The following is a 67,784-nucleotide window of genomic DNA, read 5'->3' as shown; positions in this document are numbered from 1 at the left end:
GCTTCGTGCTGTGTTCGCTGCCCCACCTCAGGCTCTGTTTTTTCTCTCTCAGTTGAACCCCGTAGGCGTTCTGCCCGACTTTTCTCCCTGATTCAGCACCGAGAAATGCCGAGGCAAGCTTTCCCATGAAGCTGCTTGTCAGCAAACGCCCACTCCTGTCTCTGCACTCCCCACTGTGTCAGAGATGGGCCTGAACTCCACGCGAGGCCCAGGGTCCTGCCAGCTCCGGGGTTGACTGACACACACCCTGCCTTCCAGGCTTCAGGGCTCTGTTCCCACCCTGGGGGAGTAGCAATTGGAGGCTCCCAAACAGTTCAGCAGTGAAGAGGGAAAAGTCCTCCAACTGGCTACAGGGGCTACAGCAATTTTCCTGGATTCCGTTTCAAAAGCATCAAAGCCTTGGTTTCAAACGTTGAGTCGTTGCGCCGTCTGCCTTTTCCACTTTCTCCCCTTTGCCTTTAGTTTCCGTTGAGCGTTTACTATGTTATTCTTGCTGCTTGCCCCCCTGTCCCTCGGTGTCACCATCAAACATTAGGTAGGTACAGAATAACTTGATCAGCTACATAGATTTTCTTTTTTTTTGTTTTGTTTGTTTGTGTTTGCGGTACGCAGGCCTCTCACCGTTGTGGCCTCTCCCGTTGCGGAGCGCAGGCTCCGGACGCGCAGGCTCAGCGGCCATGGCTCACGGGCCCAGCCGCTCCGCGGCATGTGGGATCTTCCCGGACCGGGACACAAACCCGCGTCCCCTGCATCGGCAGGCGGACTCTCAACCACTGCGCCACCAGGGAAGCCCAGCTACATAGATTTTCATCAAAAGAGCTTGTTAAGTTCCTGTCTGGGCGTGGCAAGGCATGAGGCTCAGTGGAAGGGAAGTTAAACAGACATGAGTGGTCTCTTGGGCCTCACGCAGGATGGTGGTCACGGTTGCTACCTGGTAGGGCTGCCTTGATCACTGCCAGGACTTTGAGAGCTGTGAGGTCCTGACAGATCCCAAGTTCACAGGGCCGTGGTTTAAAAACCTCAGACGCAGGCCTGGGGTGGGACCTCGAGCCACCAAAAGAGGCCCTGTTTCAGGAGTGGCAGTGGCCAACCACCTGGGTTTTGGAATCTGGCAGCTGTAGGTTTGCGTATGGCCTCTCCCACTCAGGAGCATCCAGGGTGCAGGGCCTAGTCTGCTTCTGTGGCCTGGGATCACAGTTCCAGTCTCCCAGCTGGTTGTAAGAATGTAACATCTGCCATTTATTGAGCTGCTGCTGTGTGTCAGGCACCGTGCTAAATGCTCTACAAGGGTCTTCACATTTAATTCTTAATTCTATGAAACAGGCATTGTTTTTACCTTCATTTTACAGATGAAGATATGGAAGCTTAGAGAGGTTAAACAATACGCCCATTATAACATTTGCCGACTGTATATGATTATACAGTCGGCCAATGTAGGGGAGGCATTTCAGTTCTAGCACTCTGCCCCACGTGCTGCCCCTGCCCTGACCTCCATGCCTGTGCTCAGGAGGGGACAGGGAAGGGGGTCTGGAGCAGGCGCCTTGCTGAGAGTCCTTGGGAAGCAGGGGATGGCAGGAGTTGGGGCTGTGTGTGGGGTAAGGCTCTAGGCCTCTGAAGCAAGATCCACTGTCCCTTCTGGCTTCACTTACAAAACACAAATACTAAGGGAAAGTTTGATAATTTCAAGGTGGTGACTTCAGAGCCTGAGACCCCAAGTATGGGGCCTTCGGAGTGCCCAGCCCTGTGTGACTGCATTGGTCAGACGCTCATGAGGCTGACGCTATTTAAAATGCTTTTAATGGCATAAACTTTTCTAAAGTGAGAAATAAATGCTTCCTGCTTTTTGTTTTTGTTTTTTTTGGCTTTTGCTCTTGGAATTGGATGCGTCTGCATGGATGTGTATTTTAAATTTTAAAACACCCGGCACCCGCTCAGCCTGTGTCACTCGGGGAAGATGTGTGTCTGGGCAGTCTGCTTTATGTATTATCTCTGCTGTCCCTTGGGTGGTCATAGTAAGGACTCCTGGGCTTGCAGTGCTCCTCCCTGCCCAGTTCAAAGAGTGTTTAATTCACACCTTCCGTGGGAGGTAGAATAGAGCTGTGGCTAATGGCTTTGATTCCAAATACTTGCATTTAATATTCCCAAAGGAGTCCAAATACTTGGGGTTATTGACTAAGCTCCTCCACTTTCTAGCGATTTGACCTTGGGCCAGTTACTTAACCCTTTTGAACCTCAGTTTTGCTCTCTGTAAAATAGGCATATGGTACCCATCTCCCGTGACTCTTTAAGAATTATAAGTGACAGTGGTGTGACAAGCACCCAGCACAGTGCCTGGCATGTATTGACCATTCAATAGCTGTTGACCACTGTAATTATTCCTGAGCTTAAGAACAGCAACAGAACTCAAGAATTGTGTTCATGTGTTAATTGTCTCAGGTACTAGGACAGTACCTGAGAATGAATTCTGAATGAATGGTTTATCATCTAATAATAATGCTTGAGATGTGTTAATCATTTTATGGTTCACAACCACTTTCTTACACATAATTCCATTCTAGCCCCCTAAGACCCTGGAAAAGTAAAAGAGCAAGAAATTTATTATCCTGTTTCACAGATTGGGCAAATAGAGGCTCAGAGATTAATGACTGATCATTTATTCAACAGTCATTTATGAGCACTTACTTTGTGCAAGACACTATGTTAGGATAAAAATGAATGAGATTTTTTCCCCTGACTTTTTGAAGACATTATTGTGCGTCAGGGTATCTGGAGCAGGCTGGATGCAGGTGACGTTGGAGAAACAACGACAAATTTCAGTGGCTTAAAAAAACAAAGATTCGTTTCTCATTCGTGCTATTGGTTCCTCATGGGTCAGTTAGTGGCTCTGCTCTACCCAGTTTTCACTGCAAACCAGACAGATGGAACAGCTGCAGGTTGGAACATCACTGATTTTTGTGATGCGAGGAAGCAGATCTGAGACTGGGAGGGTCTCCCACCAGCAATCAAATTCTGCTCTCATGAACCAGACTTTTAATATGGTCCCACCCAACCACAGGGGGCAGGGCAGGAAATAAAATTCTACTATGTACCCACAAGGCAGAGAGCTGGGAATATTTGGTGAACAGATTAATGACTATTCCAGCTGGGCAGGTTCTGAAGGATGGGTAGGAATCCGGTGGGGTGGTATTGTGTGGGGAGAGTGGAAGAAGGATGACGATGAAGAGGAGACTTAAAGAGATGAAGGATGAGGGATGGGAAACAATGGGAGAGACAGGAGGCAGAAATGTGCGAGACACTGGGGAGAGGAAGAGTGAGTCTGCCAGTCTGTCTGGAAGAGTTTGATTCAACAGTTTAACAAATACTGACTCAGCCCCTAATGTGTATTAAGTGCTGGGGATTCAAAGAAGACTAAAACATGGTACCTACCTTGCAGTCCAGTGAGAGAGTTAGATTTTGCACAGAGAACAAAGGGAATCAAAATATAAGCAATCGTAGACAATGCTTATGTTTGCAAGGCACTCTTCCAAGATCTGCACATACTTAACTCATTTAATCATCACTGTAGCTCCATGGGGTAATTGCTGTTATTCTTACCCATTTTACAGGTGGAAAAACTGAGGCATGGCATGGCTGTGCATAACAGAGGTGGGCTTCAAATCTGGGCACTCTGAGTCCAGGGTCTGTGCTTTTGATTATCACTATAGTGCTTTTTGCTTGATAATTTCTGAGTTGGGGCTGTGCCTATGATCTTGGATGGCAAGTAGTTTTGCCTTGAGATCCAAAATGATAGACTGTTATTGGTTGTGTGGAGCTCCATATTGGGAAGGTTTCCAAGACCAAGCTGGGACTAGGGAGGAAAGAATGATGTGAGTAATTAGTAATGCCTGCCATGGGCATCGGAGGTGGTATTGTTAGCACAGTATATTTGGCAACCCTGGTCTATTTAATGCCTACAGGAAAGTGGATTTTTATCAATTTATGAACAAACAAAGAAGTCAAAACCAAACAACTAATTCATTGACTGTTTTCCTCACTTTTCGATCTCTCTCTCTTTTTTTTTTTTAACTTTAAGGCTTTATTACCTTTATAGCAGCGTAGGTACTCCTTGTTTGAAAAGCTACATTTCCTTTCTGGATATTAATGTTTAAAATAACAAAATTGCAGCCCCCTCAGGCAAGCATACACCTTAGTTGTCAAAACAATAAAAATATCAGCCATGGCACATGCTCATTCCATTGCACCCCTGGTGCAGTCATCAGCTGGGATGCTATGGCAATGATAATAATAAAAAAGGATTCTAATTGCAGAATCCAAGTACTGTACAAGGAAGACTCCATCAGCTGACTTGGGGAATTTAGCTGTAAGAGAATCCAGCTGTAGCATGTATCATTAGTGGAATTTCCTGTCCTGAAATGTTGTAGGCTTTCCTCTACAGGGAAGGTTCTACATTGTCTCCCCCACTCCCTTCTACAATCTCTTTCCTTGTCTTTTCTTTCCTGGGTACCACTTCTCCCTATGCTCAGACTTTTGTTTCTTTCATATTCTTTCCCATACATTTCTAGGAATGGAGCCCAAATTTAGTTGCATGGAGAAATAGATACCAACTAGGAGCTTAGAGCTTAGGTGATAAATAGTCCTCCTCTCCTGAGTCAGCTCTGATCAGTTGCTTGTGGCTACTGAAATGCTGAGTCAAGAAGGTTTGCAGTGCACTCAGGCTGAAAGCATTTGGGATTGATTAGTGATGTCTGTCATAGGTATATGCTAGGGACAATTATTTGTGTAGACTCCCACTGGCTCTGTCACGGCGGAAAGCCTGCACTGCTCTTACAGCTGTGATGTTAGTGAATGAACTTGGGGTTTGGTCCTAGGAGATGCTAGTTCAAGTCCCATTTTTTCTCTTTGTGAATCTTGGCTGTGTTGCTTATCTTCTCTCTGTCTTAGCAAAACTTGTATAAAACTAATCCTCCTTGTGGAGTCGTTGTAATTATTGTAGAGATGATGCACATTCATTCATTCATTCATTCAACAAATATTGGGTTGGCCAAAAAGTTCATTTGGGTTTTTCCATAATGGAACTTTTTGGCCAACCCAATATTTGTTGAGCACAGTGTGAGGTGCTGGGGATACAATGGGGGATACACTATGGATGTGGTTTCTGCCCACACAGAGCTTACAGTCTACTGGGGGGATTTATTAGTTTTCTATTGCTGTGTAACAAAGTACTGTGAATTTAGAGGCTTAAGACAACCCACATTTTGATGTCACACTTTCTGTGGGTCAGAAGTCCAGGCATGGCTTAGCTGGCTCCCTGCTCAGAGTCTTATAAGGTTGCAGTCAAGAGGTTCACTGAGCTGTGTTCTCATCTGGAAACTTGACTGGGGGGAAAGCTGCTTGCAGTCTCATTGAGTTTGTTGGAAGAATTCACTTTCTTACCATGGTGAGACTGTGGGCCCTGGTTCTGGCTGGCTGTTGGCTGGATTCCACCTGCAGGTCCTAGAGGCTGCCTGCAGTTCCTCGTCTCATGGGCTTTCTCATGGCCAGTTACTTTATCAAGTCATTGAGGAAGGTCTCTCACTCCAGTGTGATGAGTTGGAGTCTTATGTAACCATGGAGGTGGCACCCCATCACTTTGCTGTATTCTATTGATTAGAAGCAAGTCACAGGTCCCGCCCATACTCAAGGGGAGGGGGTTATACCAAGGCTTGCTTTTGTTCTACTATGGTATGATGTGCAAGTTATATTCTTTGGGGGAAAATGGCAAGTTACCAGAACAATTTTTTATACTCTGCTACTATTTGTGTAAAAAAATTTATGGGTATGGATTATTTCTGGAATAATACATAAAAAAGTGGTAAGTCACTATTGTTGGCTCCAGAGAGGGAAACTGGATGGCTGGGGAACAGTGGAAAATTTTTACTTAATACCCTATATTAGCTTTCACATTTTAAAACATGTGGGTGCTCCAATTCAATGGGAAGTAAGTGCTGCCTGTTGCTTACCTGGGAAACTCCACATCCTTGAGCCTGATCTGGCCTCAGCCTTCATTTTCAGGCTTATTATTCTCTCCTCTTATTTTACATTAAAAACTAGTGTGGTAAGCAGAATGATACCCCACCTCCCACCCTCAAGATGTGCATGTCGTAATCCCTGGAACCTGTGCGTATTACCTAATATGGCAAAAGGGACTTTGCTGATGTGATTCAGTGATGATCTTGAAATGGGGAGGTTATCCTGGATTATTTGTGGAACTAATGCAATCAATCCCAAGAGTCCTGTGAGTGAAAGAGGGAAATAGAAGTGTCAGAGTCAGATTAGGAGATTTGAGGATGAAAGTATAGGTTGGAGTGATGTGATTGCTGACTTTGGAGATGAAAGGGGCCGTGAGTCTCTGGAAGCTGGAAAAGGCAAGGAAACAGCTTCTTTCCTGGAGCCTTCAGAAAGCACACAACCCTGCCACACCTTGATTTTAGCCAAGTGAGACCCATTTCAGACTTGTGACCTCCAGAAACTGTAGGAGAATAAATTTATGTTATTTTTAGCCATTACATTTGTGGTAATTTGTTACAGTGGCCATAGGAAGCTAACTTGGTGGTGCTTCTCAGATGGTGTTTCAAGAAATGAGCCTTTGGGATATTACTGAAAAAAATTCTCCAAAGTCAAATAAAAATCAAATTATTGTAATTACTAATTACATTAAATGAGGTATAATTTACACACAACAAAATATACATTATGTGTACTGTCCAACGAATTTTTATTTTTTATATCTTTATTGGAGTATAATTGATTTACAATGTTGTGTTAGTTTCTGTACAACAAAGTGAATGAGCTATATGGATACATATATCCCCATATCCCCTCCCTCTTGAGCCTCCCTCCCACCCTCCCTATCCCACCCCTCTAGGTCATCACAAAGCATCGAGCTGATCTCCCTGCGCTATGCAGCAGCTTCCCACTAGCCATCCATTTTACTGTTCAATGAATTCGGACATATGTATACATCCATGTTTCCCACTATCCCAATCAAGGTATAGAATATGTCCATTACCCCAGAATATTTCCCTGTGCCCCTTCACAGTCAATCCTCCTATCTCCACCTCCAGCCCCAGGCAGCCACAGATTTGCTTTGTGTCACTATACAAATTATTTTAAGCTGCAGGCCTTCTCAGGACCTTTATGATACTTAGAGTATTGTGAATGCCCAAGGGGAGGTGCTATATAGCAGGTTGCACCTCCAGGTTTACCTGACCATGGGTCCTTTAATGCCAGAGCATCTCACAGTACGAGGGGCTCTCAGAGCACACCTGAGTCATACTCTCCTGCTCACCTGTCTCAGCTCAGGCATACGCCCCTCTTGGAGTGCCCATCTCTACCCTTGAAAAATGTGCTCACCCTTTAAGACCCAGCTCAAAAATGAGCTCCTCCATGAAGTAGAGCCTTTCCTCTGCTAAGTCTCATATTCTTTGTTTTATATCTCTTGCAGCCCATAAATTGCACAATGGTTAACATTATAGCAATACATGCCCTATTTGCATTATAGATACATAGTCTTGATGTCTTTTCTGAGAACAATGAGTGACTATTTGCTTTGCTATTACATGATTGCCAGGAAATGCTCAAGTGTTCCTCAGGAAGTTAGAGAAAATATACTTCAAGGTAACTTTTGAGCTGCCCTAGACTTGGGGACCTCTTGTGCTAAAACATTTTAAATCTCCACCGTAGCAGTCCAGAGCTGTGTGAGTTTACTAGGCTGATAGTGAATGAACCTGTCATCTTCCTACCCCACATCCAGCCTAACACACCACTTAGTCCTGTGGATTTTACTTCTGAGCCACCTTGCCCATCTGTAGTTTTCTTTCTATCCCCTCTGCCAATACCCTTGTTCAGGTTCTTATGACGTCTCACGTGCATTATTACAACAGCCTCTTAAGTGGTCTCCCCGCTCTTCAGTCTTGTGCCTCTTCCGACCTGCTTCCCATTCTAATGCCAAGATCCTGACCCTGTTGTTCTTCTGCCTAAAAACCTGAACACCACTGCCCACTGCTCATAAGATCAAGTTGGAAGGGCTGGCATGCCAAATGTGCCCTCCCCACAGGGGACCCTGTGTCTCTCAAGCTTCACCTCCTTTCTACTTTTCTCTGCACACCCTGTTCCAATCGCTGTGGTTCCCTGAAGTTTCATGGGCACACCCCACCTTTCAAGGCGCCATGTTGTTCCTTCACCCTGGGACATCCTTCCCTTTCTCCATTTGGCAAATTCCTAGTCATTGGAAGACCTTTTCAAATATCACCCCAGGAAACCTTCTCATCGTCCCAGGGCATGATAAAATCCTTCACTTTGTCACGTTCCAGTAGTGTTTATATAAATTTCTTTGGAATAGCTCTTGTCTAATTGCATTACAATCATAATGTTTAATTGTTTTTTATCATTGTATCCCCAGAACTTAGCACAGCACCTGGCAAAACATATTTGTGATTAATAATGACTAACATTTATTGAACTCTTACTATGTGCTGGGCACTGAACTACATACCGTGTGGGTTAGCCCGATTATTTTATTATTCCTCACACAGCCCTATGAAAAATGTTTTGTTAATGTCTATGTTTGCAGGAGAGAAAACCAAGCCTTGGCTAGGTTAAGGGAATTTCTAAGGACATACCACTGGTAAGTGGTGGAACTTGTATTTAAACCCTCGTTTATCCAATTTGTTCTCTTAATATTAGTTATTAGTATTTCTTGAAAAAAATGAATGAATACATGAAGGAATGCATGAACACAGTCAGTTATTTGAATAGTTAAAGTGTGTATCTTCAAGCAGCAGACCACAGTCATCCCCTTGGCTTGGAAAAGGGAGAGGAGACTTCTAGGTAGAGGTCATAGTATAAATGATAAGTAGGAAAGCCTGAAGATAGGGGGCTGGAGACTCAGAGAAGTGAAAAGACTTGCCCCAGGGTACAGGGTTGTAAGTGACAGAGTCATGATTTGAACTCAGATAGGTTTCTACTGCGGGGGCCCTGAAGCTTGGTTCCTGCTTCCAGCAGCCTCCTTTTCCAGAGAAGTTCCAACACTCAGGTTTCTAGTTGCAGGTTTAAGAAGTCAAGAGGGTTGGGAATTCCCTGGTGGTCCAGTAGTTAGGACTCAGTTCTTTCACTGCCAGGGCCCGGGTTCAATCCCTGGTCAGGGTACTAAGATCTCACAAGCCACAGGGCACAGCCGAAAAGGGGGGAGAAAGAGGGAGCTCCACATTCTCTGGGGAAGGCCACCCTTCCCAGGCCTCCTCCCCTACTGCCAGCAACCAAGAGGTGCCCAACCTCTGGGTCCTTTCCTGGCCTCCATATGACCTGAGGAGGAAGTGAAGGGGATATTCCAGAATTCTTTGTGCTCCTGGCAAGAGCCCTCTTTCTCCTTCAACACTCACAGTTTCTCCCAGTTATTGCTTTGGGGCCAACAGGATCAATCTCGCTGTGTTATCGCTGTTTACACCAGTCCCCACACACAGCCCAGGTTCCCGGGACACCCGTCATCTCTCTGACCTTCATCCCCATACAGCTCTGCACTTCCCCTTCCACGAGCTTATCGCATACAGCTCCCTGTCTCCTGAAACCCTTTTGTTATCACTCTGGGACCCGTGGTCAGCCACCAGCAGAATCTCTTGTATCCTCAACCATCTTCTTTGAATATTCTCTTCACCTTCTCCCTCCTACAGACTGGATCTCACCTGAGGGCATGGTTTTCCCTGTAGCCCTTTCCCATGGTCCTCTGGGCACACTAGTCTAGATATGGGGTAGGTACCCTGTTTGCTCCCTTATGGCCCTTCTAGACAATTTTACTGTTTCCTCGTTAAAAGAGCAAAACAAAATTTCCCCAGTAACACTTGGGGGGACCCTACTCTCTCTAACACTTTGAAGATTTTAGCTCCTGGCTCATTGTCACTCTCTCCAAAATGACCCCTGTCCCAGTTCTTGGTGATTTCAGTATCTGTGTAGATGGTCCAGGACTCTCCAGTAGTCTTGCCCATCATCTTACCTTAGCCATTCACTCCCATGGTCACACCCTAGAACAGTACTGCCCGATAGAATTGTCTGGGTTGATGGAAATTCTCTTTATCTGTCCTGTCTGATAAGCCACTAGCCACACGTGGCCATTGGGTACTTGAAATGTAGCTAGTGCAATTAAAGAACTGGATTTTAAGCTTTAATTTTAATAATTAAAATTTAAATAGCCACCTGTAGTTAGTGGCTACCATATTGGATAACACAACCTGGACCATGGAATCAGCACTAATTGTACCCCCTTCATAAACCCAGTTGCAAGAACCCCATTCTCTATTACCATCTAACTTACCAGTTTAATTCTTCTAGTTTCTGACCCTAATGCTTGCTTGACTTTACTGGGACCTGCAATCCAGTGATCCTGTTACTTTTTCACAGTCCCTTATTTTTTTGTGTGTGTCCTCATGTCCTTTTAATCGAGCTTAAATTCCATGATCCTTCATTATCGTCACTCTCTTGCATATGGCCTCAGCAAATTTGGCCCTTTCTCCTTCATTGTAGGTGCCTGGCTAAACCTTATCTCTTGTTAAATCCAACTCTCTGCTCTCTCCTTGAATCTGAACTTGATGCTGAATGTAACTGGGGAAGAAGAAAAGGATGCTGATGTGTCACACAGGTGGAATCAATGCTGCTTAACAAGCATCTCTTTTCTAGACAGCTATTTCAGACCTTATTCTCTCTCCTCATACCTCTAAGAGTCTCCTTCCCCTCTCTTTCAATGGATAAACATGATTCATATTTAAAGGAGAAATCTTAAACAAAACAAGAGGAATCTTCCAAAACTTCCACCACTTTTTCTAGCAGTTTACTCACATCTGGGCACATATGATCCACTTTCCTTAATATTATTGGTTGAACTGTTCATGCTCCTCTTTTGGGCTGACTTCTCTTGTGTGCTAGATTTCATCTCCTTCCACTTATCAAGGACATTATCACAATTCTTTCCTCTCCCTCAAGCAACCATCAACTCATTCTCATCAGTGTACACACGTGCTATAATTTCCCCTCCTCAGGGCTTAGCATTTGCTGTTCCCTTCACCTACCATGCTGTTCCAGTCAATATTCACAAAACTTGTCTCTTCATTTCCTTTGGGTCTTTGCGCAAATATCACCTGCTGAGTATACTATTTAAAATTGCAAAAACTTTCCCTTCCATATCTCATTTTAAATTTTCTTCATGGTACTTACTGCCACCTGACATGCTATAGACTATTCATTTGATCCTCAAGAGCAGTGATTTTTCATTTCTTTTTTTTTTTTTCATTGTTGTATATCAGCACCTGGAATAGTATCTGGCACATAATGGGTCCTGATGAATGTTTGTAGAAAGAACTATACAGTGACTTGCCATTTCTGACATTCCTACTGGTTTGTAGAGATGGTGGGACATTTATTCAGAATGCTGTTACCACCCACTGCTCTCACTCAGAAGTTTTTAGGGCTGAGCTTCTCAAACTTTAATGTGCATTTGAATTTCCTAGGGATCTTCTTAAAATATGGCTTCTGATTCAGCAGGTCTGGGGTGGGGCCCGAGATTCTGCATTTCTGCCAAGTTCCCAGGTCATATAGATGCTGCTGATCCAGACCACAGTTTGGGTAGAAGCCTGCTTGAATCATCTTAAGCCTTGTTCTTCTTTCTTTTTTAATAAAATAGAGCGAGCATAAATATTTACATGGCACATTTACATATTTACAGTGTAAACATGACCCTGAGTTCAAGCAGTTCTGTGGTTAGCGCCTCTGTAGCTGCAGGTTACAACGTTTGGATGGAGAGCTTCATCCATCATTATATATGCCAGGGGAGGAAATATTGGCTGGTTAAGCTGTTACATGATGACCGTCCATTTTTCTAGGAAGAGTTTGTGTGTGTGTGTGTGTGTGTGTGTGTAAGAATATTATTATTGATGCTAATAAGTTTCTTAGCAATTGTCTAATGCAATTTGCCATGTTTTGGCATGAAATCAATACAAAGACAAGTCCTACCTTTCTGTTCAGGTTATCATTACATCACTCTGCTTCTGTCTAGAAAACAATGTGGAGTGTTTTATACGATAATTGCCATCATCAGTTAGTTTTAAAATCATAGTCAGGGACTTCCTGTATAGTTTGCACATGACATGAAGTGGCCCATCTTGGGGAGGGGAGCAAGAAGAGACTAGAAACTAGCTAGCACCTCTTTGCCAAGCTGGGTGCTCTGGCTGGGGTTGTGCTGCCGGGGGTGTGTGTAACCTTGGGGGAGGCTGTTTTGCAAATTGAATAAAGGTATCTGATGTTTGAAGGCTCTGGTCATAAAGCTAGGGAGAGCTGCAAAGGAAATTAGAGAGCACTGAGCACAGCACTTTGATTTTAGGGTTGTAGAGATACTGAAGGTAGAGCTCTTCTCCCGGTTCTCATCAGCATCCTCATCATCATCTAACATTTGCTGAGGACTTAAGATGCACAAGGCATTGGGCCAATTTCTTTACATATATTGTCTCATTTGTTTCCTACAAGAACAACCCCCAAAAGTCAAGTATTATTATTATTATTATTATTTTTATTTTTTGCGGTATGTGGGCCTCTCACTGTTGTGGCCTCTCCCGTTGCGGAGCACAAGCTCCGGATGCACAGGTTCAAGGGCCACGGCTCACAGGCCCAGCCACTCCATGGCATGTGGGATCTTCCCAGACCGGGGCCTGAACCCGCATCCCCTGAATCGGCAGGCGGACTCTCAACCACTGCGCCACCAGGGAAGACCAGTTAAGTATTATTTTCATCCTCATTTGTAGACATGTAAACTGAGACTTGGAGAGGTTAAGGAACTTGCTTGGGGTCACAGAGCTATGCTGAGTGTACTTTTCAAAACTGTAAATCATGACTCTCCGGCAAATATTAAATGATCCTATGTCAAAGATTTTATTTAACTCACTAATTAGTGAGGGAACAAGTAAGATGTTAAAACTTATTCAAAGAGCATTAGAGAATTTAGGTATATGCTTGTGATTTAACAAATAAATATAAGGAAAGTGTGGTAGGCTGAATAAGTCTCCCCAAAGATATCCATGTCTGGATCCCAGGAACTTGTGAATATGTGACCTTACATGTGAGTAAGACTTTGCAGGTGTGATTAAGAATTTTTAGATGGAGAGATTATTCTGGGTTATCTGGGTAGGTCTCATGTAATCACAAGCATTTTTATGAGAGGGAGGCAGAAATGCTAGAGTGAGAGGGATGCAGAGGGAAGCAGAGGTTGGAGTGATGTGCTCTGAATATGGAAGAAGGGGCCACAAGCTACAGAATGTAGGTGACCCTGGAGCTGGAAAAATCAAGGAAACAGATTCTCTTCTAGAGCCTCCAGAAGGACCCAGACCTGCTGACACCCAATTTTAGCCCAGTGAGACTGATTTTGGACTTCTGACTTCTAGAACTATAAGATAAACTTATGTTGTCTTGAGCCCTAAGATGTGATCACTGTTACAGCAGCAGTAGGAAATTAAAACAGAAAGTTACTGGATTAGATAGAAAGCTGGTTAATGTCCAACAGAGCCATAAACTATAACCCTTGGAACTAACTCTTCTACCAGAGTTAAATTATTTTCATCTTTACTGGACCAAAATTTACAAGTTAACCTCTGGCCCTACAGAGATGAAAATTGCCCAGCCAGTAGAAAGTCAAGTCCAGCACTGCACTGAAAGAACATCCAGTAATGTCTTCTGCATAGTCTCAAGTTTAGGATACTCTTTTGGACAGCAAGGAAGTAGAGAAGCTGGGATTTGAACCAGGCTTTTCCAAGCGCAGAACTTCTCCTAACTCTTAAAGGACATACCTTCTCACTAGCATTAGTTGGTAAACTACCAAGGCAATCCGGGATAAAGAAGACAAAGTTCTCATGGAAACTGACAACACAGCTCAAAAATTGTCAGGATGATCCCCTAGATAGGGGACTAAAGAAAAAGCCGTGTCCCTTCTTAATGCCAGCAGTGGAAATTACTGCTCTAGCTCTTTGAAAAACTGAGTCAAGTTTTTAATAGGTTGTTTAGATAGGTTCTTAGTTGGTGTAACTGGAGAGCTTGGATAGGAAGTTGAAACACCCATTCTCCTCCTCCCCACCTTACTTAGGAGCAAAGGTCCCCAAAAGTCCCTTCTTTAAAAATATAGTACTTGGTTTGGCATCGTAATACCTTATTTAGTAAATGCTTGATAAAGTTTTGAATGGCGTGTGGTTTGGTGGAAGGGAAGTTGAAGACTTTGGGGCTGGAAAATAGCCAGCAGGAGTAAATGAGTGGTGGCAAGAACTAGCATGGCATTCTTTTTTTTAACATCTATATTGGATTATAATTGCTTTACAGTGGTGTGTTACTTTCTGCTTTATAACAAAGTGAATCAGCTATACATATACACATGTCCCCATATCCCCTCCCTCTTGCCTCTCCCTCTCTCCCACCCTCCCTATCCCACCCCTCTAGGTGGTCACAAAGCATCGAGCTGATCTCCCTGTGCTATGCAGCTGCTTCCCACTAGCTATCTATTTTACATTTGGTAGTGTATATATGTCCATGCTCTTCTCTCACTTCGTCCCAGCTTACCCTTCCCTCTCCCCGTGTCCTCAAGTCCATTCTCTACATCTGCGACTTTATTCCTGTCCTGCCCCTAGGTTCTTCAGAACCTTTTTTTAAGATTCCATATATATGTGTTAGCATATGGTATTTTTTTTCTCTTTCTGGCTTACGTCACTCTGTGTGACATACCCTAGGTCCATCTACCTCACTACAAATAACTCAATTTCATTTCTTTTTATGGCTGAATAATATTCCATTGAATATATGTGCCACATCTTCTTTATCCATTCATCTGTCAATGGACACTTAGGTTGCTTCCATGTCCTGGCTATTGTAAATAGAGCTGCAATGAACATTGTGGTACATGACTCTTTTTTTTTTTTTTTTGCGGTATGCGGGCCTCTCACTGTTGTGACCTCTCCCGTTGCGGAGCACAGGCTCTGGACGTGCAGGCTCAGTGGCCATGGCTCACGGGCCCAGCCGCTCCGTGGCATGTGGGATCTTCCCGGACCGGGGCACGAACCCGTGTCCCCTGCATCGACAGGCGGACTCTCAACCACTGCGTCACCAGGGAAGCCCCCATGACTCTTTTGGAATTATGGTTTTCTTAGGGTATATGCTCAGTAGTGGGATTGCTGGGTTGTATGGTAGTTCTATTTGTAATTTTTTAAGGAACCTCCATACTATTCTCCACAGTGGCTGTACCGATTCACATTCCCACCAGCAGTGCAAGAGTGTTCCCTTTTCTCCACACCCTCTCCAGCACTTATTGTTTGTAGATTTTCTGATGATGGCCATTCTGACTGGTGTGAGGTGATACCTCATTGTAGTTTTTTTTGTTTGTTTGTTTTTGTTTTTTTTTGCAGTACGCAGGCCTCTCACTGCCGTGGCCTCTCCCGCCATGGAGCACAGGTTCCAGATGTGCAGGCTCAGCGGCCGTGGCTCATGGGCCCAGCCGCTCCGCGGCATGTGGGATCCTCCCAGACCGGGGCACAAACCCGTGTCCCCTGCATCGGCAGGCGGACTCTCAACCACTGCGCCACCAGGGAAGCCCTCGTTGTAGTTTTGATTTGCATTTCTCTAATGATTAGTGAAGTTGAGCATCCTTTCATGTGTTTGTTGGCAACCTGTATATCTTCTTTGGAAAAACATCTATTTAGGTCTTCTGCCAATTTTTGGATTGGGTTGTTTGTTTTCTTGACATTGAGCTGCAAGAGCTGCTTGTAAATTTTGGAGATTAATCCTTTGTCAGTTGCTTCATTTGCAAATATTTTCTCCCATTCTGAGTGTTGTCTTTTCATCTTGTTTATGGTTTCCTTTGCTGTGCAAAAGCTTTTAAGATTCATTAGGTCCCATTTGTTTATTTTTGTTTTTATTTCCATTTCTCTGGGAGGTGGGTCAAAAAGGATCTTGCTGTGATTTATGTCATAGAGTGTTCTGCCTATGTTTTCCTCTAAGAGTTTTATAGTGTCTGGCCTTACATTTAGGTCTTTAATCCATTGTGAGTTTATTTTTGTGTATGGTGTTAGGGAGTGTTCTAATTTCATTCTTTTACATGTAGCTGTCCAGTTTTCCCAGCACCACTTATTGAAGAGGCTGTCTTTCTCCATTGTATATTCTTGCCTCCTTTATCAAAGATAAGTTGACCATATGTGTGTTGGTTTATCTGTGGGCTTTCTATCCTGTTCCATTGATCTATATTTCTGTTTTTGTGCCAGTACCATACTTTCTTGAATACTTTAGCTTTTTAGTATAGTCTGAATTCTGAGAGCCTGATTCCTCCAGTTCTGTTTTTCTTTCTCAAGATTATTTTGGCTATTCAGGGTCTTTTGTGTTTCCATACAAATTGTGAAATTTTTTGTTCTAGTTCTGTGAAAAATGCCAGTGGTAGTTTGATAGGGATTGCATTGAATCTGTAGATTGCTTTGGGTAGTATAGTCATTTTCACAATGTTGATTCCTCCAATCCAAGAACATGGTATACTTCTCCATCTGTTTTTATCATCTTTAATTTCTTTCATCAGTGTCTTATAGTTTTCTGTATACAGGTCTTTTGTCTCCTTAGGTAGGTTTTAGCATGGCATTGTTAAGAGATGGTGACATGATGCTCCTGACTATAGCTGGGGACTTTTATAGGGAAGTGGGATCTGTGGTTGGGCAGGCAGAGTGTGGCCAGAGTGTTGGATGAGAGCTGGGGAATGTAAGTTCACCTTACAGGGAAATCATTCTTGAAACTGATTGAGCATTAAAATAGCTGGCGAGAGTTAAGAACTACTAATGCACAGATTTTGTATTGGTTTGCTAGGGCGGCCATAACAAAGTACCATAGACTAGGTGACTTAAACAATAGAAACTTATTTCCCACAATTCCGAAGCCTAGAAGTTCAAGATCAAGTTGTCATCAGGGTTGATTCCTTCTGAAGCCTTTCTCCTTGGTTTGTGTATGGCCATCTTCTCTCTGTGCCTTCACGCTGTCTTCCTTCTGTAACTGTGTCCAAATTTCCTCTTGTTATAAAGATAACAGTCAAACTGGATTAAGGTCCATCCTAAACAACTTATTTTAATTTAATTACCTCTTTAAAGACCCTATCTCCAAATACAGTCACATTCTGAGGTACTGGGGGTTAGGACTTCAACCTATGAACATTGCAGGGGGAACACAATTCAGCCCATAACAGACCCCCCCTCCCCAGAGATTGATTCGAGTGATCAGGAATGGGGCTGAGGCTTTGGTAAGGAAAAATCTGTTTTAATGCATGCCCAGGAATGAGAATCATGGCTGTAGTGTCTACAGTGTAGGCAACTGGGGCAAAAGCTGGGGATGACGTGAGCAGAGTTGTCTACTGGTGACAGCCTTGCACTCCCCTACTCTCACCAGTGGATGTGTTACCGACCAGGGCTCTTGGCCTTCCCCAGTCAATAGAAATTGACAAGAGGCCAGACAAGAAATTCAGGCAACGCCTTACTGGGGCCCCTGCTGCCACAGTGGGGAGAAAGAACAAACAACAGGTTCCCTCCCTTGCTTGCTCGCTCCCTGAGGGGGGGCAAGCTTGTTCCTTATATGGGGCGAGGCTATGGGTGTGTCCAGGGGTCAGGCCAGAGGAGTGGCTTAGGTCATTTGCCCACCCCTATGGTGGTCTTTTATGCAGGGGGCATGCGTAGTACCCTGCTTTTTCTCCTGACACCCTGTTTTTGCTCCAGGCTCTTCAAAAGTGGCTGTTGGGTATTTTTGGTCTCTTTGAATCTTTTGGGTCTAGAATTTGCCCCAGCACGCACACAGTTATTTTTAGTCCCATGTAGTTTCTTTGTATTTTGGTGCTCAAGGAGAGGTGTGTCCATGTGCAAGCACTGCAGCACTGCAGCAAAGGGTCCCAGGTCCCAGCAAAGGCTCCCAGGTCCCAGCCTATCTCAGATGGATTTGGGAAAATTACTCAGATACGTTGAGCTTCAGTGGTTTCATCTGTGAGTAAAGACAACACTCTGCCTGCCTTCAAGCTTGAGACTTCTTCAAGTTCTAAGACTTCTTATTCTGGAAGCAGTTGTAAGGTCAGTTGATGGTGGTGATGATGGTTGGAGGAGATAGGAAAACGGAGAATTTTAATGTGCTATGACCACCACTGCAGTGACTCCAAACCCCTGCCACCATTATTACCACTAGCAACTTCACCAACATCCCTGGGCCACCTCCATTATCATAAGCATTATCACCATCTCCACTGCTCTCTCTCTGCCTGCTCTCATCATCCCTCCCCCACTGTCATCAGGAGGGGCAACTATAACAGCCGCTGCAGCAGCCATGGCTTCCATGTCAATAGAAACACAGGCAGTCACCTTTTAGAACTGGATCACTTAGACCAAGTTATTAATTTCGAATTGGATGAAACTAAGGTCCAGAGAGGTTAATTGACTTATTCCAGGCCACAGAACTGTTAAACAGAAAAGCTAAGTCCAGGATCCTACCTTTGGACCTCACATAAACAGTCCTTTCTACTGGCCCACCGGACCTCGTCACAGCTCAACAGTGGGAAGGCGGGGCTCGTGGAGACCCCACTGTCAGCGGTTCCTGTTCCTTCCAGTCAGGAGCACAACATCACGGAAAGCAGCCCCCTTAACCGCAGGTCCCCTGTGCCTGTGCTCCATATTTCCCTTTCCAAGGGGCTGAAATGCTCTGATTTAAAGGTGGGGCACGATCCTTCTTTTAATTTTTTCAGTTAAGACTTGGTCAGTAAACAGTGACATAAACCCAACCCAACAAGGACTAAGCAAAACAAAAACTTATTGGCTCCTGTAACTAGGAAGCCCAAGGGCAGCTCTGGCTTCAGGCCAGGCTACATTCAGGGCTCGCAAGATGTAATCAGTGTCTCTCCTTCCGGTGCTGCTAGCGTCCTCCTGACTCAGTCTCAGGCTGGCCACATGTTATGGCAAGTTGGCAGCTCCAGCCGCTGAATCCTCTAGGTTTCTGGTACAGGAGGAAAGACGTAGTCCGTTTCTCAATAGCTCAAACCAAAGCCATCGAATGAAATAATTCAAAACATACTTATTGAGGGCTCACTATGCACCAGACACTCTTCTATATGCTGGGGGTACAGAGAGGAAGGGACGGAAGAGCTGCTGGTGTTCGGGGAGCTTTCACACCAGGGCCTTTGTGGGCTCTGATTGGACAGTCTTTGAACGTGTGCCCTCTGTAGCCTGGAGATGTGATGTCCTGATTGGCTTGGGCTGGGTCATGTGCCCTGCTTAAAGAATGCAAGCTGTTTCTTTTTGATTGCAGGCACTGTCATAGTTAATGCTTGCGGTGTGTCCCCAGGGCATAACCCTGGGACTTGCCCATAGTAAGCAAATGAGAAATGACGTCAAATGAGTGAGTGAACTCAATAAATACGCAAAAGAGAGAAAGTGCTTGATAGGCAATTGTATAAAGACACATTCAAAGGGACGAAACCAAACAAATCAAACCATAAAATGATGCCAATCAGAAGAGGGATATAATAGTCACTGTAGATGGTTTGCTAAAAAAAATTTGCATGGTGTGTTTCTTAGCAGGACAAGAAAAATCCTGCTCATTATTCAGAGGAGCATTAGAAAGGAAACTGAAGTTGTAGTTACTTTCAGAGTTGTCCCTGGGGTCGACATACCCAGGGGTCACCCTGGGCCTCACACTTTGAGGAGATTGTGAAAGAAGAAATGGAGACAGCCAACAGCCGGCAGATAAAATATGTTGATGTCATTATGTAAGTGTCTGCCACCTTCACCTTTCCACGTTCACTGTCTCAGCCTGCTATGGCAGCTGGGAAACATTTCTCCCCATTGTCTGATGTTCTGGGCACAGCTTCTTAGTTCCTTTGATAGAGCCTGCCCTTGATGTTCATTTTATGCAGATTTCAACTGGTAAAAAAGTACAAGGCAAGAAAGAAGTCTAGAAGAAAAATGTACACCTCAAAAACTTGTTAGCAGATGAAAGAGCCTTTTATTGGTCCTAAATTCTAAAAGTTTGTTTCTGTCTATCTTGTACAGAACCAAGGTGGGTCAGCACTTGCAGGAATGTGTGTAATTTTTGTCATTCCACTACTCAAGAAACGACATGTAGAGAACACATCAGACGAGGCAAACTAAATTATTAAGAGAGACCTACATTTGAGCAAAGAGCTCAGAGGAGATGGACTCCAGCTTTAAAGAAATGAGCAAATGCTATGAATTCATGCAGGGCATAGAAAAAGATGCCTATACGTAAACTTGTTCATCAAATTCCAATAGTCCCAAATAAGAGGGGCGCCCATGAATTCTCAAAAGGCTAGAAGAGTTACAAATGTTAAGTGTGAGTGATTTCACAAACAATGATGGCAAACACATGGAATTCATTACCTTTAGATGTAGGGATATATCCCTGTGTTTTTAATTTGCATTTCCCTCATGGCTACTGATATTCAATAACTTTTCTTTTGCTTATTTGCCCTCTGTATCTTCACTTTGGTGAAATATCTGTTTGTGTCTTTTGACCATTTTCTAACTGGATTGTTTGTTTGCTTTTTTCCTGTTGGGTTTTGAGAGGCCTTTCTGTAGTTTTGATACAAGGCATTTGTCAGATATGTGACTTGCAAATATTTTCTCCTAGTCTGCAGCTTGTCTTTTCATTCTCTAAACAGGGTCTTTCACAGGACAAAACAAGTGGAGGTTTTAAATTCCCATTTAGAAAAGCCTGACTTCTACTTGAGAGTGCTGAACAGGGCCACTCCATTGGTTATGGCTCATGAGGGCAGATCACGGGTCTAATTCCTGTTTGGCTGTGCTCACTCAGCTTTACAATAGCTCACCCACCATGGGCTTAACTCTATTCAGTGGCCACAGGTCAGTGTTTTTCAGGACATCACAAAAGGATGAGCTGAGAAAGAGTGGTCCACTGCTGAGAGAACAACTTGAAGTCAAGTCCCCAGTGATCCAGAAAGTGGTTTGTAGCATCACCCCCTTCCTAGAAAATTGGAAAATGCACCATCATCAGTAGAGAGTGAAAGCCAGCATTCAAAATGCCGGGAGACCTCTCGGGCCATTTCATCACAACATAAAGCAACAAGCAGATGTGAATTCATTGGGTGAATTTAACCAATACAGAGAGCCAAAACACACATGGAATTCCAAACCAGAAATAATCTCAAGTTGGAGGCATCTAGTGCCCTTGTCTACAATGATTGCTTTCACCACGTAAAAGTCAAATCCACTCCATGAGGCAAATCCTGCCTGGGCTCAGATTGAGGGCTGCTGCCATGGAGACCACAAGAGGGGAGATTTTCTGACAGGCTGCCGGCATGAAAGGAATGGATTACAGCTCCATCTTATGTAAATTTCCACTGGGGAGAAAAAGATTAAAAGGAAAATAATCATGCTTTAGTCATTCTCATTTAGGGTAATAAGATCCTTTAATTCCTTCTTGGAAAAAGAGGCAACAGCTGCCCTGTCATAAACGCTAAGACACTTTGCTCGACATTTTTCAGGAACCCAATCTTTAGCTGAAACTTTGACCTAATGGTTGCACTGAGTTTATGTTTTTAAGAGGAAGATAGATTTTCTTTAAACATATGACATAAGCCCATTGGCCCCAGACATGAAGAATTAAGAACGAATTGTACCGACCTCAGTTTCTGAAGTGGACAGAGAAATTTTATACTTCTTGCCTCACCATGTCCAGGCCAAGTGGGTCTGGAGGAGGGTGAACTATTAGGTAAACACTATTTCACAGGGTCATCAAGTGAACGTTGTATGTTTTCTCCTACAGACTTTATTCTCTTTTCACTTTGGCTGCGACGCCCAACTTTCTTGTGGGATGCACCTCACCCCAGCTCTCAGCCCACGTGGTCACTTTAAATTACTTTAATGAATGACCGTATCTCATTTACACAGCTTATTGTTGTAGTTGCTTTATTATTATCATTATTATTATGGAACTGCTTCTCAGGCAGGGTAACCTGCTCAAGGTATCAAAGCTGATAAGTGGGAACCCCAGGACTGGAACCCTGCTGGTCTTATTCCAGAATCCATATACTCAAGTGTTCCTGCTCTGTGCTTCTGCCAGGTTGAATGTCCCTCTCTGATCTCCACTTATTATTATCCCAGAATAATAGCTCCTCTTAATTGTTTTTTTGCAAGGGCACAGAAGTATGGAGTGTTTCTTAAGTGAATCATCTAGAGATGTTTATCTTATTTTGGGAATTCTACCAGCAGCTTAGGGTAGGGGAAATTTTGTTTTTCCCTGACCCCCTCTAGGTTCTATAAGGAAGAGAAAAAGATGGTGAGGGGATGAGATAGAAATGGTTGTATTCTCTCTTTGCTCATGTAATGGGGAAACAGCTTGCAAGCTGTGAAGTTTAGAGTAATTCAGGGAACTGAACTTGCAGCTGCCAGAGATGGTGCCCAGTGTCTAGGTACACCAGCCTGTGGGCCCAGAAAGAGCTGGAAGTCAAATGCGTAGCTCAGATCCCCAGGAAGGTGATAGAGCCAGGACTCACGTATCAGAGGCATTTAATACCCACGAGAGCAGGGGTTGTGTCAGTTTTGTTCACGGGCTGGATCAGCTGGATTGGTTCCTGGCCAACGTCCATAAACACGTTGAATGAACAAATGAATGAATGAATGCCAGCAGATGCTGGCAGGACTTCTATTTCTTCAGTCATCATGAAGGTGAAGAACATCAAAAATAGGAGGATTTAGACACTCCTCACGAGTTTTCAGCTGCCATATATCCTGACTTCATACTCCTAATAATTATGTTATTTAATTCAATCTTTCTTTTTAAAAAGTAACTCCCTTTTCTTTCTTTATCTTCAATTTCCATCCCACCTGCTAGCTCAAGTCCTTTATGGCCTAAAATATCTTACCTTGATCCTGTATCTTTGTCTATAACCTCTCTATTTCTACTTCTCCTTTTAGCCAAATTCCTTCGGTCATTTATAGTTTTGTTTCCTCCTCTTTTTCTATGCACTTCCTCAAACCCGTTGCTGACCACTCCCATCCCCCCACCCCCAGTCCCCACAACCCCACCAAAGTATTATCATCAATGTCCAACATTTTACCAACCTAGTGAAGACATTGCAGTTCTTTATATTAATGAAATACATAATACTTTAGTTGCATTTGAAAGAGCTGCCCATTCAGGGTGAAAATGATAGTTGTGACATCATTTGATTCTGATTCTACTCCTAATTCTCTGACTACTCTTTGTTTGCAAGGTTTCTCTTCCTTTGTTTATGTGGTAGGTGGGGTCCTATGCAGTTCTGTCTTCTGACCACTGTTTGTCTTGCTTGCTTCCTTACCTAGGCCCGGTGTTTTAGCTCACGAATGGTCACATGATCCAGCCAGGCCAATCAAAGTCTTCCCTGGGAGTTTTGTTAGAATTATCAGGAAGCCAAATTCTCCTTTCTTGGAGACAACTGGCTTTAAAAATCACGTCAGTCTGGAGCTGCCAATGACTATTTTCTCTAGGAGCAGAGAGCTAGTCTGAGAATACAGTCAAAACATGGGAAAGCAGCATGGAGAAACATGTTGTCATCATGTTGCTCCTGGATCTAGCCATATATGAAGCTGAAATTAATCCTGGATTCTAAAGTTATATGAACAAATATATCCGTTTTTAAAAGCAGGTTTGAGTTGTGTTTCTGACACTTGCAACCAAGAGTTTTGAAAAATATACCTTCCACCATCTTCCTATTTCCAGTGTGGTCCTCACATCTACAACTTCTCCACTCTGCGGCCAGAGGGATTAATATAAGATGTACAACTGGCAGTGCTATTCCCCTGTTTAATATCTTTTAATGGCTCCCCAGAGCCTACTCAGGGGAGGCAAACTCAAAAGTCTTGAGGGAACAGGCAGATGATGTAAATAAGGGAAGCAGGCCAGGTGGAATACAGTAGAAAGAGGTTCATCTGGAGATAAGTGCCCTGCCTCCAGCCAGGGCATTTATCAGTGTATTCAGAATGCAAACACTGTGTGCCTGTCAAACACAACACATCTGAAGGTTGGGTTTGGCCTCTGAGCTCTAAGTTTGCAATGTCTGGCCTATGTTGCAAGTTCAAGCTCCTGCACACAGTCCAGGAGGCGTTTGCAGTCAAGCCGCTGACAATTCCGCAGTCAAGCCACTGACAATTCCCAGGACATGTTTCCAGCCATTAGATGCTCTGGTAATACTAAACTGGTACCAACATTTTTTTCACTGACCCATGCTTTTGCTTATGCTGTTCCTTTCACTGGATCCTCATTCCACCCCCTCCTTCTATCATCATCTTCATCTTGCTAAATCCAACTTGTTCTTCAATATTCATCTCATGTGTTATCAGCTCCAGGGATCCTCCTCTTGACAAGACATTTGTCCTTCCTCCATGCTTTTACAGCTGGCCATATTCTTCTCTGTCACTGCATCCGATATGTATGCCAGACCTTGTTGATTGCTTCCTCACAACCATTACTTCTCCCGTTTACTTGCTGGCAGAATTTGCCTCTCTCAACAAAGTCTGAAAAAACCTGACACTCTTTCCCAGTTTGCCTTGCAGCTAAGGTCTGGGATGTGATCCAATCCTGCTCAGAGGGCTTGGATGGGAAATCAACTAATGGACTCTTGGGAAAAATTTACTTCCATGGCAACGAAGAAGCGATGCAGAGAACGCCCTTCCTTTTCATTTCTTCCATTTATTATAGTTCAATGAGGAATGATGTTTGGAGCTGCAGCAGCCATCTTGCGACTATGAGGATAAAGCCAAGAGAGTCACGGAGAGGGTGAAGCAGATCCCTGCAATCCCTGAGCTGCTGAACCAACTTGGGAACTTATCTTTCAGACTTTTTGGTATGTGAGATATAGTAATAACAAACTGTTGCCTAAGTCACATTTTAGGGGCTATTCTGTCACCTGCAGGTGAAAACATTCTAAATGAGTCAACATATTATGTTCACATTGCCTTTGTGCTTTTCTTTTCTATTATTCTGTAAGTTATTTGTGGAGAAGGATGATCTCACACTCATATTTTTATCACTGATATCTAACACAGAGTAGGAACTCAGTAAATTAAAAAATTTTTTTTATTGAAGTATAGCTGATTTACAATGTTGGGTGACTCAGTTACACATATATATATATTCTTTTTCATATTCTTTTCCATTATGATTTATCACAGGATATTGAATATAGTTCCCTGTGCTATACAGTAGGACCTTGTTGTTTATATATCCTATGTATAATAGTTTGCATCTGCTAATCCCAAACTCCCAATCCTTCCCTCCTCCAGTATCCGCCCCCACCGACCTTGGCAACTACAAGTCTGTTCTCTATGTCTGTGAGTCTGTTACTGTTTCGTAGATATGTTCATTTGTGTCATATGTTAGATTCCAAATATAAGTGATATTATACAGTGTTTGTCTTTCTCTTTCTGACTTACTTTGCTTAGTGTGATAATCTCTAGGTCCATCGATGTGTGATGTTCATCAAAGTATTTATTTTTCCATAATTTTCCCACTAGGAACTGCAGTAAACAGTGTGTGCCAATGTCTGTCCCATTTAGGAGATAGCCCCTGAGTGTTGGGGAGTGGAAATGTCAGTGAATCATATATGGGTAATCCTCTGGGGATTTAAGGGAATGAAGGATCTGTTACAAGTATAAGGTCATCTCAGTGGAATTGACTAGTACTATTCAAATTGTTTATTCAGACCTTATGAAAGCTTACTGCAAAGCCTAACACGTATATCAGATGAAAGTTGCATTGGTTGGAGGAGGGAAGAGGTGCTGGGTGCTTGCATCCCCCTCCTCCATGCTGGGCCTCTCTCATGTCCTGTTGTTGTCCCTAAGGCCCCTTTTCTGACCCTGTCCCCAGGGCTCAGTGAGACAGAAGTGAAAGCCACTTTCATAATCAAATCCATCAAACGCCTTGGACTTCTCTTGATCCTTAGCAACTGCCTAAACTCTGTCACTAAAAGTTGAAGGTTGCCCTTAGCTACTTGGAGGCTTGTGAGATTCCATTTTTATTAAAAAGTTTAGAGCATTACACTAGCTTTGGCTAAAACTGGCGCCGCAAATCAAAAAGGCACAATTACTTTGGAGAATCCATTTGGCAGCCCCAGTTCTCTAAGTACATACATTTAATTTTATGGTTTGTTATACAAATCATTTAAACTCATTGTATCAGAGGGAGCCCATGTATTTTGGAAACTCCTGTAAACTAAGAGCAGACATTCTTTGGGCTGTTTTGTTCTTACTTGTAAGGGAGAAATGTCACTTTAGATTTCAACGTTGACTCACAGAGAAGCCATTTCCCGTTTCTCATTTCCACATCCATCCATGCTAACTTAAGTCCTAATTACTTCAGATCTTCTTGGCTCTGAATTTTAGACAGTGGAGTCAGATCTTCTTGTAATCCAGAGTCTCAGAGTCTGCAACTTCTGCAGCCAGGAAAGTGCCTTATATAACAGTGTTGTTAAGGTGGAGAGTTTGAGTGAGGGTGAGCGTGGAGGCTGCTATGGTGATGACATTATTCCTAGATCATTAATGACCCCGACACACAAGAAGCCATGTCTGAGTATGTGTGGGTGTGTGTATTTTCTAAGGAGAGGAGGTTAGATTATATTTCCATTTTTTTTCATGGTCACCAGTTTTTTACCATTTGGTTTCAGAAAAGTTAAGTCTTCAGCTTTGATGAATTACAACCCGTGGCCAACAAACTCCCCTATATCCTCAAACTCTTGGCTGAGTTCCCCTCAGTTTTCCCTGAATCGTGTCTCTTCTCCAAGGAAACAATATTCTTGAAGCCCCCTCGATTTCAGTCTGCTTTTTCTCCCATACCCCATGTAATTCCGGGCGGAAAGATACTTTTTGTTTCCTCTTTCATTAACAACAGGACTTTGAGATCTTTATACTATTCCCTTCATGTTATAGCTCCTTTGTAGCCCATGTCATCTGTCCATCCATCCATCTACTGACCCACCCACACATCCATCCATTCAACACATATTTGTTGAGCACTTTCTACCAGGAATTTTTCTGAGGATACAGTGGTGAACAAGCCGAGCATGTCCCTGGTGTCACAGAGATGACAACAATAGCCAAATAAATACTAAATACAATGTCAGAAAGTGATAGTGCTATGAAGAAAAATTGCAGTGGCCATGAGACTGGGCCTTTCAGATCTCCTTCTGCAGGGTGTGTGAGTGACTGAGAGCTCCAGCAGCCACGTTCTGAAATCCACTGCTGTGCTGCCTGGGACCCTGCTTCACAGGGTCTGCTCTCTGCCAATAACCGAGCATGGCAGGGACATTAAGATGGATGCAGGGCTCATTGATGGGGAGCTTTAGCTTGAGTACTCTCTGAAGGTCTTGTGGAAATTTTCTTAGAAGTGTGTTGTAGTCTAAGACCCTCCCCCCTCCCCTCCCTCCCTCCCTCCCTCCCTTCCCCCCTCCGTTCCTTCCTTCCTTCCCTCTCTCCTTCACTCAGGATCAGACCTTCACTGCAGCTCTTCCAGCCCTTCCCAGTTACAGTAAGTCCCCTACATATGAACCTTCAAGCTGCAAACTTTCAAAGATGCGATCATGTGGGCTTCCCTGGTGGTGCAGTGGTTGAGAGTCCGCCTGCCGATGCAGGGGACACGGGTTCGTGCCCCGGTCTGGGAAGATCCCACATGCTGCAGAGCAGCTGGGCCCGTGAGCCATGGCCACTGGGCCTGCGTGTCTGGAGCCTGTGCTCCACAACGGGAGAGGCCACAACAGTGCAAGGCCCGGGTACCGCAAAAAAAAAAAAAAAAAAAAAGAAAAAAAAAAAAGCTGCGATCATGTGTTCCATCAGTGTCAGGCATGGGTGAAATTGCAGCTTGCCCTCCATCTCCTATTGCTGAGGATCCTTCAGCTCTACCATCTCCCACCTCCTCTCCCTCCTCCAGTCTGTAACTCTTCTTGCCTCTTCACTCAATGCCAGCCCCTGTATGCCAGCTGTTGTACTGTACTACTGTACTTTTCAAGGTACTCTACTGTAAGATTAAAAATGTTTTCTTTATTTTTTGTGTGTGTTTGTTTTTTATGTATTATTTGTGTGAAAAGTATTATAAACCTACTACAGTACAGTACCATATAGCCGATTGTGTTAGTTGGGTACCTAGGCTAAATTTGTTGGACTTACGAGCAAATTGGGCTTACGAACGCGCTCGGAATGAAAATCGTTCGTGTACAGGGGACTTACTGTGCCTCTTTCACTTTCTCATGTTTTCCCTGATAAAATTGTGCATTTCTTGTCCCATCTTGGCATCTTTTTCCTAGAGGACCTGGACTAACACAAGACTAAGGCAGCCTGAAAGAAGACTTGGGGGGGTACTTTAGATAAGTGACCAGTAAAGGCCCCTCATGACAAGTGGCATTTGTTTAGGAACTTGATCGGAGTGAGGGGATGATCCATGCAAACACCTGGGGGACGCAGCCTTCTGGCAGAAGGAAGAAGGAAGAGCACATGTGGAGACTTTGAGCCTTGGCTTTCTGGGGGGTCCCTTAAAACTGCTGAGGCGTGGGGAGCAAGATTAGGCAGATCTCTGGGCTCCCTCCAAACTCACTCCCATTTCGAGTGGCTCTACCTTTATCTGCTTTGCATATTTGGCTTCCCCGAAAATTTTAGATGAAAAAAAAGTTCAGGTTTAAAAAAAAATACTCTGAAAACCAGTGTTCTGGATGAACTCTGTGATCTCTGCCCTATTTTATGACTCTATCAGTCCATTGGCTATGGGAAGAATGGGCAGTGGAAGAAATTGCCTCTATTTGGAAGCCTAATTGTTCCACAGAGTTACTGGATTAGTGTGAGGCAGGTGTAGATAAGGGGAATTAGAGTAAGTGATTAAAGGACTTGATGCATGGAGTCCGGTGGAGGGAGTGGGGCTTGATAACGTGGGGGAATTTCATGTTAAGCTCTGAAGCCCTACAGTTGGATGGCAGCCAGAGGAGACTGGTGTATATCAAGTAAGCAGAAGTGGACAAAGGATGGTCGGGATGGGGAGAGGGTTAAAGGGTTGTCCTCCATGTGCACTGGAGAGGTGCTTAGAGAAACAGTGGAGGATAACAGCTGTGCTCAAGGACTTTGGTTTCAAAAGGTAAAATATTAATATTGCCCGGAAGAAAGGTGACAGAATTTACCTCTTTCCAGGGGGGGTTGATAACTGAACTTATAAAAATTTCCTGGCACTTTTTTAGTGTTAAAACTATATTTTTTCCGCCTGATTTTTCAGTAGAAAGAGAAGCTGGTAGTAGTAATACAAAGGCTGAGATGGCTGTGAGAGGCTTTTTTTTCCCTCCAGCCCTGTTTTTTTTTGTTTTTTAGTTGAAGTATAGTTAATTTACAGTGTTGTGTTAGTTTTGAGTGTATGGCAGAGTGATTCATATATATATATACACACACACATATATATATATTTTTCAGATTCTTTTCCTTTATAGGTTATTACAAGATATTGAGTATAGTTTTGTGTACTATGCAGTAGGTCCTTGTTTACCTATTTACTATATAGTAGAGTGTATATGTTAATCCCAAACTTCTAATTTATCTCCCCTCCCCCCCACTCTCTGCTATCCCCTTTGGTAGCCATAAGTTTGTTTCCTATGTCTTTGAGTCTATTTCTGTTTTGTAAATAAGTTCATTTATATCATTTTTTAAGATTCCACCTATAAGTGATATCATAGGATATTTGTCTTTCTCTGACTTACTTCACTTAATATGATAATCTCTAGGTCCACCCATGTTGCTGCAAATGGCATTATTTCATTCTTTATTATGGCTGAGTAATATTTCATTGTATATATACTACATCTTCTTTATCCATTCTTCTGTTGATGGACATTCAGTTTACTTCCATGTTTTGGCTATTGTGAGCAGTGCTGCAGTGAACATTGGGGTGCATGTATCTTTTTGAGTTAGAATTTTGTCCAGATATTTGCCCAGGAGTGGGATTGCAGGATCATATGGTAACTCTATTTTTTTGTTTTTTAAGGAACCTCCATACTGTTCTCCATAGTGGCTGTACCAATTTATATTCCCACCAACAGTGTAGGAGGGTTCCTTTTTCTCCACACCCTCTCCAGCATTTATTATTTGTAGACTTATTAACGATGGCCATTCTGACTGATGTGAGGTAATACCTCATCATAGTTTTGGCTTGTATTTCTCTAATAATTAGCGATATTGAACATTTTTTATGTGCCTATTGGCCATCTGTATGTCTTCTTTGGGGAAATATCTATTTAGGTCTTCTACCCATTTTTTGATTGGGTTGTTAGGTTTTTGATATTAAGCTGTATGAGCTGTTTGTATATTTTGGAAATTAATCCCTTGTTGGTAGCATTGCTTGCAAATATTTTCTCTCAGTCCATAGGTTGTCTTTTCATGTTGTTTATCGTTTCCTTTGCTGTGCAAAACGTTTTAAGTTTAATTAGGTCCATTTGCTTATTTTTGTTTGTATTTCCATTACTTAGGAAATGGATCCAAAAAAATATTGCTGTGATTTATATCAGAGTGTTCTGCCTATATTTTCCTCTAGGAGTTTTATAGACTCTGGTCTTACATTTAGGTCTTGAATCCATTTTGAGTTTATTTTTGTATATGGTGTTAGAGAATGTTCTAATTTCATTCTTTTACATGTAGCTGTCCAGTTTTCCCAGCACCACTTACTGGGGAGACCGTCTTTTCTCCACTGTATATTCTTGCTTCCTTTGGTGTAGATTAATTGACCCTAATTGTATGGGCTTATTTTTGTGCTTTCATTTTTTAATTTATTTTTTAAACATCTTTATTGGGTATAATTGTTTTATAGTGGTGTGTTAGTTTCTGCTATATAACAAAATGAATCAGCTGTATGTATACATATATACCCATATCTCCTCCCTCTTACATCTCCCTCCCACCCTGCCTATCCCACCCCTCTAGTTGGACACAAAGCACTGAGCTAATCTCCCTGTGTTATGCTGCTGCTTCCCACTAGCTAGCTATTTTACATTTGGTAGTGTAAATGTCACTCTCTCACTTCGTCCCAGCTTACTCTTCCCCCTCCCTGTGTCCTCAAGTCCATTCTCTACATCTGCATCTTTATTCCTGTCCTGCCCCTAGGTTCTTCAGAACCATTTTTTTTTAGATTCCATACATATGTGTTAGCATACCATATTTGTTTTTCTCTTTCTGACTTACTTCACTCTGTATGACAGACTCTAGGTCCATCTACCTCATTACAAATAACTGAATTTCGTTTCTTTTTATGGCTGAGTAATATTTCATTATATATATGTGCCACGTCTTCTATATTCATTCATCTGTCGATGGACACTTAGGTTGCTTCCATGTCCTGGCTATTGTAAATAGAGCTGCAATGAACATTGTGGTATGTGACTCTTTTTGAATTATGGTTTTCTCAGGGTATATGCCCATTAGTGGGATTGCTGGGTCGTATGGTAGTTCTATTTTTAGTTTTTTAAGGAACCTCCATACTGTTCTCCATAGTGGCTGTATCAATTTACATTCCCACCAACAATGCAGGAGGGTTCCCTTTTCTCCACACCCTCTCCAGCATTTATTGTTTGTAGATTTTTTTGATGGTGGCCATTCTGACCAGTGTGAGGTGATACCTCATTGTAGTTTTGATTTGCATTTCTCTAATGATTGGTGATGTTGAGCATCCTTTCATGTGTTTGTTGGCAATCTGTATATCTTCTTTGGAGAAATGTCTATTTAGGTCTTCTTCCCATTTTTGTATTGAGTTGATTTCTTTTTTGATATTGAGCTGCATGAGCTGCTTATAAATTTTGGACATTAATCCTTTTTCAGTTGCTTCATTTGCAAATATTTTCTCCCATTCTGAGGGTTGTCTTTTCATCCTGCTTATGGTTTCCTTTGCTGTGCAAAAGCTTTTAAGTTTCATTAGGTCCATTTGTTTATTTTTGTTTTTATTTCCATTTCTCTGAGAGGTGGGTCAAAAAGGATCTTGCTGTGATTTATGTGATAGAGTGTTCTGCCTATGTTTTCCTCTAGGAGTTTGATAGTGTCTGGCCTTACATTTAGGTCTTTAATCCATTGTGAGTTTATTTTTGTGTATGGTGTTAGGGAATGTTCTAATTTCATTCTTTTTACATGTAGCTGTCCAGTTTTCCCAGCCCACTTATTGAAGAGGCTGTCTTCTCTCCATTGTATATTCTTACCTCCTTTATCAAAGATAAGTTGACCATATGTGTGTGGGTTTATCTGTGGGCTTTCTATCCTGTTCCATTGATCTATATTTCTGTTTTTGTGCCAGTACCATACTGTCTTGATTCCTGTAGCTTTGTAGTATAGTCTGAAGTCCAGGAGCCTGATTCCTCCAGCTCTGTTTTTCTTTCTCAAGATTGCTTTGGTTATTCGGGGTCTTTTGTGTTTCCATACAAATTGTGAAATTTTTTGTTCTAGTTCTGTGAAAAATGCCATTGGTAGCTTCATAGGGATTGCATGGAATCTGTAGATTGCTTTGGGTAGTATAGTCATTTTCACAATGTTGATTCCTCCAATCCAAGAACATGGTATGGTGGGCGGCGCTGGAGCTGAGGCTCGGGCTTCGGTCAGAGCGCAGGGAGAGGACTGGGGCTGGCGGCGAGAACTCAGCCTGAAGGGGGATAATGTGCCACAGCTAGCCGGGAAGGAGTCCGGGAAAACTCTGGAGCTGCCGAAGAGGCAGGAGACTTTTTCTTCCCTCTTGGTTTCCTGGTGCGCGAGGAGAGGGGATTAAGAGCGCCGCGTAAAGCAGCTCCAGAGACGGGCGCGAGTCGCGGCTGAAAGCGCGGAGCCCAGAGACGGGCGTGGGACGCTGGGGCTGCTGCTGCCGCCGCCAAGAAGCCTGTGTGCGAGCGCAGGTCACTGTCCACACCGCCCTTCTGGGAGCCTGTGCAGCCTGCCACTGCCGGGGTCCCGGGATCCAGGGGCGGCTTCCCTGGGAGAACGCACGGCGCGCCTCGGGCTGGTGCAACGTCACGCCGACCTCTGCCGCTGCAGGCTCGCCCCGCACTCTGTGCCCCTCCCTCCCGCCCGGCCTGAGTGAGCCAGAGTCCCCGAAGAGGCTGCTCCTTTAACCCTGTCCTGTCTGAGCGAAGAACAGATGCCCTCCGGCGACCTACACACAGAGGCGGGGCCAAATCCAAAGCTGAGACCCAGGAGCTGTGAGAACAAAGAAGAGAAAGGGAAACCTCTCCCAGCAGCCTCAGAAGCAGCGGATTAAAGCTCCACAATCAACTTCATGTACCCTGCATCTGTGGAATACATGAATAGACAACAAATCATCCCAAATTGAGGAGCCAGGAGTCAGTGCTGTGCCTCTGAGGTGGGAGAGCGAACTTCAGGACACTGGTCCACAAGAGACCTCCCAGCTCCACATAATATCAAACGGCAAAAATCTTCCAGAGATCTCCATCTCAACACCAGCACCCAGCTTCACTCAACGACCAGCAAGCTACAGTGCTGGACACCCTATGCCAAACAACTAGCAAGACAGGAACACAACGCCACCCATTAGCTGAGAGGCTGCCTCAAATCATAAAAAGTCCGCAAACACCCCAAAACACACCACCAGACGTGGACCTGCCCACCAGAAAGACAAGATCCAGCCTCATCCACCAGAACACAGGCAGTAGTCCCCTCCACCAAGAAGCCTACACAACCCACTAAACCAACCTTAGCCACTGGGGACAGACACCAAAAACAACGGGAAGTACGAACCTGCAGCCTGCAAAAAGGAGACCCCAAACACAGTAACATAAGCAAAATGAGAAAACAGAAAAACACACAGCAGGAGAAGGAGCAAGATAAAAACCCACTAGACCTAACAAATGAAGAGGTAATAGGCAGTCTATCTGAAAAAGAATTCAGAATAATGATGGTAAAGATGATCTAAAATCTTGGAAATAGAATAGACAAAATGCAAGAAACAGTTAACAAGGACCTAGAAGAACTAAAGACGAATCAAGCATCGATTAAAAACACAATAAATGAAATAAAAAATACTCTAGATGGGATCAATAGCAGAATAACTGAGGCAGAAGAACGGATAAGTGAGGTGGAAGATAAAATAGTGGAAATAACTGCTGCACAGCAAAATAAAGAAAAAAGAATGAAAAGAACAGAGGACAGTCTCAGAGACCTCTGGGACAACATTAAACGCACCAACATTCGAATTATAGGGGTCCCAGAAGAAGAAGAGAAAAAGAAAGGGGCTGAGAAAATATTTGAAGAGATTATAGTTGAAAACTTCCCTAATATGGGAAAGGAAATAGTTAATCAAGTCCAGGAGGCACAGAGAGTCCCATACAGAATAAATCCAAGGAGAAATACACCAAGACACATATTAATCAAACTGTCAAAAATTAAACACAAAGAAATCATATTAAAAGCAGCAAGGCAAAAACAACAAATAACACACAAGGGAATCCCCATCAGGATAACAGCTGATCTCTCAGCAGAAACTCTACAAGCCAGAAGGGAGTGGCAGGACATACTTAAAGTGATGAAGGAGAAAAACCTGCAACCAAGATTACTCTACCCAGCAAGGATCTCATTCAGATTTGATGGAGAAATTAAAACCTTTACAGACAAGCAAAAGCTGAGAGAGTTCAGCACCACCAAACCAGCTTTACAACAAATGCTAAAGGAACTTCTCTAGGCAAGAAACACAACAGAAGGAAAAGAACTACAATAACGAACCCAAAACAATTAAGAAAATGGGAATAGGAACATACATATCAATAATTACCTTAAATGTAAATGGACTAAATGCTCCCACCAAAAGACACAGACTGGCTGAATGGATACAAAAACAAGACCCATATATATGCTGTCTACAAGAGACCCACTTCAGACCTAGAGACACATACAGACTGAAAGTAAGGGGATGGAAAAAGATATTCCATGCAAATGGAAACCAAAAGAAAGCTGGAGTAGCAATTCTCATATCAGACAAAATAGACTTTAAAATAAAGACTACTAGAAGAGACAAAGAAGGACACTACATAATGATCAAGGGATCAATCCAAGAAGAAGATATAACAATTGTAAATATTTATGCACCAAACATAGGAGCACCTCAATACATAAGGGAAATATTAACAGCCATAAAAGGAGAAATCGACAGTAACACAATCATAGTAGGGGACTTTAACACCCCACTTTCACCAATGGACAGGTCATCCAAAATGAAAATAAATAAGGAAACACAAGCTTTAAATGATACATTAAACAAGATGGACTTAATTGATATTTATAGGACATTCCATCCAAAAACAACAGAATACACATTTTTCTCAAGTGCTCATGGAACATTCTCCAGGATAGATCATATCTTGGGTCACAAATCAAGCCTTGGTAAATTTAAGAAAATTGAAATTGTATCAATTATCTTTTCTGACCACAATGCTATGAGACTAGATATCAATTACAGGAAAAGAGCTGTAAAACATACAAACACATGGAGGCTAAACAATACACTACTTAATAACGAAGTGATCACTGAAGAAATCAAAGAGGAAATTAAAAAATACCTAGAAACAAATGACAATGGAGACACGATGACCCAAAACCTATGGGATGCAGCAAAAGCAGTTCTAAGAGGGAAGTTTATGGCAATAAAATCCCACCTTAAGAAACAGGAAATATCTCGAATAAACAACCTAACCTTGCACCTAAAGCAATTAGAGAAAGAAGAACAAAAACATCCCAAAGTTAGCAGAAGGAAAGAAATCATAAAAATCAGATCAGAAATAAATGAAAAAGAAATGAAGGAAACGATAGCAAAGATCAATAAAACTAAAAGCTGGTTCTTTGAGAAGATAAACAAAATTGATAAACCATTAGCCAGACTCATCAAGAAAAAAAGGGAGAAGACTCAAATCAATAGAATTAGAAATGAAAAAGGAGAAGTAACAACTGACACTGCAGAAATAGAAAAGATCATGAGAGATTACTACAAGCAACTCTATGCCAATAAAATGGACAACCTGGAAGAAATGGACAAATTCTTAGAAATGCACAACCTGCCAAGACTGAATCAGGAAGAAATAGAAAATATGAACAGACCAATCACAAGCACTGAAATTGAAACTGTGATTAAAAATCTTCCAACAAACAAAAGCCCAGGACCAGATGGCTTCACAGGCGAATTCTATCAAGCATTTAGAGAAGAGCTAACACCTATCCTTCTCAAACTCTTCCAAACAATTTCAGAGGAAGGAACACTCCCAAACTCATTCTATGAGGCCACCATCACCTTGATACCAAAACCAGAAAAGGATGTCACAAAGAAAGAAAACTACAGGCCAATATCACTGATGAACATAGATGCAAAAATCCTCAACAAAATACTAGCAAACAGAATCCAACAGCACATTAAAAGGATCATACACCATGATCAAGTGGGGTTTATTCCAGGAATGCAAGGATTCTTCAATATACGCAAATCAATCAGTGTGATACACCATATTAACAAACTGAAGGAGAAAAACCATATGATCATCTCAATAGATGTAGAGAAAGCTTTTGACAAAATTCAACACCTATTTATGATAAAAACCCTGCAGAAAGTAGACATAGAGGGAACTTTCCTCAACATAATAAAGGCCATATATGACAAACCCACAGCCAGCATCGTCCTCAATGGTGAAAAACTGAAACCATTTCCACTAAGATCAGGAACAAGACAAGGTTGCCCACTCTCACCACTCTTATTCAACATAGTTTTGGAAGTTTTAGCCACAGCAATCAGAGAAGAAAAGGAAATAAAAGGAATCCAAATGGGAAAAGAAGAAGTAAAGCTGTCACTGTTTGCAGATGACATGATACTATACATAGAGAATCCTAAAGATGCTACCAGAAAACTACTAGAGCTAATCAATGAATTTGGAAAAGTTGCAGGATACAAAATTAATGCACAGAAATCTCTGGCATTCCTATATACTAATGATGAAAAATCTGAAAGTGAAATCAAGGAAACACTCCCATTTACCATTGCAACAAAAAGAATAAAATATCTAGGAATAAACCTACCTAAGGAGACAAAAGACCTGTATGCAGAAAATTATAAGACACTGATGAAAGAAATTAAAGATGATACAAATAGATGGAGAGATGTACCATGTTCTTGGATTGGAAGAATCAACATTGTGAAAATGACTCTACTACCCAAAGCAATCTACAGATTCAATGCAATACCTATCAAACTACCAATGGCATTTTTCACAGAACTAGAACAAAAAATTTCACAATTTGTATGGAAACACAAAAGACCCCGTATAGCCAAAACAATCTTGAGAACGAAAAACGGAGCTGGAGGAATCAGGCTCCCTGACTTCAGACTATACTACAAAGCTACAGTAATCAAGACAGTATGGTACTGGCACAAAAACAGAAAGATAGATCAATGGAACAGGATAGAAAGCCCAGAGATAAACCCACGGACATATGGTCACCTTATCTTTGATAAAGGAGGCAGGAATGTACAGTGGAGAAAGGACAGTCTCTTCAATAAGTGGTGCTGGGAAAACTGGACAGGGACATGTAAAAGTATGAGATTAGATCACTCCCTAACACCATACACAAAAATTAGCTCAAAATGGATTAAAGACCTAAATGTAAGGCCAGACACTATCAAACTCCTAGAGGAAAACATAGGCAGAACACTCTATGACATAAATCACAGCAAGATCCTTTTTTTTTTTTTTTTTTTTTTTTTTGCTGTACGCAGGCCTCTCACTGCTGTGGCCTCTCCCGTTGCGGAGCACAGGCTCCGGACACACAGGCTCCGCGGCCATGGCTCGCGGGCCCAGCCGCTCCGCGGCATGTGGGATCTTCCGGGATCGGGGCACGAACCCGTGTCCCCTGCATCGGCAGGCGGACTCTCAACCACTGCGCCACCAGGGAAGCCCCAGCAAGATCCTTTTTGACTCACCTCCTAGAGAAATGGAAATAAAGACAAAAATAAACACATGGGACCTAATGAAACTTCAAAGCTTTTGCACAGCAAAGGAAACCATAAACAAGACGAAAAGACAACCCCCAGAATGGGAGAAAATATTTGCAAATGAAACAACTGACAAAGGATTAATCTCCAAAATTTATAAGCAGCTCATGCAGCTCAATAGCAAAAAAACAAACAACCCAATCCAAAAATGGGCAGAAGACCTAAATAGACATTTCTCCACAGAAGATATACAGACAGCCAGCAAACACATGAAAGGATGCTCAACATCTTTACTCATTAGAGAAATGCAAATCAAAACTACAATGAGATATCATCTCACACCAGTCAGAATGGCCATCATCAAAAAATCTAGAAACAATAAATGCTGGAGAGGGTGTGGAAAAAAGGGAACACTCTTGCACTGCTGGTGGGAATGTGAATTGGTACAGCCACTATGGAGAACGGTATGGAGGTTCCTTAAAAAACTACAAATAGAACTACCATATGACCCAGCAATCCCACTACTGGGCATATACCCTGAGAAAACCATAATTCAAAAAGAGACATGTACCAAAATGTTCATAGCAGCCCTATTTACAATAGCGCGGAGATGGAAACAACCTAAGTGTCCATCATCGGATGAATGGATAAAGAAGATGTGGCACATATATACAATGGAATATTACTCAGCCATAAAAAGAAATGAAATTGAGCTATTTGTAATGAGGTGGATGGACCTAGAGTCTGTCATACAGAGTGAAGTAAGTCAGAAAGAGAAATACAAATACTGTATGCTGACACATATATATGGAATTTAAGAAAAAAATGTCATCAAGAACATAGGGGTAAGACAGGAATAAAGACACAGACCTACTAGAGCATGGACTTGAGGATATGGGGAGGGGGAAGGGTAAGCTGTGACAAAGTGAAAGAGCGGCATGGACATATATACACTACCAAACGTAAGGTAGATAGCTAGTGGGAAGCAGCCGCATAGCACAGGGAGATCAGCTCGGTTCTTTGTGACCGCCTGGAGGGGTGGGATAGGGAGGGTGGGAGGGAGATGCAAAAGGGAGGGGATATGGGAACATATGTATATGTATAACTGATTAAATTTGTAAAATAAAAAAAATTAAAAAATGTAAAAAAAAAAAAAAGAACATGGTATACCTCTCCATCTGTTTTTATCATCTTTAATTTCTTTCATCAGTGTCTTATAGTTTTCTGCATACAGGTCTTTTGTCTCCTTAGGTAGGTTTATTCGTAGGTATCTTATTCTTTTTGTTGCAATGGTAAATGGGAGTGTTTCCTTCATTTCTCTTTCAGATTTTTCATCATTAGTGTATAGGAATGCAAGAGATTTCTGTGCAATAATTTTGTCTCCTGGTACTTTACCAAATTCATAGATTAGCTCTAGTAGTTTTCTGGTAACACCTTTAGGATTCTCTATGTATAGTATCATGTCATCTGCAAACAGTGATGGTTTTACTTCTTTTCTGATTTGGATTCCTTTTATTTCTTTTTCTTCTCTTATTGCTGTGGCTAAAGCTTCCAATACTATGTTGAATAATAGTGGTGAGAGGGGGCAACCTTGTCTTGTTCCTGATCTTAGCGGAAATGGTTTCAGTTTTTCACCATTGAGAATGATGTTGGCTCTGGGTTTGTTATATATGGCCTTTACTATGTTTTTATTTTTATACTTTATTTTATTTTTTGAAGACACAAAACTTAATTTAATAGAAATTTTGTTTGTAGTTCTTACATTCTCAGTATGAGCCTCAGCATATGCCTCATCATTGGTGATGAGGAAGTTGTCAAAGATGGTGCAAGACTTGACCTGCCAGAGATCCAAGCCCAGTACAGCAAAGTTTTCATAGGCATAGATGTTGCTATCAGTGGAGTACTCAGGGTTGTCGATCTCTGGGTGGATCCAAATGCCCTAGTAATCTGGGTTGTCAATCTGCTGGAACTTCCACTCACCCTTGTACTCTGGGTTCTGATTCACTGTTGGTTCCCATTCTCCATCCATCTCTTCATCCCAGTCCTTGGGCTTCTTAGCATCAGGGTCAGGAATGTGCTCAGGCTTGTCCCAGTCCTCAGGCTTGGAGTCTGTAGGGTCATCAATCTTGGCTGACTCATCCCAGTCTTCAGGCTTTGCAGCATCAGGATCCTTTATCTTCTTGGGGGGCAAGAAATCCCAATCATCCTCCAAGGAGCCTGGCTCAACCTGGCTGTTGTCAATCTTTATCTCATAGGTATTATCAGGCCACACAATCAGCATGTAAAGGTGTGTGAATTCATCGTCTTTGCAACGGATATCCTTGTTGATCAGCACGTTCTTGCCCTTGTAGTTGAAGATGACATGAACCTTCTTGGTGCCAGGGCCACAGATGTCCGGGCCAAACATGATGTTGTATTTGGAGTCTCCACGCATGTCTGTCTGGTCCAGACTATCTGGAAATAGCTTCATGTAGCCACCCCCACAGTCGATGTTCCGTTTGCGTTTCACGGTGAACTGCACCACCAGTGTATGACCCTTATTGCTGAAGGGCTCGAATCTGGCCGACAGAGTGTAAAACCAGGCACCCTGGCTTGTCTGCAGCCCTTTATCTTTCTCCAGGTCACCATAGAACTTACCGGAACTGAGAACGAATTTGCCAAAATCGATTTGTGTTTGGATTTGATCCAGCGCTCAGTCCACCCATTTCCATCCAGAAACTGCTCCTTGAAGTAAATGGCGGGTTCAGCGGTGGCCGGGCCAAGAAGGTGGAACAGCAGCAGCACAGGCAACAGCATGGCGGGCCAAGGGGGCTGTGGCACGTGGGCCCTTTAAGTCGCTTTTCTAGCAGTAGCTCTGCAGTAGGGACTGGCCTTTATTATGTTGAGGTAAGTTCCCTCTATGCCTACTCTCTGGAGGGTTTTTTAATCATAAATGGGTGTTGAATTTTGATGAAAGCTTTTTCTGCATCTGTTGAGATGATCATATGGTTTTTATACTTCAATTTGTTAGTATGGTGTATCACATTGATTGATTTACATATATTGAAGAATCCTTGCATTCCTGGGGTAAACGCCACTTGATCATGCTGTATGATCCTTTCAATGTGCTGTTGGATTCTGTTTGCTAGTATTTTGTTGAGGATATTTCCATCTATGTTCATCAGTGACACTGGCCTGTAGTTTTCTTTTTTTGTGACATCTTTGTCTGGTTTTGGTATCAGGGTGATGGTGGCCTCGTAGAATGAGTTTGAGAGTGTTCTTCCCTCTGCTATATTTTGGAAGAGTTTGAGAAGGATAGGTGATAGCTCTTCTCTAAGTGTTTGAAAGAATTTGCCCGTGAAGCCCTCTGGTCCTGGGCTTTTGTTTGCTGGAAGGTTTTTAATCACAATTTCAATCTCAGTGCTTGTGATTGGTCTGTTTATATTCTCTATTTCTTCCTGGTTCAGTCTCAGAAGGTTGTGCTTTTCTAAGAATCTGTCCATTTCTTCCAGGTTGTCTATTTTATTGGCCTATAGTTGCTTGTAGTAATCTCTCATGATCCTTTGTATTTCTGCAGTGTCAGTTATTACTTCTCCTTTTTCATTTCTAATTCTATTGATCTGTCTTCTCCCTTTTTTTCTTGATGAGTTTGGCTAGTGGTTTATCAATTTTGTTTATCTTCTCAAAGAACAAGCTTTTAGTTTTATTGATCTTTGTTATCATTTCCTTCATTTCTTTTTCATTTTTTCTGATCTGATCTTTATGATTTCTTTCCTTCTGCTAACCTTGGGGTTTTTCTGTTCTTCTTTCTCTAATTGCTTTAAGTGTAAGGTTAGGTTGTTTATTTGAGATGTTTCTTGTTTCTTGAGTTAGGATTGTATTGCTATAAACTTCCCTCTTAGAACTGCTTTTGCTGCATCCCATAAGTTTTGGGTCATCGTTTTTTCATTATCATTTGTTTCTAGGTATTTTTTGATTTCCTCTTTGATTTCTTCAGTGATGTCTTTGTTATTTAGTAGTGTATCGTTTAGCCTCCATGCGTTTGTATTTTTTATAGATTTTTTTCCTGTAATTGATATGTAGTCTCATAGCATTGTGGTCGGAAAAGATGCTTGATACGATTTCAATTTTCTTAAATTTATCAAGGCTTGATTTGTGACCCAGGATATGATCTATCCTGGAGAATGTTCCATGATCACATAAGAAGTGTATTCTGTTGTTTTGGATGGAATGTCCTATAAATATAAATTAAGTCCATTTTGTTTAATGTGTCATTTAAAGCTTGTGTTTCCTTATTTATTTTCATTTTGGATGATCTGTCCATTGGTGAAAGTGGGGTGTTAAAGTCCACTACTATGATTGTGTTACTGTTGATTTCCCTTTTTATGGCTGTTAACATTTGCCTTATGTATTGAGGTTCTCCTATGTTGGATGCATAAATATTTACAATTGTTATATCTTCTTCTTGGATTGATCCCATGATCATTATGTCATGTCCTTCTTTGTCTCTTGTAATAGTCTTTATTTTAAAGCCTATTTTGTCTGATACGAGAATTGCTACTCCAGCTTTCTTTTGATTTCCATTTGCATGGCATATGTTTTGCCATCCCCTGACTTTCAATCTGTATGTGTCCCTAGGTCTGAAGTGGGTCTCTTGCAGACAGCATACATATGGGTCTTGTTTCTGTATCTATTCAGTCAGTCTATGTCTTTTGGTTGGAGCATTTAATCCATTTACATTCAAGGTAATTATCGATATGTATGTTCCTATTACCATTTTCTTAATTGTTTTTTGTTTGTTATTGTAGGTCTTTTCCTTCTCTTGTTTTTCCTATCTAGAAAAATTCCTTAGCATTTGTTGTAAAGCTGGTTTGGTGGTGCTGAATTCTCTTAGCTTTTGCTTCTCTGTAAAGGTTTTAATTTCTCTGTCAAATCTGAATGGGATCCTTGCTGGGTAGAGTAATCTTGGTTGTAAGTTTTTCCCTTTCATCACTTTAAATATGTTCTGCCACACCCTTCTGGCTTGTAGAGTTTCTGCTGAGAAATCATCTGTTAACCTTATGGGGATTCCCTTGTATGTTATTTGTTGCTTTTCCCTTGCTGCTTTTAATATTTTTTCTTTGTATTTAATTGTTGATAGTTTGATTAATATGTCTTGACATGCTTCTCCTTGGATTTATCCTGTATGGGAGTGTCTGAGCTTCCTGGACTTGATTGACTTATTTCCTTTCCTATGTTAGGGAAGTTTTCAACTATAATCTCTTCAAATATTTTCTCAGTCCCTTTCTTTTTCTCTTCTTCTTCTGGGACCCCTATAATTCGAGTGTTGATGCATTTAATGTTGTCGCAGTTGTCTCTGAGACTGTCCTCCATTCTTTTCGTTCTTTTTTCTTTATTTTTCTCTGTGTTAGTTATTTCCAGTATTTTATCTTCAAGTCACTTATTGTTCTTCTGTCTCAGTTATTCTGCTATTGATTTCTTCTAGAGAATTTTAAATTTCATTTATTGAGTTGTTCATCATTGCTTGTTTGCTCTTTAGTTCTTCTAGGTCCTTATTAAACATTTCTTGTATTTTCTCCATTGTATTTCCAATATTTTGGATCATCAGGTAGACTGTCTATTTCCTCTTCATTTGTTTGGTCTGGTGGGTTTTTACTTTGCTCCTTCATCTTCTGTATATTTCTCTGTCTTCTCATTCTGCTTAACTTACTGCCTTTGAGGTATCCTTTTCAGGTTCGTAGTTCCCATAGTTTTTGATGTCTGCCCCCAGTGGGTAAGGTTGGTTCAGTGGGTTGTGCATGCTTCCTAGTGGAGGGGACTGGTGCCTGTGTTCTGGTGAATGAGGTTGGATCTTATCTTTCTGGTGGGGAGGACCACATCCAGTGGTGTGTTTTGGGGTGTCTGTGAACTTATTATGACTTTAGGCAGCTTCTCTGCTAATGGGTGGGTTTGTGTTCCTGTCTTGCTAGTTGTTTGGCATGGGTTGTCCGGCACTGTTGCTTGCTGGGTTTTGAGTGGAGCTGGGCCTTAGCATTGAGATGGAGATCTCTGAGAGAGCTTTCGCCATTTGATATTACATGTGGCCAGGAGGTCTCTGGTGGACCAATGTCCTGAACTTGGCTCTCCCACCTAAGAGGCTCAGGCCTGATACCTGGCCACAGCACCAAGACCCTGTCAGCCACATGGCTCAGAAGAAAAGGGAGGGAAAAAAAAAGTAATAAAATAAAATAATTAAAATAAAAAATTAAAAAATATTTTATTAAAGATTAAAAAGTAACAAAAACAGAAAGAAAGAAGAGAGCAATGAAACCAATGAACAAATCCACCAATGATAACAAGAGCTAAAAACTATACTAAAAAAATACAAACAAACAAACCCCAAAACTCCCCCAAAACAGAGTGACAGACAGAACCGTAAGACAAATGGTAAAAGCAAAGCTATACAGACAAAATCACACAAAGACACATACACATACATACTCACAAAAAGAAAAAAAGGAAAAAAAAACATATATATATATATATGAAAAAAAAGGAAGAGATGGGCTTCCCTGGTGGCGCAGTGGTTGGGAGTCCGCCTGCCGATGCAGGGGACACAGGTTCGTGCCCTGGTCCGGGAGGATCCCACATGCCACGGAGTGGCTGGGCCCGTGAGCCATGGCCACTGGGCCTGCACGTCCAGAGCCTGTGCTCTGCCACGGGAGAGGCCACAACAGTGAGAGGCCCACATACTGCAAAAAAAAAAAAAAAAAAAAAAAAAAAAGGAAGAGAGCAACCAAATCAATAAACAAATCTACCAATGATAATAAGCTCTAAATACTAAACTAAGATAAACATAAAACCAGAAACAAATTAGATGCAGAAAGCAAACCCCAAGTCTACAGTTGCTCCCAAAGTCCACTGCCTCAATTTTGGGATGATTCATTGTCTGTTCAGGTATTCCACAGATACAGGCTACGTCAAGTTGATTGTGGAGATTTAATCCTCTGGTCCTGAGGCTGCTGGGAGAAATTTCCCTTTCTCTTCTTTGTTTGCACAGATCCTGGGGTTCAGCTTTAGATTTGGCCCCGCCCTGTATATAGGTCACCTGAGGGCGTCTGTCCCCTTTTGGGAAGTCTGAGGTCTTCTGCCAGCATTCAGTAGGTGTTCTGTAGGAGTTGTTCCACATGTAGATATATTTTTGATGTATTTGTGGGGAGGAAGGTGATCTCCATGGCTTAATCCTCCGCCATCTTGAAGGCCCTATTTTTGTGCTTTCTATCCGGTTCCATTGCTCTATGTGTCTGTTTTTTTGTGCCAGTACCATACTGTTTTGACTACTGTAGCTTTGTAGTATAATCTGAAGTCAGGGAGCATGATTCCTCCAGCTCCATTCTTCTTTCTCAAGATTATTTTGCTATTCGCGGTCCCCTCCAGTCCTTAAAAGACTGTGTAGGGAATGCCAAAACCACTGATAGGGAAGTGAATGTATAACACATTGAGAGGAAGATGTGTTCACCTTGTGAGGACTCAGGGAGACCTTGAAATATACTTTAGAATTGTTTGTTTGTAAAAAAAAAAGAGGCTCAAATACAGTTGCTAAAACATACAAGTGTTTATTGTCTCATGTAATGTAATTTTGGAGGTAAGTAGTGTGGGACTGCTAAGGAAGCTCCATGAATTAGAGACCTACAAGCTTTCTATCTTTCTGCTCTGTCATGTGCACCTACCATCCTCATGGTCCAAGATGGCTGCTAAAGGTTTTGCCATTATATCTGGATTTTAGGCAGTGGGAAGGAGGAATGGAAGAGGTCTGTCCTGTCTCTGTTAAGATGCCACTCAGAATGTTCCATACAACATTTCTGCTTATATATTATTGTCTAGAACTTAATTTCATGGGCACACCTTGCTGCAAAGAAGGTTGAGAAATGAATGACAATGTTCTCAGTTTAAAATTTAGGCTTTAGTTCATAAGGAAGAAGGGGAGAATAGCTTTTGGGAGGCAACTAGTTGTCTGAGTAAACTAAGGAGAAGTATATACATACCTGAAATGGAACACAAATTTCAGTCATTTATTTACGGAATCATTCATTCATTTACTGATTCAATAATTCAACAGATATTAGTACTTAGGTACTGGGGACCTGAGCATGAATAGGACACTGTTTTTGTCCTCAGAGTGCTCCTTAATTGTTCAGAGATAAGGGCAATGGCTTATGAGGAGTGATCTTACAGATGATTTTCTGTTTACAGTGATAGCTAAAGCAAAAATTTAGTTCTGGTTGCGTTGGGGAGCTTTGCAGAAAAGGAGACACATGAACTGGGACTTAGAGAATGAGAGGAATTCTTCAAGAGCAGATGGGACTTAGAGAATGAGAAGAATTCTTCAAGAGCAGATGGGGAAAAGACATTTCAGGGTGGCAGCATCTGCAGAGTCCTGTTGGTGTGAAATAGTATGAAGGACCCATTTGGGAACTGCAAGTCCAGCCACAGCAGAGCTGAAGAGATGGCATGAAGAGATGGCAGAGATGGATAATGGGGCCCTTTTGTGTTTCTGCTAAAGACTTAAACAGATGTTTATCTGTTATAGTCTATTTGGTTCCAAAACAGGATTGAGGGCAGTCTAAGGCATTTAGACTTTATCCTCTAGCTAACAGAGAGCCACAAATGGGTTTTGGGCCATGATATGTGGGCTGAAGTGACCATGTGTCAGTTCTGAGCCTTAGGAGACATCATTGTTTCTGCTTGTCCCACTGGGATCTTCCATCATGGGAAGAACATGCCCATTTCTTGGTGTTCCTTCAGCCCAGGCTCCAGAATAAAATGCATGGGGCAGACCTGAGCTTGACCCACAGCTTGAAGCTAACTATTCCAGCCATCCCTCAAAGCCATGAGAAGCAAGTCAATGCTTATTTTGTTTGCCTCACAGATTTGTAATTGTTCATTAGGCAGCATTATTGTAGTAAAAACCTACTAATACACCTGGTAATTAGATTCCTCTCTATCATTTCACACTGTGAATGCTAGACGGGTGGCATGGCCAAGACTACCTGTTGGTATACCAGCTGGTCTTGGAGTTAGTGGAAGGGAAATGCCTCACAAAAGTGGCATTTCACAAAACAGGGATGTGGGGCTCATTGGGATGTGAGCGCTGGCTCTCAGGTGAATGCCAGTGTTGGTTTAGCTCAGGGCTTTTCAACCTCTGCAATACTGATATTTTGTTCTGTGTGTGTGGGCTGTTCTGCGCATAGTTTAGAAGCATCCCTCATCACTAGATTCTGGTGGCACCCTTCCCCCTAATTTGTGACGACCAAAGATATCTCCAGACCCTGCCAAATATCTCTTGGGTGGCAAAAATCACTCCCAGCTAAGAACCACTGATTTAGCTGACCTGGCTTCAGTTTTTCTGTTAAAGAGAAGCACAGAAAATGACAACAAATGACACCATTTATCAAGAAATTACTGAATTCCAGACATTTTGTTAAGAACCTTCAGGAATTAATCTAATTTGGAAAGGGTCTTAGTTAGCTAGGGCTGCCATCACAAAGTACCACAGACTAGAGTGGCTTAGACAACATAAATTTATTTTCTCACACTTCTGGAGGCTGGAAGTCTGAGATCATGGTGTCAGCTGGGTTGGTTTCTCCTAAGACCTCTCCCTTTGGTGTGGAGATGGCGTCTGCTCAGATGGTCCTTCCTCTTCCTGTGTCTGTATCCTAAGCTTCTCTTCTTATAAGGACTGTGGTCATATGGGATGAGGGCCCACTCTAATGACCTGGTTTGAACTTCATTACCTCTTCAAAAACTAATGCTCCACATACAGTCACATTCTGAGGCACTGAGGGTTTAGACTTCAACGTATGAATTTTGGGGGACACAGTACAGCCATAGCAGAGAGTTAACAAATGAGGAAACAGGATACAGAGGTGAAGTACCACTTGCTTCAAGAACACACTTAGAATGTGGAAGAAGCAAGGCTGACCAGTCTAACTCCAGAATCAGTGCTCTTGACCATGCTTCATACTGCCTCCCCAAGAAATCAATCCTGTGAGGGACTCAGGAACGTAGGCACTATACAAGAGTTATGTAAAGAGTTTCTCTCACTCTCTCTGTGTTTTATAGTGGGCTTGTTCAGGTGTGATGCTCACTGCCCTTAAAACCTGTGCATGGGAAGAACCTCCTCAATAGTAGCTTCTCTCACATGAGAGAAGCTATTTCGATTGTATGAGATTCTCAGCCACTGCAGGGCTGGTCTGGACAACTCAATTCACTTCCTAAAAATATGTTTCTAGACCCCATGCCTCTTTGATGAGCAAGAGAAAAAATCTTGAAAATGTCTACCCATTAATCTAGCAATTGCACTCTTGGAATTTATCCTTAGCAAGGAATCAAATATGTATACAAAGATTTATGCATGGTATATTTGATTTTAGAGTGATTTGCAAGAGCAAACATTGGATAGATATTGGATAAATAAATGACGGCGTGTCCATATGGTGGAATGTTCAACTTGTAGATGAATATTTTCTTCCAGGGGAAAAACTTCATAATATATTATTCTTTGAGAAACAAAGATTGGAATGCCATATAGAGTATGATCCCGATTTCTGAAAATGTATATGCATGTCACTATCATAGTGGACTAGTGGGGACTCGTAGGATGCTGTGGAAATGAACTGTATTCTTAGTCTCCCACTGTCCTGTCAAGCTTTTCTGTAGTTATCATCTTGCTTTTGATAAAATTGGACTTCTTTTCACTTTGTCACTCTTATCTGTGAAACAGTCATCCAGTTACTTCTTTCACAAAAACCCAGGCTCTATTTAGTAATTAATAGGTCCACTCCAGTGTAAAGATTCAACCCCTCAATCTTCGATGACAATTTCCCTCCCCCAGCTCAGCTGGCCCCCGGAGTGAGAAGGGGTGTGGGCTGTTGTGTCTCTTTTTCTTCACTTGGCTCTTCTGTTTTCCTCCCATCTCCCCTGAGCTTCCTCTGCTTCCTCCAGAATTGGGAAGCGGGAGAGAGGAGGAAAGGGGCTGGAAAAGACTTACTGGATTGGTGTTGTTCTAGCCCTTGGGGTCTGACAGTTGATTGATCTCGAATGTTCCTTCCTGGGTTCTTTGCAACCAATTCCTCTCTGTTCCTGTTGGGTACCTGCCGTTTGCTTGACTGGGAGTTGTGTGTCTTCTGTTGGTTCCTACATGACTTCTTCATCTCCCAGCATCTGGCGGCACACCTCCTGAGGGGCCAGCTCTGGTTCACAGGAAACTCCCCCACATCCTTGGCCATGACAACTTGGGGAGAGCAGGCCACCAACACAACCTCTCCTCACTCTGCCCTCAGAGCAGCTAGCCGGCCATGGCCCTTTAGATTTCTCAGGGTGAGTCAGACACCAGTCAACCAAGTCCCTCATGTTCTAGGAACATGCATGCAGCCTTCCAAGAGGTCACTGCAGGCCCTTTGCCTCGACTTTCAGTGAGATGATGGAGCCCCTCCCCAATGGGGAGCATGGATGTCTAGACTTGACAACTCTCTCCCCAAATCCTCATCTGACAACAATCCCTCTCTCTGCCTCTCCAACTTCTTCAAGTTTCTGGAGATGGATGGGTTGGGCTCTTAAAACCTGACTACGTTCTCCCCAAGTCTTGATGGTCTTACCCTCACTTTGAAACAGGAAGCAGCTGGCTCTTATTGTCTTTGGGTATCAGCCGATATCGAAACAGAAAGAACCCGTTTTTTTAACATCCTGTTTTGCACACAATAAAGAGGCAGACGGCATGCACACCAGTCTTGCAGAGGTGTCTGGGGGAGAAAGAGGACGGGGGTCTGGCTAGAATAATCTTCAGGGTTCCTTCCAATCCAGAGACCGTATGGTGGGCTGGCAGGGAACAAAAGAAAGTATCAAACAAATTCCCTGTTGTGTTGAAGGGACCAGGCACTCACAAAGCATCATAGTCGTAAACCATCGCACATGTTCTTGAGAGTGATACATGTAGTAACAGGAAGTGTAAATAATCAAGCATTAAAGTTTGGAACTAACTTTATGTCTCAGAATAGAGAAGAGTTAGCTCACTGCTGCAGAAAGTTTCCGGCAGGAAGAACGTATAAACTAAACAGAACAGAAAGAGAAGATGCGCCTCAGTTTCTGCTTCTGCAGCCTCTCCTCCCAGGATCCGGGCTTCCTTGTTCCCCCAAATGCCACCCTGCTAGGAAGTCATTCCCGATCTCTGTACCTGGAGGTACACTTGTCGTCTCTCACCCCCACTTGATGTACACGCCTGTTTTGCTCTGGCACCTGGAGGGAAACACACACACATTATTATTATTGCTGTTGTTGTTATTGCTATTTCCAAGGCACTGAGTTCGTTGTTGGCTGAGTCAGGATTAGAGCTGGGTTTCTGGGTTTCGACTACCAGGCTCTCCCCACCCCTCCTTCTGGCTTCTCAGGTCTTTCTCAGGCACCAGAAGCCTGGAAAGCACTTTGCAGGATATTCCAATCCTGCTGGCATTTGTGTTGGGGATCTGTGCCCAAATCCATCTTGTATGTTTCCAACTCGGAGCCTCCTGGAAGGCAGTGCTCCCCAGAGGCAAGGAGAGAGGCCACAGAAAGCTGAACTCCCAGCGTTGGTCCTGCTGATGGGGGGCTGGCACTCTCGTCCCGGTCAGCCTCCCTTCTGTGTATCTTTGTATAAGCGTTTGGCCTGCGTTTCAAGCAGACCTGGGCTTGGGCGCTGGGCATGGTAATGAACTCCTGAGTTAGCTCTTGGAGAAGAGTAAAGGCCTGGCCTTGGGCCTGATTGGAGCCCCGCTTCTCTGCCAATGCTATGTAGAGAAAAGAACAGTTGTATTGAATAACTGCATTTTTAAGCAGGGTCTGTTTGAACCGCCTTTTTTGCAAGATGGAAAGGAAGTCTTGGAGAGGGGCAATCATGCCCAAGTTCATACATCTGGTTTAGTAGAGCCACTGTATAGGCCAGCTGGAGAGAGGTCTGAATCTCCTCCAGCTTCGCCCCCATGCCCCCTCATCTGGGGAGAGTTCCCTGCTCCCCCCCGGGCTGAGTTAGATGCCCCTGCATGTACCACTGCTCTTATCCTTGACTGTGGAAACCGTCCACACAAAGCCATGTGTTCCTAAAGGGCCGGGACCAAGTGTTTATCATCCCTGGGTCTCCAGGAGAGGGTCCACCATGGGCCTGTAGGGATCCCGTTCCTGGGGTAGGTATGGGGAGGGTACTGGCCTGGGGCTGACTTTCCCATGGGAGGTCAGACTCAGTTCTACCTGGTGATACTCCTTCAGTCCTCTTTCACCAGGCTGAGTGGTTTCTTCTGAGGATACAACGCTGTTAATGCCAGGAGGGCAACGCTGCCTGGGACGGCTGGAGTTTCTGGCCAGTTTCCAATGCAAAGGGAAATTGGAAGAGGGTCTAGAAAAGTGCTGTCTGCTAGAAAAATACAGTTGACCCTTGAACAGCATGGGGGACTAGGGGCCTCAACCCTCTGAGCGGTGGAAAATTCGAGTCTAATTTATGGTTGGCCCTCTGTATCCATGGTATCTCTGTCTCTGTGGTTCCACCTCTTTGGATTTCACCAACTGCAGATTGTGTAGCTCTGTAGTGTTTAAAAATACACATGTCAATGGACCCATGCAGTTCATCCCGGGTTGTTCAAGGGTCAACTGTAAAGTGAAAACAGGAAAAAGAAACAGGTAAAATTAACTTTAATAATATAGTTTATTTAACCCAAGATATCCAAAATATTTTCACATGTAATCAATATAAACCATATGAATGTGATATTTTTGCTTTTTTTTTGTAGTACGCGCTCAAAATCTATTATGTATTTTATACCAACAGCGCATCTCATCTGGACTCTAAGTTTTCATTGAAAGTACTTGATATGTATTTCGATTTTATAAAATTTACAGTTGAAAAAATAGATTCCTCTGCCCTCGTTGTTCCAAACAGGAAGTTTTCCAATAACTGAATTAAGTATTTGTCTTTAAATCTGGATGAATTAAAATAAAATAAAACGTTCAACTACTCATCACACTAGTCACTTCTCAAGGACTCTGTAGTCAGGCCCAGGCTCTAGAAAGCGGGGTGGGAGCTTAGGGAACTGGTGACTGAGTCTGAGAAGAAAGCCCAAGGGCTCTTAGGGGTCATGGCAGCTTCACTCATCATTTCTATGTGTCCAAATATGCATTTCATTTATTTTCCTTAGGACTTCAGGGGCTGAAGGCAGGTGGCAGTCACGATAGGAAAAATACTCTTGGGTGCCAGCTCCCAATACAGTCTTCGTTTTGCTGCAATTTCAGCAGCGTTGGGAAGTTTGGACAGTACTGCCACTGCTGAGGGGACAAGGAGGATTGAAACTCTGGGGAGAGTCTCCTAGGTCCACAGACCCTGGAGAATAGCTGGAGGCTGGAGAGGTCCCTGGAGCTGACGGAGGGAACAGCCTCTCCCCCTACCGGGAGCCAGAGGCACAGCAGTCCTGCTGCTGGGTGGAGTGTCGAGGGAGTTACAGGACTCAATCAACAAGGTTTTTTCTAGACTTGCCCTTTGTGTGCAGGAGGCAGTGATAGGAGTCTGGTGGAGCATGGTGGGCAGGGGCCAAGGAAAGGCTGCATCCTCTGGGTTTCCAAGTCTCAGAACCCAGAGGCCCTTGACTTTGGAAGCATAGAAACGTTAGTGCAGAAAGAAATCTTAGAAAGTGAGGGTAAGATTATTTAATAAAACTGTAGTTTCCAAACAACACAAAAACTCTTTGTTTTTCTCTAGACTTAGTCAGACAACAATTACTAATCTACAATCGTCATATGCAGAAAGACCTCACATGTGAAATAAACATTTTCAAAAATGACATGTCAAATCCCTTCAGCGGTCTCTTCTAACATATTTATAAACTGAAGGCAAAAATGTAAAAATAATTCCAACTGTACCAAAGGTTATACAATGGAAAGCACAAGTCTCATCTTACCCTTGACTGTCTTTTTAAAATGCTCAAAGCATGTGGCTTATAGTAGCTGCTCAATAAATTTTACTTAGCTACTGATGAAGGTGGACCAGAAAACTAACAGCAACAAAAGCAGGATTATTAAATCACGAACCACCTGGGCAGTGTGTGAGGGGCAGGGTCAGAGGGCCATAGATAGAGGTGTGGTAGCCAGGTTCAGAAAGATTGCTTTTGAATTTGATAGTTAAAAAAATTTAATCCAGACAATCTACCAAACCTTTAGAGAAAGTACACTAATTGACTTACTCTGGGAGGTCTGGAAGCAGAGGACCTGGACAGACAGGGACACTGTTTTTCAGGTGAAGGGCACATGGGGTGTAGGGGCTGGAGTTGGCTGTGACAGACTTGCCCCCAGAAAAGGAAGCTTTGAGCTGGGTTCTCTCCTTAGCAGAAGGGTTGAGTGACTTTGGATCAAGTTAGTGGATATTCAGGCTAGTGGGTGAGGATTAAAAGGGACTAAAAGACAGTCTTTTAAATTTTATTTTTATTTTCTGTTGATTTATAATGTTAAATAGGTTTCATGTGTACAGCATTATATTTCTACTTCTGTGTACACTACAGTGTGTTCACCACCAAAAATTTTGCTTTCATCTCTCACCATACAGTTGATCTCTGTTACCCATCCCCCCAATCTAGTAACTACTACTCTGTTCTCTGTATTTACATGTTTGTTTTCATTTAATTTGGTTTGTTCATTTATTTTGTTGTTGTTTTTAGTTTTTTATATTCTACATATGAGTGAAATCATGCAGTATATGTTTTTCTCTGACTTATTTCACTAAGCCTAATACCCTCAAGGTCCATCCATGTTGCTGCAAATGGGAAGATTTCACCTTTTTATGGCTGAGTAATATTCCATTGTGTGTGTGTGTATGTGTGTGTGTGTGTGTGTGTGTGTATAAAATATACCACATCTTCTTTATTCATTTATCTGTTGATGGGCACTTAGTTGCTTCCATATCTTGGTTATTGTAAATAATACCATGATGAACACAGGTATGCCTATACCTCTTTGAATTAATGTTTTTGTGTTCTTTGGGTATATACCCAGAAGTGGAATAGCTGGATCATATGGTAGTTCTCTTCTTAATTTTTAAAGAAATTTCCGTACTGTTTTCCATAGCAGCCGCACCAATTTATATTCCCACCATTAGCATATGAGGGTCCCCTTTCCTCTACATCCTTGCCAACACTTTTTATTTCTTGCCTTTTTGATAACTGCCATTCTGACAGGTGAGAGGTATCTCACTGTAGTTTTAATTTGCAGTTCCCTGATGATTAGTGATATTGAACATCTTGTCATATGCCTGTTGGCATCTGTATGTCTTTGGAAAAATGTAAAAGGCAGTCCTTATCCTCAAGGAGTTTGCATCTAGGGGAAGATAGAAGGGTAAACCCCTAATGGATAATGTAATGCAGAGCATGATGCTAGTAGATGGCAAATTTCCTTGGGGTCCAAAGGAGGGGGTCAGCAAAGTACCAACATGCCCCAAAGGCTAAATCCAGCCCACCACCTGTTTTGGTAAATGAAATTGGATGGGAGCAAGGCTTGCTCATTTGTTTGTGTTGTCTATGGCTGCTTTCGCCCCCTAATGGCAGAGTTGAGTATTTGCAGGAGACAGACCAGACGACTCTCAGAGCCTAAAATATTTACTGCAGTATTCAGCTCTTAAAAGGAAAGTTTTGTGAACCCCTGGTTTAAAAGAAGGAACAGCTATTTTCAATAGAGAGGGCATGTTAGAGTGGCTTCTGGGCATAAGGAGAAGAAGAAAGGGAATTCTGGGTACAGGCAATAGCCTGGGTAAAGGCACAGTGGCCTGATACCAGGATGGAGGAGCCCGCCAGCCTGGGAGACTTAGATTTCAAGCCGTGCATCCGTGCATCACCTCTGAGGTGAAAGGAACTGGATCCATTTTTCCACACCTTGTAAAAGAGAGAGAGAGAGAGAGAGAGAGAGAGAGAGAGAGAGAGAGAGAGAGAGAGAGAATGAATGAACTGATGTCTGTAAATGCTTTGAAAATAATATGATAAAAACAGCCATTAATCAAGACATTATTTCTATGGTAATGTTAAATGGATGCTAATTTTCTCTGTTTCTTTCTTTTTTTCTTCCCAGTCCTGGCAGCCAATTTCTTCCTTCCTGTTGTTCTGCCTTGAAAAACAAAACAAAAACAAAAAAAAACCTCAGGCAAAAAAACCACCACAAACCACAAATGTATTTACATCAAGAAATGTATTTTTATTCTTTTTCAGATAGGTTCATAAGATCTAAATAGGTCCAAATAGGTTTCACAAGGTCCAGAATTTAAAAGGTTTAAAGGGTGTGCAAACGCCTCCCTTCCATCCGCTAGGTTCTCTGTTCTCACGCTGGAGGCAGCTAATAGCACCAGTTTCTTGCAAAATGTATATTCTTCCTGAGATATTTTAGGCAGGTACAAATATTTACACGTATATTATTTTTTCTTCCTTTTAACACAAATGATTATCTCCTTCCTATATATACTGTTTTGCACTTTGCTTTTTCCCCCTTACTAATGCCTTTTGGAAGGTGTTTCATATCAGGACATACAGAATTTCCCCATTCTCTTTTATTGCTGTAGAGCGTCCCATCATGTAGATGTACCGTACCATATTTACGTGTTTCATTGGCAAATAGGGATGGCTGTTGCTCTCCCTTCTTTCCTGCCGGCAACAAGCCCTGGGTAGCATTGCCGGATTCAGCGGATGGGATCAATAAGAGTGACTAGGTAGAAGTTCATGGTGCTGATGGCTTTAAAGACAGCTGTTCTTTTTTTTTTTTTTAACCTCTTTATTGGAGTATAATTGCTTTACAATGGTGTGTTAGTTTCTGCTTTATAACAAAGTGAATCAGCTATACATACACATATATCCCCATATCTACTCCCTCTTCCATCTCCCTCCCACCCTCCCTATCCCACCCCTCTAGGTGGTCACAAAGCACCGAGCTGATCTCCCTGTTCTATGCGGCTGCTTCCCACTAGCTATCTACTTTACATTTGGTAGTGTATATACATCCATGCCACTCTCTCACTTCATCCCAGCTTACCCTTCCCCCTCCCGGTGTCCTTAAGTTCATTCTCTATGTCTGCGACTTTATTCCTGTCCTTCCCCTAGGTTCTTCAGAACCATTTTTTTGTTTGTTTTCAGATTCCATATATATGTGTTAACATACGGTATTTGTTTTTCTCTTTCTGACTTACTTCACTCTGTATGACAGACTCTAGGTCCATCCACCTCGCTACAAATAACTCAATTTCATTTCTTTCTATTTTTTATTTTATTTTATTTTTAAAATCTTTATTGGAGTATAATGCTTTACAATATTGTGTTAATTTCTGCTGTATAACAAAGTGAATCAGCGATATGTATACATATATCCTCATATCCCCTCCCTCTTGCGTCTCCCTCTCACCCTCCCTATCCCACCCTTCTAGGTGGTCACAAAGCTCCGAGCTGATCTCCGTGTGTTATGTGGCTGCTTCCCACTAGCTATCTATTTTACATTTGGTAGTGTATATATGTCCATGCCACTCTCTCGCTTTGTCTCAGCTTACCCTTCCCCCTCCCCGGACCCTTAAGTCCATTCTCTAGTAGGTCTGTGTCTTTATTCCCGTCTTGCCCCTAGGTTCTTCATGACCTTTTTTTTTCTTTTAGATTCCATATAGATGTGTTAGCATACAGTATTTGTTTTTCTCTTTCTGACTTACTTCACTCTGTATGACAGACTCTAGGTCCGTCCACCTCACTACAAATAACTCAATTTTGTTTCTTTTTATGGCTGAGTAATATTCCATTGTATATATGCACCACATCTTCTTTATCCATTCATCTGACAGATGTTCTTTAGTAGCTAGATTCCAGCAATCATGCTGGCAGGGGCCACCTGTCTGCCTGGGCTGCCTGCGGGATTAACTCAGTCCCTGTGATTGTCCTACCTCAGGCTGCAGTGGGAAAAGCACCCATTATAACCGGAAATTGAAGTCAAGATTATTCTGATGGAGTTGGATTGGGTGTTGGTGGTGGCATTTGGCCGGTGTATCAGTCATGGCTTTTTTTTCTTAAAAGTTGCAAACATCTACCTCAAACTGGCTTAAGCAAAAAAGGAGGATGTGTGGACTTATATAGGTCAACAAGGCAAATTAGGAGTTGTGGCAGACACTGCCCATTGCCTTCTCAATGTGCATCCCTTTTATCTTCTCATTGTGCCCAACTAAAAACAGCTCTCCAGACTCCCTTGCAGCTAGGTGTTGGGGGAGGGGGCACAAGACCCTTTTTTTAACATTGAAATGTAAAGGTCAGGATGGGACTTGTGGGAGGCCTGACAAAAGAGGACACACTTAGCTGGCATATGCTTTTTGTCCTTCTTGTCTGGTATGTGGATATGATACCCAGAGAGGCAGCATAAGAGGTGAGAAGGAGAGGTGATGAGAATGGTGGGGCAAGAGGGCGGGAGGATGTTGGTCTTTGCTATTGTCAGGGAGCCAGGATTTCAGATCTTGCCTTCTGGCCTTTTGACCACTTGTTACCTGAGAAAAATAAACTCCTCTTTGGTTAAGTCCCAGAGCTGGGCTCTTGTTACATGCAGTTAAATATAGGCCTGGCCGTGAGTCAGCGTAACTGCGTTCTGGGATTGGCATCGTGTCACATTTCTCTGCCTCTTTCTCTCCAGTTTATCCTCTCAGAATCCTCAAAGGGGGGGTAAGGGACTTGGCACCAGCAGCTTTGGGATCATGCTGATAGCTTCTAATCTAGGGAAAGAGGGAGCTAGGCCTCTGACTCCAACGGGAGGGCAAAAAACTCCAGAGAAGAGATCTGATTGGTTTGGAGGATGCTCTTTGAACGAGTTACCATGGACAAAGGGAAGAGGTAATATGATTGGCCAGGCCTGTGTCACCTATACCCACCGGGAAGGGGGAGTAGGGAGCAGTTTCCAAAGGAGGAGGGAGTACTTTTTCCAAGAGGGGAGAAAGGTAGGCAGGCAGATGAAAACAATAGATGGCTCTCCAGGAGACGCTAAAAGTTTAAACATGTGGGGAGGAGAGAAAAAGTCATTTCAGAGGGATTGTCACAGCCTCCAGGAAGCCTTCTCTGATAGCCTGATTAGCCACTTCTCTTTTCACCCCATTAACTCTCTTGCTTACCCTCAGTATAGCACATGTCACTGTGTCTTGCTGTTTGTCTCCTCCTGGTAGCTCCTCAAAGGTGGGCATTTCATCTTATCGAGCCTGTATACTTCCTTCCCATTACTAGCATGTAGAGGCCACACTGTGTTTGTGCTTAGATGAATGAATGAAGGGAAAGCAGGAACAAAGACAGAGAGGAGAGAAGTCACCTTTGGTTTGGTTGGAATCTTGGGTGTGTGATTAAAAAAAACAGTAAAGCCTAAGATTCTCAAGGTGGATTATGGCTGGGTTGTTGTAGGGCCTTGAATGTCAGGCTAAGGAGCTTGGGTTGTGCTATGGAAATAGGGAGCTATTGAAGGATTTTGAGCAGGGGAGTGGCATGATCAGAGCTGCTGCGTTCCTGAGCCTAGATCCTTTTGACTCCTGGCTGCTTTGTGTCTTTATTTTCCAGCCTCTGGCTTGTCCATGATTCTTCATGGCCTGGTGCTTCATCTGTCTCAGTTGCCTTTGGTGCAGGTGACCCACCAGTGCTTCTTCCCTTTTCCATCTCCTTCACCGTTCAGTCGTGGGCTGATTCTGGCCTTATTTGTGCAGGTGGAGAGGATGCTTTCTCCTGACTGGTGCCAACTGGGTGACCTTCTGTAGAAGAGTCCCCCTTAGTGGTTCTTGCCTGCCCTCTTCTGGGTACTGGTGGATACAGCTACCTGCTCTTCTGGAACTGGTTGTCAGCTGGTCCCAGCCTTGCCTCATGACATGACTTCTGCCTTCTTCTATCTGTCCCCAGATCTCCCTTAATTACTTACAAATACAATCAGAAGTTTCTTTTTGAGCGACTACTGTGTATGTAGGTTTGTCTGATGATAGCTAAGTAAGGAAAAGCCTTCTGACTTCCAGGGATCTAGATATTTTTCATTGTGGGATCTAAGTGCTACGTAAATGTCAGAACATTGATTTTTTACTAATTTACATGTCTCTCCTATTTATTTGTCTGAACTGAAGTCACTTTATTTCAGCCATTGAAGAGGTAATGTGTTTGAACTTTATAAAAATGTGAGGCTTACATATGTATATTCCCTTGGAGAAAAATCTCCCCAATAAATCACACCCAGATGCTTTTATCAAAGTACAGAAGTCTGCAAACATATTTTTATTATTCACAATAAAATCGAGGCAGTGCCCTAATTAATGATTTTGCTAAGAGGTAATTGCTGTTAACATGGAATTTGGGTCTGTAACATTGATCAGAAACCATCCCTGTGTTTGTTTTTTTAATCACATAAAAAGATGGATACACATCCTAGCAGAACACCTGATTGGATTCTTGGCCTCACTGTGGGTGACGGAATTATTTTTTTCTGAATAAGTGGTTTTCCTCCAGCCAGAGGCTAAAACTTTGCCTCTGCACTTTCTTTAGCAGACTCTCATTCAAATGCCTTGGCTCCAGACTCGGAAATTTCTTCATGATGCCAAGACCACATCCTGCTTTCCTGGATCCACATTTTGAATTCCTTCGTCTCCCCATCCCTTCGAGTGCAGCCCATCTTTCAAGACCTAATTCTCAACTTTTTCCTCTGAGATCCCTTCTCTGCATCATGATTTTTCTTTCTTCTAAACAATAACATTTCTGCAGTTTGCGGTATTTATTTAGTAAAAGTCCTGTGTTATCTTGTGACATCTTTTTACTTTTTGATGAAATATTATTTATAACTTGGTTGTTTAACTTTACAGAAATTTCTGCCCCATGTCTTTCTTAAGATCTTTAGTGCCAGAAACTATATCTTACACTTTTGGTTGTTTATCCCACAGAAGGCTGAATATCTGTTGCTATATATTCAATAGATGAGCAGCAAAGGCTGTTGATTGATGGCTTGCTGTATCATTTGCCTATCCTAGCTCTAATTAGTATACTTCCCTTAGAACTATTTACAAAAGACAGATTGGCCCAGGCCATGATTAACACTTCCTTGAAATATTTTCATGCATTTAGATGCTTTGCAAAATGTATTGCCCAAATGGTGCTATGTGTCTCTGTGTGCACACAACGAGGGAAGCCAAATTAAAATCGTCCTTTGAATTTATTGTTGATGCATGATCATTTCAAAATTTGGTTTTCATTTTCATCAAAGTTTTATACACATAATTTTAGGTGTTGTCTTAATCTGTTTGGGCTGCCATAACAAAATACTATAGGCTGGGTGGCTTAACAACAGACATTTTATTTCTCATAATTCTGGAGGCCGGGTAGTCCAAGATCAAGGCGCCGGCAGATTTGAAAGTTTCCTGGTGATGGCTCCTTTCTGGCTTGGCTTCTTGCTCTGTTCTCCCATGGTGAAGAGGGGGAGAGAGAGCGAGAGAGAGAGCGAGAGAGAGAGAGAGAGAGAGAGAGAGAGAGAGAGAGGTCTAGTCTTTCTTCTTCCTTTTTAAAGGAAACTGGGGGTTCACCCTCATGACCTGATCTAAACCAAATTACTTTTCAAAGGCCCCCCTCCAAGTACAATGACCTTGAAGATTAAAGTTCAACATACGCATTTTGGAGAGACACAAACATTCAGTCCATAAGAGGGGTCAAATAATTTCACAAGGCACATTAAAAAAAGCAGCCCCCGCCTTGCTGCATTATTTTCCTGCTTTCTAGAATCAACATGTCCAACCCTCTTAGCTGATTATTTGATTACCTCCTTATCTCTTTAATATGCTTATAGTGATCTTTTCTTTTCTTCTTCCAGCTTTAGGCATTATTTATTAGCCTCTCACTATTTTAGCTCTCTGTCACCCCCTACCTCGTTCCATCATGCAAAATTCCTGAGCCCCCTAATCTCCCATTATCTCACTATTGTTATTTCATAATTTTGCTTAGGTTAATATTCCATATTTAGTGTGTATATTATCCTGTCTCTTTACAGACTCTTCACAGTTGAAATATGATTATTTTAACTTTCTTGTATGACCTTTAGGTTTTCCTGGAGTTGATAGTTATGTTGTTTTTTCTGCCTTTGTTTTGCTTTATATCACAAATTCATCCCAAACTCTCCCCTCACTTGTTTAAATCTCCCTTCAGTATATTCACCCACATCGGATATTGCAACAGGGCCATCTGTTTGGCTTTCTCTCCTTGTGCCCTTCTGAGCTGTTCCAATCTGGACTGTTTTCTTTCTAGGCTGAGTGCACAGCTGTCCTTCTTGGATCTCCCTTCATCTTCATCCCTGAGATTCTCTTGACTCTTTCTTGGACTGATGCTCATATTTCCCAGACCTGTGTCTTCTCTCTTGGTTTCCTTCCTAATTTAGGATGAACAACCTCTCTAGCAGCTTCTTGAGAAAGGGTGTTATGAGAGGTAAATGTTTTGAGACCTATCATGTCTGAAATGTTTGTATTCCACCCCGACATTTAATTGATAACTTTGATAGGTAGGAGATTCTAGTCTGGAAAGGATTTTTCTACAGAACTCTGAAGTCATTGCTCCAGTATCTTTTTGCTTCTAGTGTGGTTATTGAGATTATCCTGATTTTTTGAGTAACCTTTTTCACTTTTTTGGAAACTTAAGATTTTTTTTGTCCCCATTATTTTGAAAATTCATGATGATAAATTTTAGTATGGGCTTGTTTTTATCTATTGCACTGGGTATTTAACATGCCTTTTCAGTCTAGAAACTGATTCCCTTCAGTATTGGGGAATCTCTTAAATTACTTCTGGCGTTTTCCTCTCTCCCATTTTCCATGTTCTCTTTTTCTGAAACTTTATGTGTTCAAATGATGAACTTCTAAAGTTTCTTTTCTATCCTATCCTCCAACTCTTTGACTTTTTACTCTGCTTTCTAGGAGATTTCCCTAACTTTATCTTCTAACCCTTCTATTAAAATTCTCATTTTTGCCAACATTTAGTTTGAATTTCTAAGAACTCTCTTTTGGTCTATAATTGTTTTCTTTTTGATAGAATATTATTTTTATTTAATAAGTACAATAACTTTACCTACTTCTCTGAGAATGTTAGCAATAGTTTCCTTTTAATTTTTTATCTTCCTGTATAGTCTTCTACAAGTTTTTTTCCCCCTTAATATTTTGGCCTCTATTTTTAAAGTTAGAGAATTTCCTTGGAGGTCTGGTGATCATTGGCTAATGCTCACATTTTAAAATGGGACACTTAAAAGCTAACTAGAAGGTCTGTGTGTAAGGGTGGAACTTGTTAGCTGTGGACTTCACTAAGGTGATTTGTAAGGTGTAAGGTGATTTAGTTGGTTTGATTCTTCAAGGAAATTCTGCTGTCAACATGTCTGTGAGTTTTCTTAGAGTGGATAGATTTTTGGCATATTCAAGAAACAGCAACAATGAAAATGTATTAGTCAAGGTTCTCCAGAGAAATAGAATCAGTATTTTGATTTTGGAGGCTGAGATGTCCCACAATCTGCTGTCTGTAAGCTGGAGACCCAGGAAAGCCTATGTGTAATTCAGTCTGAGTCCAAAGGCCTGAGACTCAAGAGAGCAAATGGTGTAAATCCCAGTTCGAGAGCAGGTGACCCATGTCCCAGTTCAATCAGTCAGGGAGAGAAGGACAAATTCTCCCTTCTCCCACCTTTTCTTTGTTCCATTCAGTCTTGAATCAATTGGATGAGGCCCACGCACATGGGGAAGGAAAATCTACTTTACCCAGTCAACTGTTTTAAATGATAACCTGAAAACACCTTCAGAGATACACCCAGATTTAACGTTTAGCCAAATATCTGGGCATCCTGTGAAACGGTCAAGTTGACACATAAAACCACCCATCACAGCTGGTGTGGAGAGAGAGGAGTGAGCAAGAGGAAGATGGGCAAGAGATGCTGTCAGAGTGATGGGCAGGGACTCAACAGAAGGGGCTTATAGAACACAATGAGGAGGCTGGATTTTAGTCTCAGTTAAGTGGGAAGCCTTTGGAGGATTTTGAGTGGGGATATGACGTGATCTGATTTACCCTTTCAAAATGTCCCTGTGTCTACTATGTGGAGAGTTTACTGGCTAAGTGGTGGGGGAGGGCAGTGACATGGAAGTAGGGAGTCAAGTTGGTAAGTGTATTAGTCAGAATGGGCCGAGCGATGCCACAGTAACAATGCTTCATGTTTGGCAGCTCTCCTCCACATTGTCTCCACTCTAGAATATGGGTTGATGGAGTGGCTGTATCTGGAACATTGTTGGTCTCATGGCAGAAACCAAAAGGATCATGGAGACTCACATGCAGATTCTGAACTCTTCTGCCTGAAAGCGACACACATCACTTCCTTCACAGTTCCTTGACTGAATGAAGTCATGTGACCAACCCTGGCATCAGTGGGGGTGGGGAAGTATAATACTCCACCAAGAGGAGCAGTGAATACTCGGAAACCATGGTGCAATCTACCCCAGGAGGCTCTTGCAATAATCAAGGCAAAAATGAAGCTAGCTAGAGTGGTAGCAGTCAAGGTGGTAAAAAGAGGTCAGATTTGGAATAGAGGTGGGAGGATTTGCTGATGAGTAAATGTAGGAAACTAAGTAGGAATGAATGAAGGTTAAGAAAGATGCCAGGGTTTTCATCTGAACACCTTGGGGAATGGTAGTATCATTTGCTGACTTGGAGAAGACTGAAAGAGGGGTAGGTTTAAGGGGAAAAATTAGGAATGCCATTTTGGACATGCTGGGTTTGAGATTCCTAATAAGAAATATGTTGAGTTTGAAAATAAAATTTGGGAGTCATCAGTATATAGGCTGCCTTCGAAGCCTTGGGACTGGATGAGATCACATAGAGGAGACAAAAAGGCTGGGATTGAGTTGTGGGGTATCCCAACACGCAAAGGTCAGGAAGAAGAGAACCCAGCAAAGGAGAGAGGGAGGAGGCAGATTGGGAGAAGAGAAACAAAATGTGTGGCCCAGAAACCAAGGGAAAAAGTGTTTCATGAAGAGAAGGCTTGACTATGTCACTTGCTGCTGAGATACTGAGTAAGATGTGAACTAAAATCCATTGTTGGATTTGGTCAGATGCAGGCACTGGTGACCTTGACAAGCCATTGGTGACCTGGGGGTGAAGGTCTTATTGGAATGGGTGGAGAGGAGCACATGTATCCTTGTGATTCAAAGTCCAGTGCTGCCCTTGGTTTGCTACACTGCAAGGAAAGTTCTCATGTACAGAATGGAGTTGTTGAAAATGTTATGGAATCAAAGAACTTGTACCTTATTCTTTGAATCACTCAACCTGGGAGAACAACCCCCTAAAACCTTGAAGAAACCCACTTGAGCATAACTAGGTCACTGTCTTTTCCTCTGCGAATGTGTGGAGTAAAGTGTGTGTAGAAATCTCTGTTTCTCTCGAGGCAAGCTCTAGGCAAAGTCTCCATAAATGATGGGGAATGTTATAAATGTGTTAGCCCTCTTAACCACAGAGACACAAGGGGAGGCAGGGATGGAGGGCTGGGAGAAAGAGAAGCATTACTGTCCAGATTCAAGTACAGGAAATAAAACCTGCTTCTGAGAGCAATGCATTGAGTTAAATGTGGTAATTTTACTCCCGAATAATCCTCCTCCAAGGGGCATTCCAAAGTAATAAACCCGACAGCAAAAATGATGAAATAAAGTGAAAAAGAGGTGAGACATAGAAAGGAAGAGGAAATGTGTGCCTGTTACTGTGTGCATTTTTATTTGGCCTGTGGGGCATGCCTGATGACAACTGTTTCTGGTTGTGTGTGAGATTTGCATGGAGGTGTGGGTAGACCAGATGTCACTTCTGTGCCTTGGCCTCAGGAACTGATACATCCAAAGTGAGCCAGGCTGGTAAGACCAGGAAAGCAAGGCTGGGAGGTGCTTTCTATAAACGTGAAACACTTCCACATATTTTCTAAAGGTGGTTGTGATTCTTGCCTCTTATAATTGTGTTCTCCCAGTCTAGGGCAGTATTTCAAATACTTAATAACTAATAAAGAATAGGCCCAGATTATTCTTTTTTGTTTTTGTTATTATTTATTTTTTAATGGAGCAAGAAGGAGAAATTGCTTGGAAGAAGCAATGGGGAGCCAAGAGGATACCTGCTCCACTCTCACATCCTGAGGCTTAAGGATTATGAGAAAAAAAAATAGTCTCTGTTTAGGAGGGTGTGGAAGACTCAGTGTCCCCAAGAACGGGCTACATTTTAGTTAGTAGAAGAAGGTGGCAGGAATGTACAGAGAAGAGGTTGAGAATGAAGGGGAGTTTGCTGGGGAAAGCCTGAGTTCCAGAGGGCTCTGTGGAAAGGTTTCAAGGGGGAGAGAAAGGGTGGGAGATGGTTTTGATGAGGAGATGTACAGGCAGTGTGAATAGAAGTGTCACATGATGCTGGGACTTGCCATGGTGTCTGAGATGACTCAGATTTTTTTTTTGCCATATTAAAGTCTTTTTGCCTTTTAAAAAATTTATTTTTTATACAATTTTAAAAGGTTACACTCCACTTGCAGTTATTACAAAATTTTGGCTATATTCTCCATGTTGTACAATACATATTTGTAGCCTATTTTACACCCAATAGTTTGTACCTCCCTCTCCCCCACCCCTATATACCTCCTCCCTCCCCACTGGTAACCACTAGTTTGTTCTCTATCTGCGAGTTTGCTTCTTTTTTTGTTGTTATTTTCACTAGTTTATTATATTTTTTAGATTCCACATATGAGTGATATCCTACTGTATTTGTTTTTCTCTTTCTTAGCATAATGTCCTCTATCCATGTTGCTGCAAATGGCAAAATTTCATTCTTCTTTATGGCTGAGTAGTACTCCACTGTGTGTGTGTGTGTGTGTGTGTGTGTGTGTGTGTGTGTGTGTGTGTGTGTGTGTGTATCACATCTTCTTTATCCATTCATCTGTTGATGGACACTTAGGTTGTTTCTGTGTTTTGGCTACTGCCAATAGTGCTGCTATGAACATTGGGGTGCATGTATTGTTATGAATTAATGTTTTTATTTTATTTTATTTTTGGATATATTCTCAGGAGTGGAATTGCTGGGTCATATGGTAGTTCTATTTTTAGTTTTTTTGATAAACTTCCATACTATCTTGCATAGTGGCTGCACCAACTTACATTTCCACCAACACTGTATGAGGGTTCCCTTTTCTCCACACCCTAGCCAACATTTGCTATTTGTGGTTTTTTTTTTTTTTTTCTTTTCGGTATGCGGGCCTCTCACTGTTGTGGCCTCTCCCGTTGTGGAGCACAGGCTCTGGACGCGCAGGCTCAGCGGCCATGGCTCACGGGCCCAGCCGCTCCGCGGCACGTGGGATCTTCCCGGACCGGGGCAGGAACCCATGTCCCCTGCATCTGCAGACGGACTCCCAACCACTGTGCCACCAGGGAAGCCCTATTTGTGTTCTTTTTAATGATAGTCATTCTGACAGCTGTGAGAAGATACTAAGATGATGGAACTGATCCTGAATGTCTCGTGGAAGAGGATGGATAATCAGCTAAGAATATGGTCCAGTGTTTAGCTGGGGCCATGGGACAGGTGCTTGGTCCTTGGCTCACAGAGTCAGGATGAGAAGCAGGCAGGTGGACATGATTAGGTGGCTTATGACTTGGGGATGGCCTGTCTCTCCCTTAGGTGGCAGTGTCAGGGCACCTGGGAGCTGCAGCAAGGTGAATATTGTGTAGCAGCATATTTTTCCTCTGGTGGAAAGGGGATTGAAGGTTTGGGGGTCACTCTCATGGTTGGAGTGTGGTGTGGAAGAGTTCAGAATGGAAGCAACGGTTGTCTAAGGCCATGTAGTTAATAAATGTCAGACCTGGAGTTCAGACGCAGGTTTTCTCAGTTAGTTCATTTCACTCTGCACTACACTCCTCAGGGCGGGGGCGGTGGGGAGGGGTGGGTGAGATGTCCCGAAGGCAGGGAAGAAAAGCAGCTGAGGAAGGGCAGGGGATCAGGCAGTTGGCACGTTTGCTAGGAACTCCAGATAAGTTTCTAGGCATCTCAGTAGCAGAAATAACTCTCTCAGGCATCCCAGGATGTGCCCTGCAGGACCACAAACCTTACAGAGAAGTCCAGCCTTATCATGGCGCCTGGCGGTTAGTGGGAAACAGCTGAGGAAGGTGTCTTAATAGATACGAGTTCTCTGCAGCCTGTGAATGTGGGCGAGGGGAGTAAGGGAGTCACTAGCTCCCAGGTAGCCCTTGGAAAGTATAAGGGGTTGAATTGTGGCCCCCAAAGGTATGTCCAAGTCTTAACTCCTGCATTTGTGAACAGAACGTTATTTAGAAATAGGGTCTTTGCAGACACAGTCGAGCTAAGGATCTAGAGATTCGGTCATAGTGGATTGAGTGTGAGCCCTGTGTCCGATGATTGGCATCCTTACAAGGGAGAGGAAGGGGAGGCTTGAGACACAGGACAGGGAGAAGAAGGTCATGTGAAGACGGAGGCAGAGAAAGGACTGGTGCCATCACAGGCCCAGGGAGACCAGAGCTGCCTGAAGCTGGAAGAGGCAGGGAAGGAATCTTCCCTGCGAGCCTAGAGCTTTGGGAGGAGTGTGCTTCTGCTGACACCTTGATTTTGGACTTCTGGCTTCCAGATCGGTGAGAGAATAAATTTCTGTCGTTTTAGGCCACCCAGTTTGTGGTAATTTGCTACGGCAGCCCTAGGAAATGAATACAGTGGTGGAGATGTGGAACCT

General features: G+C 42.6%; 1 pseudogene; it reads right to left on the bottom strand.

The window, feature by feature from the left end:
- Positions 1–27,241: 27,241 nt before the first annotated feature.
- LOC132500634 (calreticulin-like) lies at positions 27,242–40,839 on the bottom strand (annotated as a pseudogene).
- Between the last annotated feature and the right edge of the window lie 26,945 nt (positions 40,840–67,784).

Source organism: Mesoplodon densirostris, chromosome 13 (assembly GCF_025265405.1).
Source record: "Mesoplodon densirostris isolate mMesDen1 chromosome 13, mMesDen1 primary haplotype, whole genome shotgun sequence".
NCBI classification, from domain to species: Eukaryota; Metazoa; Chordata; class Mammalia; order Artiodactyla; family Ziphiidae; genus Mesoplodon; species Mesoplodon densirostris.
Note: the sequence above shows the minus strand (reverse complement) of the source record. Positions and strands in the feature narration are given on the sequence as shown.